Source organism: Prosopis cineraria, unplaced genomic scaffold, assembly GCF_029017545.1.
Source record: "Prosopis cineraria cultivar Desert tree isolate PC_DT_omini unplaced genomic scaffold, ASM2901754v1 PC5, whole genome shotgun sequence".
Lineage (NCBI taxonomy): Eukaryota > Viridiplantae > Streptophyta > Magnoliopsida > Fabales > Fabaceae > Prosopis > Prosopis cineraria.
In genome coordinates, this window is record NW_026555336.1 from 41,410,346 (window position 1) to 41,482,434 (window position 72,089).

The 72,089-nt window shown below is 33.8% G+C and overlaps 4 protein-coding genes across 7 annotated transcripts; 2 read left to right on the forward strand and 2 right to left on the reverse strand.

Moving 5' to 3' along the window:
- The first annotated feature begins 5,065 nt into the window (after positions 1 to 5,065).
- Positions 5,066 to 7,579, forward strand: LOC129310595 (pentatricopeptide repeat-containing protein At2g01860). 2 transcript variants are annotated; one of them, XM_054952485.1, is made up of 2 exons: positions 5,066 to 5,761; positions 5,884 to 7,579. In XM_054952485.1, exon 2 carries the CDS (start codon positions 5,893 to 5,895, stop codon positions 7,390 to 7,392), a length of 1,500 nt encoding a protein of 499 aa, XP_054808460.1. In that variant the 5' UTR covers positions 5,066 to 5,761; positions 5,884 to 5,892; the 3' UTR covers positions 7,393 to 7,579. The 2 variants fall into 2 exon arrangements, with proteins under 2 accessions (XP_054808460.1, XP_054808459.1); XM_054952484.1 differs by having other exon boundaries at positions 5,069 to 5,761; positions 5,862 to 7,579.
- A 9,770-nt stretch (positions 7,580 to 17,349) lies between these two features.
- LOC129310599 (uncharacterized) lies at positions 17,350 to 36,292 on the reverse strand. 2 transcript variants are annotated; one of them, XM_054952490.1, is made up of 9 exons: positions 35,999 to 36,292; positions 35,165 to 35,834; positions 34,020 to 34,119; positions 31,997 to 32,053; positions 31,311 to 31,428; positions 23,959 to 24,041; positions 19,291 to 19,352; positions 19,085 to 19,181; positions 17,350 to 17,570 (listed from the first exon to the last, which is right to left on the reverse strand). In XM_054952490.1, the coding sequence occupies exons 2-8, from the start codon at positions 35,488 to 35,490 to the stop codon at positions 19,085 to 19,087; spliced, it is 843 nt and encodes a 280-aa protein (XP_054808465.1). In that variant the 5' UTR covers positions 35,491 to 35,834; positions 35,999 to 36,292; the 3' UTR covers positions 17,350 to 17,570. The 2 variants fall into 2 exon arrangements, with proteins under 2 accessions (XP_054808465.1, XP_054808464.1); XM_054952489.1 differs by lacking the exon at positions 17,350 to 17,570 and adding an exon at positions 17,661 to 18,114 and having other exon boundaries at positions 35,999 to 36,289.
- A 4,571-nt stretch (positions 36,293 to 40,863) lies between these two features.
- LOC129311706 (inactive leucine-rich repeat receptor-like serine/threonine-protein kinase At1g60630) lies at positions 40,864 to 45,081 on the reverse strand. Of its 2 annotated transcripts, XM_054954124.1 has the most exons (3): positions 44,882 to 45,081; positions 42,839 to 44,758; positions 40,864 to 41,776 (listed from the first exon to the last, which is right to left on the reverse strand). In XM_054954124.1, the coding sequence occupies exons 2-3, from the start codon at positions 44,169 to 44,171 to the stop codon at positions 41,112 to 41,114; spliced, it is 1,998 nt and encodes a 665-aa protein (XP_054810099.1). In that variant the 5' UTR covers positions 44,172 to 44,758; positions 44,882 to 45,081; the 3' UTR covers positions 40,864 to 41,111. The 2 variants fall into 2 exon arrangements, with proteins under 2 accessions (XP_054810099.1, XP_054810100.1); XM_054954125.1 differs by having other exon boundaries at positions 42,839 to 45,081.
- A 20,050-nt stretch (positions 45,082 to 65,131) lies between these two features.
- Positions 65,132 to 71,021, forward strand: LOC129311961 (NADH dehydrogenase [ubiquinone] 1 beta subcomplex subunit 7-like). Its single transcript, XM_054954480.1, has 2 exons — positions 65,132 to 65,535; positions 70,745 to 71,021. The coding sequence occupies exon 1, from the start codon at positions 65,223 to 65,225 to the stop codon at positions 65,523 to 65,525; it is 303 nt and encodes a 100-aa protein (XP_054810455.1). The 5' UTR covers positions 65,132 to 65,222; the 3' UTR covers positions 65,526 to 65,535; positions 70,745 to 71,021.
- The last annotated feature ends 1,068 nt before the right edge of the window (positions 71,022 to 72,089 follow it).

Sequence of the window (72,089 nt, forward strand, 5' to 3'; positions counted from 1 at the left end):
ATCAAATTTATAAAATCCTCATCATTTAAAATCCTCATCATCTAGATTTTATTAAGGGTTAAATAGCAATTTGAATCCTAAACTATAGGTCTATAGGCAATTTGAATCTTAAACTCATTTTTGGTTTATTTTAAACCCTAAACAATTCAACTTAGAGCAATTTGGCCCCGACTATTAAAATGGTATAAATGTTCGTTACTTTAAGTGAAGGCCCCATATAAGTGCCATTGGATTTTTGTCTCTCTCTCCATCTTTGCCTCTTTACATTCCCAGGTGGCCTCTCCCTCTGTCTATGAGACCTTTTTAGAGAAAGTCCTTCCTTACCCTTCTATAGAAATTCCTCTCCCACAACAACCTTATGGCTAAATCCTTTGACAACAATCCCGTTTCATACTCCTCCAAATACTTCTAAATGTACAAGTTCAAGGTTCGCTAGAGTTGTCATCGTTGTAAAAGAAGCTCATACTCATCTAGTGCGAGCCAAACAACATTACTTCAATCATGATCAATTAGCTTGGTTCTCTAAACTCGTTACCCAGGTCAATGATGGTTGACCTATCCTTAGCATTCAAGAGGCCAGATGGGGATGATTTAATGCAAGTAATCATATTGATTAGCTCGAATTGAGCGTTTTATTTCGGTGGACCTATTCGTAGAAAGAGATGTCTTCAAGGGTGATGTTAGGGGATTTGTCGTATGGCTGGATTAGAGATTGCATTGGCATATGACATTTTGATTGCTTCGAATGGATCCAAGTTCATAGATACCTATGTGAGGTTCATTTATAATTGATTTTCTTTTAATTTAGTGAATTAAAGATTGATTTCTAATATAGGTGATTTGGATTCATATGAATTTATACTGATTTTAATTTAATTTGCTGTGAAGTCTTGTTAATAGTTAAAAATCATATATATACACTTGCAGCCAACCTCATGGATTTCATGATTTGCCCAAGCGGCATGGGTTAGAAACAAAAAGCAAGAAAAGAAGTACAACAAAAGTAGAAATGGTGTCATAAATAAAGAAGCATAGCCCCAATTGTGGTTAAAGAAAATGGACATTAATTCCAAATTAATAATAAAGGCAAAATTGCTTCAAATTTAATTTTTTAGGGTTCAAATTGAACCAAATATGAGTTCAAGGTTGAAATTACCCTTAGGTTTATAGTTAAGGGTTTAAATTGCCATTAAACCCTTTTATTAACAGAGATTAGGACCAAATTAATGACGAGAGCAAGGATATCTCAAATTTGATTATTAAGGGTTCAAAATATATCAATTACAAATATAGAGTTCAAATTGTTCTTATATTTATAGTTCAGAATCTAAATTACATATTAACCCAATAAAATTTGTTGACTTAAGTTGGGATGAAAATGTTATTTAATGTAACTTATGTTTGGATATTTTTTTATCCTTAAAAAATTAGTTTGACAAATTAAAATTTATTTGAAGGATATAATTCAAAAACATGTCTAACTATATAATGCCAGAAAAGAAAATGAATTCTATGATACGTGAGTGTTTTTGTGTAATATGATCTCATTAAGAAAAATAATTAAATTTTAAATTAAAATTCTAAAAAAATAAAAAATATGAAATATATATTTAAGAAGCATTATTTGTACATATTAAAAAAGTTGAAATAAAATGATAAATTATAACATCTAAATTTTTAATTTTAATTTTTTTAATAAATTGATAATATTACATAACTAATTATGTCTCATATAATTTAAAATTTGATTTCTAATCATGTCATGAACACGACGTAAATGCATTGAAAATGATCCAATTAAATTTGAAGTTAATGAGCAAATAGAATCCTGAACTATTATTAAAAAAATTACCCTGAATTTTAAACTCTTAAAATATAAAAATAAACACTAAATTTTTGAATTTATAATAAAATAAACCTTGATCGTTAGCTTTTTTAACATTTTTTTCAATCCACACATGTATTGTTCAGGGTTTATTTTCCTATTAATTTAACCCTGACTGTTACAATACCTGCGTGGACAGTAACAGTGTTAAAAAAGTTAACAATCAGGGTTTCTTTTGCTATGAATTTAAAAGTTTAAAATTTATTTTATATATTTTAAGAGTTCAGGGTTTAAGGCTATTTTCAAGTAAGAATTTAAGATCTTATTTGCTCATTAACTCTTAAATTTGACTAGCATGGCTCGCCAAGTTTATAATTATGCTCATGTTTATCAATACTTTTATTATCAGCAGTAGCTTCACTTTCTAGAATACAAAAATAAAATGTTTATTAATAGTACACTTTTTGTTTAAAAATGTAAGGTATTATTTTTAACAAAATCTCATTCTTAATAAATTAGTTAATTGTCTTCAAAATAATATCATCTTTCTATATTTAACCTTATTTAATAGAGCATTTTACTTAAAAATAAATATAAAATAATTTATTTATTAAAGATATTTTTAGGAAAAAAATGCATTAATTACACATTGAAATATTACAAATACATTATATTACTTAACATCTAACCCCTTAAAAATATTTATAATTTTCAACTGAGGGAGTATAAATTAGGATAGGTTTTGTATTTTATAAAATTTTATTTTTTTATTTAAGATATAAATATCCTTTTCATTTATAATTATTTTTATGTAATTTTCCAAAACAAAGTTGGATACGGTGCGGTCATTCATTCAAGCCAAAATGTTTGTACCAAAAAAAATAATTACAATTGAATATGCCTCAATTCTTTGACATTCTTCTTGATTTAAGAGTATTTACAAGTTCAGTTTGGTTTGATTTTTTTTTTTAAAAAAAATCAAACAACACCAAACCAATGGTTTATCATAATTTAGGACCTATTTAATTTCTTTCACCCAATTGGTTTAGTTTGGTTTTTGAACGGTTTCATTTAGTTTAATATAGGTTTAAATTAAATTTAAAATTTTTTAAGATATTTTTATAATTATTAATAAATATTTGTGTTTATTGATAATTTTTAACTACTAATTACTATAAGAAGTTGTTATGCCGGACTACCTAATTCTCCAATTTAGCCATCAAATTAAAACAGATTCATCCATAAATGTATTAGAGATTGATTGGCCGAGAATTTGAATGCAATAGTTTAATCGAATTGAAACTCATAATTTTGTGTGAGTTAAGAAGTATGTGGGTTTTGTAATGAAAGACAAACTATTAGTCCAGTATGTGCAGGTCATTGTCTTCAAAATGCAATAATAAAAAAAAATTATATTTATGTAACTCTTGCTTAAGGGAAAGATTGTAGGGGCACAATATAATTATTATATACCACCCATATTGTGATGAGTCTTTCCAGACCGAAAAAAATTCAGATGGAACTTTGAGAGACAAGATGAAAAATGAGTTCAGGATAGGACGGGATACGAGATTGCCTTTGAAATATCTCGAATATATATATATATATATATATATATATATATTAATTATAATTTTAATATGTGCAATTCTTATTTAAAACTATAAGTTTTTGGAGCTTTTACAAATATAACTTCTGTTATAGGACCAAACCAAGCAAACAATTCAACCTTTATTGCATTTTACATTATGGCCAGTTTATTATATTTTTTATTGATCTACTGTTGTACATCAATGATGAACCCTAATATTTTTTAAATTTTTTACTAATAAACCCTTTCTATATCAATGATAAACCCTTATATATCAATGATAAATATCTTATATATCAATGTTAAACTTCTTGTATATCAATGTGAACTCACTACACTCTCAAATTTTTAAAAATTTGGTCCATATTTTTTGGGAACAAGATTTTTTTAGCTAGTATGCCAATTTATCCAAAAATTTTTACATTGATAAGTTTAATGACATAGAGTAATTAGTACATGTGATCTCTCTTTTTTTTTACAATATATTAACTATATTAATATGATTTATTTTTATATCTATCTATTAGTAATTTTTGTTTATATTGCATTTCTTGTTTTTTTTTTTTTGCAAGAGTCACAATCTTAACATATCTCAACTAAAGAGGAAGAACAATAATTTTATATCATGCCCGGGTTGTTCATTGTTGGTGTTCTTATAGCCTAGAGATTACTTGTAATTACTATCATAATGTTTTATGTTTCATGTACACTTAGCTTTAAATAGTACATTTATAGTTGTAATTGATGTAATTTAATAATGGACTTTAAATTATTATAATGTACGTACTCGTGTTGTTTTAATTTTAAACTGAATAAATTATGTACTTTAAAATTTTAATGAAGGTTGTTATTTAAGCATTTCTCCCATATTATTTGCTTTATCGAGACAACAGGATGTGCCAATCTCATTCCAATCTCATCTCAATTCCTAACTGGATAGGATGACTTTTAGGACGGAATAAGACAAGGAATAAAAATTTAGTCCATATCATTTTTTGGGATAGGACACAAATCGAAGTATCCCCGTCCCGTCCCGTCTCGTAAGCACTTCTAGTTAGTATTTAGAACATAGGGGAGTTGGATTCTCTTGAGGTAGAAAATCTTCCACTATCCATCCATTGAGAGACACTGAAAATTTGAAATGTACAAATTGAATTTGAATGGTCCAAATTTAATGTATTAATTTTTTATTTATTAAAATAAAAATTATAAAAAATTATAATTTTTTTAATAAATTTGATCATCAGTTTGTATAGTCTATATTTAATATAGATGATTTAAATTTAATTTAATTTTCTTAAAAAATGAATATCATGATATTCTGAATATTGCAGATTTAATTAAATTTTTTTATAATTTTTATAAATTTTAAATATTAAATTTGAACTACTTATATTAAACATAGACACCCTAGACCAATGATCTGTTTAATATTAAATTTAAATAATTTATATTAAATTTAAACTGTTTAGATTGATAATTAAATTTTTAAAAAAATTCATAATTTTTATTTTAATTGATATAAAATAAAAAAAATTTATGTTGGATCTCTACCCTCCAAATTTAATTTGCACACTCAAAGTCTTTCTCCGTGATGTGGAGGTGCAGAGGAGGGATAGAGGAGGGGAGGGAAGCCGAGTCGGAGAACCAAGTTGAATATCTTGTCCCAAAAAAAAAAAAAAACAAAAACAAAAACAAAGAAAGAAAGAAAGAAAGAAAGAAAGAAAAAGTTGAGTATCAGATTTTGGGTCAGCGAGATTTTCATTTTGGCGCACGTGCTGGTTCTTGAGGAGCTTCTTCCTCAACAAGTTGCGGCGTTTGGTGGGTCGGCCCTAGTGCGTTCGAGTTCGGAAATTTCTGCTGTTAATTGGAGCTGGTTACTATATGCTTAGGTGAAAATTTTCCGTTCAAATCTTTGATTCCAGATAGAATTGGGAGGTTATTTTGGGTTGAATTGAAACGTTAAGAATCCTTATCGAAGAACCTACGGAAGCTAAAACGAGAAAATTGTCAAAGCTATAGAACTATGGTATAAGCTTTTGCTCAAGTGTGAATTGAACTGTGTGAGATGAAGCGATAGGCGAAAGTGGTTTTGCAGAAACGTCAGTCGAAGGTCTAAAAAATTTGTCATCACAGAAACCTATTCTAGGCTTCTCATCGGCCACCTTCTCTCTGGATCTGGAAGCCAAGAAGACCGTTTCAATTCCTTCTTCGCCGCCGACTCGGCTTGTGGCAGCCTCTCGTGGTCGGAGGAGATTTTTCTGAGGGTGAAGGCCTTGCTTAGAAGACCCAAACTCACCTTGCGGTCCTTGCGCGCGCCCATCACTGAAATAGCAGTCGCCGGGGTAAGTTTTAGGAACAGCCTAATTTTTTTTTTATAAATTTTTATTACACGGTTTTGATAGCGTTGTCCACTTTCTCCACTGATCCTCAACTGCATTGCAGCTCACACCTTTTTATTCTTCAGTTTCGGGTAATGGATTGCATAGTGCCGTTGCATTCTGGGCTTATTTATCCGAAGAATAGAACTTTGCGCGGATATCATGCATTTATTTCAATGGTCCATTCGAATGGCAAGAGAAGACTTCCTAAGAACATTCCTTGTCCCCGACGCCCCAAGCAACCACCAGAATTTGGTGTTAACTTATTCCTGAAGAAGAGTAGCACCATCTCAGAACCTGTTCAGGAGGATTTGAGCTTCAATAAAGGATTAAATATGGCTAATGAAGAAGAAGAAGAAGAAGAAGATACTTGCGTTGTTTGGGAAGCAGATGAGATTGAAGCCATTTCATCGCTTTTTGAGGGTAGAATACCTCAAAAAGCTGGAAAGCTGAATAGAGAAAGGCCTCTTCCTCTCCCACTTCCCCACAAAGTTCGACCTTTGGGACTGCCTACACCTAAAACAAAGGTCAGATTGACAGATCCAGCTGCAGTTTCTCATCGTGCATCCACAGCTAAGAAGTGGTACAAAGACCCTGGTTTCTTAGTTGAGCTAGCCCGAGAAATCAGCAAACTTGATCCAGACAAAGATGTATCCATAGTTCTTCGCAAGAGAGCGCAGTTCCTGAGGAAGGGTTCCCTGTCCTTAACAATAAGGGAATTAGGTCATATGGGGTGTCCTGGGAGAGCCTTGCAAACATTTTGCTGGGCTCAAAAACAACCTGAACTCTTCCCAGATGATCGAATTCTAGCTTCAACAATCGAGGTCTTGGCCAGGAGCCATGAACTTAAAGTTCCTTTCAACCTAGGAAAATTTACCCGGATGGCAAGCCGTGCCGTACTGGAGGCGATGGTTATGGGTTTTATTAAAGGAGGAAGCTTCAAGCTCGCCTGGAAGCTTCTAGTAGTTGCCAGAAAAGGTAAAAGAATGTTCGATTCTGGCATTTATGCAAAACTAGTACTAGAACTTGGAAAGAACCCCGATAAACACGCACAAGTGATGCCCTTATTAGATGAACTAGGTGAACGAGAAGAATTGAATTTGAGCCAGCAAGATTGTACAGCTATCATGAAAGTGTGCGCCAAGATGGGGAAATTTGATGTAGTGGAGAGTCTGTTCGGTTGGTTCGGACACTCAGGCCGTGATCCGAGCATAGTGATGTTTACTACTGTGATTCACAGTCGTTACAAAGAGAGAAAATACAGGGAGGCATTGGCATTGGTTTGGGAGATGGAGGCTTCAAATTGTCTCTTGGACCTTCCAGCTTATCGTGTGGCAATAAAGCTGTTTGTTGCTTTGAATGACATCTCCAGAGCTGTGAGATATTTTTCGAAACTTAAAGAAGCGGGATTTTCTCCTACTCGGGACATATACGAGGACTTGCTTCATATTTACTTGGTGGCCGGCAGGAAAGCGAAGTGCAGAGATATTTGCAGGGAGGCCGAGATTGCGGGATTCAAGTTGGATGAGCGTGTACTGTCACAGAATTTGCAATTTGATGGCGCAAACAAACTGGAAACTTTACGGATCTCATAAGCATTTCAGTCTGTTGTTCCGTATCAATTCTTGAATCTCTACTATACTGACAAATATAGCGAATTCTTCATGTATCTTCTCTAAAGAGCCCGATATCTGGATTGTGCACATTCCCCGCACAATGTCACAGGTGAAAGGGCAAAGCTTTTTCAATCGGCAAAAATGGCAGTTAGGTCCAAAACATCAATTTAATAAATGTTTTAAAAAAATTAGTTACAAATATTAGTTTAGACAATTATAAAAATATCATGTGCATAGCAAATTATTTCATTTAAAAGTTAATAGAAAACATTTTTCAACTATCTGTAATTTTTAATTTAGGATTAATCTGAGGTGTGGTTTGCATATGTCAACAGTATTAGAAAGTTTATTTTAAAAGTTATTTTCACTTAATAGCATTTTACATTCTAAATAATTATTAAGTAACATTATTTACTTAAATAGTTTTTAATTCTTTTCACATCTCATGTATTGCACTGGTTGCAGTGGTCAGAAAAAAAAAAAAAAACAGTTGTAATCAATTTTGTCCTATCTATATTATAATAACTCTCAATTTAGGCCCAAAAAAAAACACTATTCCATGTCCTCGTAAAACTTACAAAAAAATGAAATATTTCATTTAGTTTCATTCTGTTATACTTCATTTCATTAATGAATGTTTTGTTTCATTTCATCCTAAACTTGGATTCTGATGATGAACTTGAATTCTGAACTTGAATTCTAACAAATTTTACAGAGCATGCTGCCAGGCTTCAGGTCCTTTTTTCCTCCTTTTCCTTCCCAAGAGGTTATAAATGGAGTAAAAAGTTAAAAAAATTGCAATTGTGAAGATAAATTTTAATTCAGAGAAAATTAGACTTTAATTAAAAATTTAAATATGTTGCATGCATTATTAAAAGTTTTGAGGTGAAATTATTTTATTTTTAAAATTTACATTCTCATTCCAACAAGGGTTGGGTTTAGCTGAAAAAAGTTAATTCCTCGTAATATAAAAATCAAGATTTAAATTCTCATAATTATAAATTTTAACATCATACTTGAACTTAGATAAACTCCATTCCAACATGACCTAATAGAACAAACAGGACTAGTTATAGAGAATTTTATTTATATTTTGCATAGGTCAATATGGTTTTCAATTTTGATAACAGGTTTTAATTCGTTATTAAACAAAAACATGGAGCTAACAGGTTTCAATGGTCCGCTAGGGAAATTTTATTATTTGTTGGATTAGAAATTTTCTTATCTCAGTTTACTTTCTTTTTGGTTGTTTCAAATGTATTTCTTGAGAACAGTAGCATATTAGAGATAACCCTCGTCACAAATTTAGGACATTTTGCTTGGTTGCCTGTAGAAGAAATTTGTGAATTTCCTGCCTTGTGGTTGATATAGCAAATGAGGACAAAAAATAATATAAGCTTCATAGTTAGAGAGAGAGAGAGAGGGAGAGAGAGAGAGGGTGAACATGAGAGGTTCACAATAAAAAAATGGGAATGAATATTTTGAAATTGACGATTCATGAGTGAATATTGTATAATCTATAGTATGGTTTGGAAACCTGGACCGGACCAACCGGGTCAACCCGAAACCTGACGACCCGGTCCTTTCTCCAATCTGGGTTTATGACTAAACCGATGTGAGACTGACCCAATTTAACTCGATCAACCTGGGTTCAACCCGGTATAACTCGGCTAACCCGATAGGTTGACTGGGTTAACCGAGTTGATTTTTTTTCAGGCTAAAATTCCAAAACGATGTCATTTTGGGGGCTTTTTTTTTCAAGCCTTGCCTTGAAGAAATGAAATGACCATGATGAATATTAGTTTTAGACTTTTTAATGATTAAAGGGTTGTAATTGTAAGGAATTAAGGATTGATATTTGAAGTGTTGTATTTTATTACTGTTGGACTTTTGAGTGGTTGGATTTGATTTACTTTTTTATAATTAATATCTTTTTATTTAAATTGTATTATTTTAATCATGACCGATTTGTCACCGGTTCAACCTCCGGTTGAACCACTAACCCGTGATCTAGTGTCGTGACCGGTTCAATAACCGGTCCGATTTTATGTACCTTGATCTATAGTAAGGTACTACCTATCTCACTTACCCATATGACTTTTTCTGAAATTTTTATATAGTAATTTGTAAAAAATATAATGTAATTAAGTTTTCAAATATATGTTATAGCAAATGAGAATAAAAATAATAAAAGCCTCATGATAAACAAAGTAAATGTGAGATCTGCAATAAAAAAATGGGAATGGATATTTTGAAATTGATAATCCCTGAATTAGAGAGAGAGAGAGAGAGCCATGAGGTCTCGAATTTGAATGGGTAAATACAGAAAATATTTTTGAGAGAGTTATTTTTCATTCAACCTAATAATATTTGAATTTGACTTAGTCAAATAGTTATATAAAAAAAATGATATTTTTTGTTTTACAAAATAACTAAAACAATATTAAAAAAGAAAGCTTCATAGAAAGCAATATACATTTTGAGGATTTGTTTCCCAAAAAACAAAATGATGAATATGCAAATATATCTCAACCTATCATAAAAAAAATGTTAAAAACTTATCAATAAAATTCAAATTAAAATTACAGAAACTCTAAAATGGTAGGTACGCAACCCCACAAAAATTTTTTTATTTCTAAAATTTTAAATTATACATAATAATAAATTTTTACAAAAAAGAATTTGATGCTCATATTTCAACAAAAAGTTAGCTCAATGGCCTCAAAAAATAAAAGTCCCATAAATTATGTATGAAGTTTTTAAATATTTTGGAATATGGCCCATTCATAAAATCAATTAGATGTATTTTTCTTTTTCATCCTCAGAATATATTTATTATTAAAACAAAAAATATTTGATTTAACTAATCTTTAGCTAATTGGATCTTTTATTTTTATTATAAAAAATCGTATCGTACGTGCTCCTTCTCTGATTTATCATCTTTGAATAATTTCTTCATCAAATTTATGGATCTGATTTTCTTGGATCATCATATTTATCTCTTATACAGTGCTCTTCTTCATCAGAATTTTTGATCTAATTTTCCTGGTCACCATCTTCATTGCAAAACTTTTCCTCTCTCTCCCTCTCTATTTTTCCTAGATATTACGAAGAGAACATTAAACATTAAAAAAAAACTCCATTACGATCTGCGATATTATATCATTTAGGGTTGCACAAAGGATTGGACGGACTGGACTTCAGACTAACTCAGAGTCTGGTCCTTTTCATAAAAAGGACTGGTTAGGCAACTCATAGTCCGATCTGGTCCTGTGAAAACTCAGAGATTAACAAGACCAAACTTGGTCCATAGGATTGGGAGACTGATCCTGTTAGTCCAATACTCACTAGGCCTTTTTTTTTCTTTTTTTTCTCTATGATAAATAATAATTCATTTCAACTTAATAAGCTCAATTAAGATAATAAAAACACTTATAAGTTATAATCATAATAAATTCATAATTCATAATGATTTCTAACATCAAGAAAATAATATTTCAGTTACAGTCCAAACTCCAAATAATTTAAATATATAACTTCAACAAAAACACTCAACAAAGTTTAACACTACATTACATCTGTCATGCAATTATCTCCTTAGCTTCAACAGAAACAAACTCAATAAATCTTCAAATAATTATCTCCTTAGTGTCAATAACACTTGAAGCATCTGTAAAAAAAATCATATACACATATATAAAGTGATTAGTAAGTATAAAAATGCAATATATAAATTAAATTAAGAGACATAAAATTGAATATATTACCTATAACATTAACCACATCGTTAGTCTTTTGAAAATTATCAACCTCATGAAACATAGAGACAAACTCTGAGAGAGATTGCCCTGTAACTAGTCAATTCTGGGCACAAATGAGTTCTTCAGTCATCTTAGGAGATAAAGAACTCCTATAATCATCAACAACACGTCTTCCAATGCTAAAAGCTGATTCAGAAGCAACTGTAGATACTGGTATAGCCAATACATCTCGTGCTATCAAGGAAAGCACTCTGTATTTGGTAGAATTAACCTTCCACCATGTCAAGATATCAAAATCATCATCATCACCATCAATAGGGGTGTCCTCAGATGTACTAGCAGAAAGGTATCTATCCAACTCTGATTGGGTATCAACTGATGAGCTTTTTGCTTTTAGGATGCTAACCATCTATGACTATGGTCTTTTTTACCTTTACTTGCATTTGAAGTGTTGGTGTCAAGAGAACTTGAAGAGTTGACACTACCAGATCCAGAACTGCTTGTATCAGGACTAACTGTTGCAGAGTATTCCTCAAATAGGCGATACAAAGTGTCTCTTGCCTTGTTCTTCATGGACATACAAAGGTCAGGGGCAGGAAAAAGTTGATCAAATACATGATTAATATAGGCAAGCTTGTATCAAGGATCAAGAATCATAGCAATAATCAACAAAGGGTTTAAATTATCTGCTGCCCCCCAATACTTATCATACTTACTCTTCATGCTCAAAGACATCTCCCTAAGAAGAGGGTCATCACTTTCAATATTCTCATCTAACAACTCTTGAATTAAAGCAATTTGATGGAAGCATGTATGTGCAGTAACTTTCAGTGTGCTAGAAAATTGCAAAGTGACATCATAAAATACCTTTAAGAACTTAAGAAAGAATCGTGCTTTACTCCAAGCTTGTTTGTTTGGAGGGTCATTATACTTAGGAGGAGCTTGCCTAGAGTAAGCAAAAGCATCTATGTTATCATCGGGTCTAGCACCTTGCCTATAAACATAAGTATCTATGCTACCCTCTAAACAAGAAAAGTCACTCTGAGCATGACGCTTTGAACCTTAGTTGAAGTAGCTAACAAAATCTTCATCCTTATCCTCTAATCTTTCAAATGCCTTTTGAAACTTCAAAGCCACATCTAACATTAAATATGTAGAATTCCATCTAGTATTGACATCAAGGCAAACAATACTTTTTGTGTCCAACATTTCCAATTCACAAACATCTTTAAATCTTTGCAAGCGAGCAGGAGAGGAACAAACATATCTAATAGCATTTCGAATGGACTCAAAAGTATCTTTCAACTCCTTCAACCCATCATTAACAACTAGATTAAGAATATGTGCAGAACACCATAGTTGAAATAATCACCACCACAAACAAGACCCCTCCAATTATTTAGACGCCTTTTTAAGTAAGACAAGGCTGTGTCATTGGAAGTTACATTATCCATAGTTATGGTGAACACATTTTGTATGCCCCAATCTGATAAGCACCTTTCAATTATCTTGCCTATCGTATCACCCTTGTGATTCTCAACCATACAAAAACTTAGAATCCTCTTATGCAAGTTCCAATCATTATCAATGAAATGGCTGTCAAACATAAGTAATTGAAGTTTTGAACTGATATCTAGTAATCTATAGTGAGGCAAAGAATTAGTACACTTCTTCAACAAATTTTTCAAGATTCTAATTTCACCAAGATACAATTGCCAGGCATCTCTAGCCACTGTTGTTCTTGAAGGGATTTGAAATTGTGGTTCTAACTCCTTCACAAACTTTTTAAAGCCTTCTTTCTCAACAAGCCTAAATGGCATCTCATCACATATGATGAACTCAACTAGAGCCCTGCAATATCATTTCTGATTGAACATGTGAGGTACTAAGCTTCCCTCTTGCCCACTTGGTGTCATATAATTCAACATAGATTGTTTTGTCATTTGTGTAGCTTTATGTGGATTCTTGGGACACTTTGGTATATGCCTCTTCAAGGATGTTAAACCATGCTTGCCTGGGTCACAAGCATAATCTAAATTATAGTACTTGCATGCAGCTCTAACTTCTCTATTTGTCTCCTCTAATGGTAACTTAGTAAAGTGTTCCCATACTTTTGACACCTTTCTTGAAGAATTTTTTCTCTTTCTACTACCTTCTGTAGCTTCACTTTTAGTTACAGTTGTAAGAGGAGGAGGACATTCTATAGTAGTTGGGGGTTGAGGAGGAGGAGTAGGTGTCAAAGATGGTCCAAAAGAAGTTAAACTCACATTTTCACTAGTGAAAGGAGACAATTGAGGTTGGTCAATGCTGGATGTTTGCTCAATATCCATCACTTCACGATGATGAAAAGGAAGCAAAATGGACAAGTTATAACAGCACAAAATCATGGCAGGTAACACAAAAGCTAGAAAATGAGAGCACATAATTGATAAGGTGATTACTAATAAAAATCATCCCACAGGAATGTCTTTCGAACAGATCAACATAGACATAGGGAAAAACTTTAAACAACTTCTAAGGCAAGTCAATCCAAATCTGTCTAACAAATTTCAATCTTCCAAATCTGTGTAACAAATTTCAATCTATATTAAACAACTTTTAAGACAAGTCAATCCAAATTTGTGTAGCAAATTTCAACAAATTCTAGATCGTGCAGAGTGATGAGCCAGAGTTAGGGGAAAAAACACACCCACTTCAATGGTTTTTCATAGATTCGATGATAAGGCAGAGTCAGGTAAAAAAAAGGGAAAATGAACAAGAATATGCCAGACTTAGGTCAGCATAAGAAATCTCTACAGTTACTTTTCAAGTGAAAAAAACAAAAGGAAGAAGAACAAGGAATGGCTCGAACAGGGGTGGGGCAATGGGTAACAGGACTTACCTAGCAATTGCTTGCTTGAACATGCGAGAATGGCGGTGAATCAGAGGTTAAGGTTAATAGAGAGCACTAGCGGTGAATCAGATGCGAGAGGCGATGCCGACAGTGGTAGCGCACTAGTAGAGCAGCGGTGGCAGGAGAATGGCTCGAGCGAGAATGAAAAGGGAAGAGCAATGAATCAGAGATAAGGGCTCGAACAAGAATGAAGAGGGAAGAGCAATGGCGGGTGACGTGATTGACGGTGTTTGGTGGTGGCGCACTGGAGGAGGTAGGGCTTCAGCGCACTGGAGACTGGAGAGTGTGGAAAGAAATTGAGAATGAGTTTCGTGTTGAAGCTGAAGTGAGCTGGATTTCTGATGGCGTTTGCTCTTTGCTGTGTGACTAAAATGATTAACACGTGTGAGATCGTGATTGACGCTGCCGGTTGCTAGAGCCTGGAGTGCTGGGTGACTTTTTTTTATTCGATGTGTTAATACAAAATGTAATAATGTAAGATTAATTCACTAACTTATTAATTAATAATTTATAAATTATTTTAATTATATTAAAATAATTCTATAGGACCAGACTGGACCACTTAGTCCAGATGTTTGGTCTCTAGTCTGGTCTTATCCGAAAAATTAATCCTATCTTTTTAGTCCTTTTAGTCCTATAGGACTAACATTTTATAGGACTGGACAAGACCGGGTTTTCACTGGTTGGACTGGGTTAGACCAGATTATGAGACTTTTGCACAGCCCTAATATCATTGATATACGACTGTATATCAATGATAAATAAATTAATAAGTTTTCACTGATATGGTTTAATATTAGTGATATATAATAATATATCATTAATATACTATCATAAATCAAAATAACTAGACAATCAGACATAAACTTGTTTATAATTGATATACAGTCATATATCAATGATATAGTATCGCAGATTAGTAACATGAAAAACATACAATTATTTTTCCAAAACAGATCAAACAAAATATCAAGAAACCCTTACTTGAACTTTGGCTCTTGTAATAGAGTTTGACCGAACTTCCTCACCCTGAATTTGCAGCTTTAGTGTGGCTTTGTGTATAAGCTACAATTTCGAACTTCCTCACCTTACATTCATGATTTTTCAACCTGAATTTGTAGCTTCCAGTTTGCCTCGCCTCACGTTCTTGTGGTCTCCTAGCTGAATTTCTAACTCCGGTTATCCATCGGTGTGAGTTATTTCATTATCTACCGTTAGTTTCTTCGCTGTCATGACCGAGAGTGCAGTGTCGTCTTCATGTCTTCAGGTCGGTGAAAGCAAAACCATGTGTAAAAAAAAGAATCAGGGTATTGTGATGTTTAAGGGCAGTTTTGCCTTTTGTATCAAAGATAAATTAAAAAACGGCCATTATCTTAATTTAAGAAAAGGTGGGTTATTAATTTTATTTAGCTATATAATGTTGGCTAAATTTGCTAAAGCCCTTATTTCAATAGATAAGAGATAATAAATCATCCTATAAAATAAATTGTTTGCGCTTTTATGATGTGTAGTAGTATAATAAATGATGAAAAATAGGTTGATATTAAAATAAATTTTAATATAAAGAGTCGAGGAATAGTTTGCGTGGCCCTGAGTGCTCATATCCCTAAACTCTTTTTAGAAAAAATTACATACACATCCTATAGAATAAATTTATTTACAATGAGTGTTATAAAATTCGAAAACCATAGTTAATTTTCTTGAAACTTAAGTACAATTTAGAATTAGGATACAAAGATAATATACATATATTAAACATACATTGTATCAATCAAATAACTAAGTTACAATTACTTCATCAGCAATTTATAATTATAATTTTACATACTCAATAGTTAAACAATCATGTATTATTAACAAAGTTTAATATTAATTGTTTACAATTACTTTATCAGTAATTTTCAACTATAACTTTAACTTTTTACAATTGTAATTTCAAATATTCAATAATTAAACTGATCAATTTAACTATTGGATATATGAAGTTACAATTGTAAAAAGTTAAAGTTATAGTTGTAAATTACTAATGAAATAGTTATAAATTATCTCACTACTGTAATGCATATATGTTTAATAAGAGCATTATTATTTTTTATCCCAATTTCAAATTATACTCAAGTCCCAAGGAATCTAATTGTGACTTTAAAATTTTACAGGACTTATTTGTAAATAAGTCTACTCCACAGGATTTATATATAATTTTTTCATCATTTTATCTTAACAGTAACCATCTTTTTAAACATCCTTACTAATCCAACTTAGAAGTAAGCCTAGAGACCCTTTTTTTTTTTTAAATTAAGTTTCACATAATAACATTACACATTTATTATTTAAAATACAAATTATCGTGCTCTAAAATTCAAAATAATTAAAGATCATAATTTTAAAACAAAAAACAAATTCTAAGTTTAAATTTGATTCAAAATTTTAAATATCACAATTTTATAGGCTTTAAAAATAAATGTCATATTAAACCTATTTTTCAGTGTTTATACAATCAAAGCTCATAAGCCTTTTCATACAAAATTTCCTCAATATTTTAAAGCCTAAGTTTGAAAAGCAAACATAAACATATCGTTAGATAAACTTGATTCATGTTCTCAACTCTAATTATTTTTTCAAACCGATCCTTATTAATTGAGCTCAAAGGTGGATCTAGAAGCCCATCCTTTATTTTTCTTAATCTTAATTTTTTAATTTAAGTTTCACTTTATAATATTACATATTCATTATCTAAAATACAAATTACAGTGCTCTAAAATTCAAAAAAAATTAATATAAATAATGATTTTAAGGTAAGAACACTTATCCTGAAGTCTAAATTTAATCTAAAATTTTAAAATACCTAAATTTTACAGCTTAAAATAAATGAGTTTAAATAAGCCTAGTCACCGAGCTCGTGCTTGAATCCATTTTTCGGTTTAAACTGGTTATGCTCAAAAGTTTTTTTTTAATTAAAAATTCCTCAATTTTTTTAAATGTTAGGTTATTTTATTTTTAAAATATATATTTAATAATAAAGTTAAAAACTTGTTAAATTTTTAAGTAGAATTAATGATGTTTAAAGTTTTTTTTTTCAGTGAAATCAAAGAAAATATATTAAAAAATTCCAACCTCGTAACCCCCCCCCCCCCCAACAAGAAATTGAACTTTTTAAAATCTTAAAACCTTGTATTATAGCTAAGTCAATATCACATCGCCACAAGGGTATAAAATCTAATTATTCTCGATGAGGCAATCCTTGTGCTTCCCTCTCAATGCCACTGTTTAGGGGAAAAAGTCAAAACACCAATACGTTCAAGTGCAAGTAATTACTTAAAGCTCTAGAAGTAATTTTAATATATGTTCATTTACTTACAGGACCATATTGTAAACATATCTTTTGCTATGAATTGATTATTCAAAGAGAGTATTAAGACAAGGGAAGTTGAGTTTGGATCCAGAAGGAATCTCCGGCAAGTTCCACGATTGCAAGGTGTTGTATGCACCCTCCTTTGTTCCCACTGAAACGGTAGGTTCGACAGAGAGATAAGGCAGACTAGATCAAACATCCCCTCATGAACAAGTAACAAATGATGTGAATAACAAACTGCTTTCCACAAAACAACTATTTACCATTAAATTCAATCGTTGAGCAAGTTTAAAGAAATCCAGGGAAGAAAAATATGACAGATCCACAGTTCCTACGTCATCATTCAAATACCAATAATTTGAAACCAATGAAGGTGCATTCAGCTCAGAGCATTGTTATAATAATGGATTTCCTACTTTAATTGAAAGAAAATGACTTTTATACAAACGGAGTACAAGTTCCTCTAGACAATAAATAAAACCAGGAAGTAGTTAGATCAAAGATTAAAAACCCTGGCAAAACCATGGAGTTGCGCAGATATCAGTTATGCCCAAGGCTCCTCAACCCGCATGCAGCCAGCGCCCCAAAAATCTGCAGATTATACTTCCACATAGGAATGAACTTCTAAACCGATGGTGCGCTTCGGGGTTGCTATCTTGCAGGTTGCAATGTTGATGGAGTCGGCAACTTACCCTCTTAAATCGGTAACACAAGCAAGTCAATTTTTCGAGTATGATTTAAAGAACACGGCTTTCAGATAATCAAAATAACAAAAGCACAACGCTGGCAGCCAAAAACATATTTATCCCGGTTGTTATAAAAGTCACTTGAAGAACTAGTTATAAAATTTGACAGCCTGAATAGATGCTGTGTGTGACACTTTTTCCCCGTCCAAGCAGAAACAAAATAACTAAAATAACTACATTTACAACTTAAATAATCTCAGCTTATAAAGTGGCAACTAGAGGATGAACAGCCATTCCCGTATTGCTCAATCTCATTAATCCCATTGATCAACAAGTGAGCAACTGACAGCGCATCAATAAAATGCCAGAAAAATGATCTTTTTTTTTGGGGGGAAAAAAAGGGTCTAAGATGAGGCCCCAAATTAGGATTAACAAAACATCACGGGATAAAATAGTTTACAAATTAACGCGCCAATTTTTTGTTTAAAAATAAATTAGCTATACTACATGTCCAGGAGACAAAGGAAAGGGTGAAGCTAATAACAGTTATCAGCAGTCACTAGTATCTTTTACTACACTGTCTAGAGCATGCGCATTGACAATTTATCAAAAATGAGCATACACCCTGACAGAAGATCAGTGCCTTCTCTTATCAAGCTTTCTTCATCAGGAAAACCCAAGTTTAAACCAAAATTAACCTAGCTTCCAAATGTCAGTGCGAGTTAGCAGAGAATGAGAATCTCTGGTGAAGAATAAGAAATTGAACCATAATTGATCAGCAAGAAGGTGTCATAGGTGAACTTTATTTTCTTTTCTTTTTCATTGTCTTCTTTTTATATCTTGACATCATCCTATTTACCCATGGGCAATGAGTTTAATTAGGAGTATGTGCTTCCACACAACACACGTGGAAGCAGAGCACGATGTCCAACCACAGAAAAGGAGGGCCAAATATGTGATAAAATAAACAGGAACTCACCTAAGTTTTATTAGATAATATACGATTCACAAGATCCTCATTGATGGAAACAGGCAATGGGGGCATTTGGCTCATTATGCCAGGCATCTCTCTCATGCTGCACAAAAATTGTTAATGAACTTCACAAAGCAATAGACTTCAAATCCAAATCTGAATGAGACTGAACTCGCATGATATTAATGGTATATTGGATAAGAATCACATACTCATTAAGGATGGTACTAATGTTGTGCCTTGTTTGGCAAAAGAGGTCGATGTTATCCTGAAACTGTACCATATCACATCATATCATTAACTAGGATGGCTTGAAGGCCAAGACTGTTCTATATTAATAAAGACAACATGAGAATGCACAAAAAGAGTTCAGGAAAGGAGTAAATTTGTAACATAAATGTAACGAAATAAGGAAATAAGCATAAACCCATTCTTACAAGTTGATGCAAAATTTAGATTATCAAATATTTTGTACAGGTACTAAAAAACAGTTACGTATGAGTGCCTGATATGAACTGGAAACAAAATATCGGTGGGGTATGTCCATAAGCATAAGATGCTTAATTTAGGCAGAGGGTAGATGCATAATTTTCTTATTGTCACTTAGTCTTAAGCTTAATCTATAATACAACTAGGATGTGAGATGGATGAGATATGCATGTTGCACAAGCCAGGGGGATGAGAGATTGGAAAGTTCTTTTAAGCTAATGTTTTTGTCTTGCGAGGATTCCAGTCCTCTTTGTATTTGGTACTGAGTTTTCTAAATTACTCATTTTCATATGGAACGAATACAGATGTTCAAGCCCCTCTATATAGCATCAAGGACCACCCCTAACAGCTAGTGACAGACATAACAGGCTTCTCTAGGGAACAACCACAACTACCTTACTAATTAACATCAGAACAATACTCCCTCTATCAAAAGCATCCTTGTCAGTTGTTGATAGAGGTAGAAGAGAAAGAGGGAGAGAGAGAAGAGGAAGACTAATTCCATTCATACCCATCCATTACAACCTGGAGACCTATTTATAGAGAACATACTAAATACCCAAATTACCCTTATATCCCTAATTCCCCTAATGTTCCTAAATCCCATGTATCAATACTCCCGCCAACAAGAGATCCTTGTCCTCAAGGATTAGTACAAAAGCAGAAAGTAAAACTATATATAAAATAAGACTTCTCTGGTGTTTTTTTTTTTTAACCTCAAGTTGTTAAAACTTGTAATAGAAAAGTAATTTGAAAACAAAATTAATGAACATCAAAAACCCAAACTTGCTGCAATTGTCCAAAGGCCCAAAATTTTGCAATTGTCCTTCAATCCTAAGGCCCATTATAGCAATCCACATGGATCCATGTGACACCCATTGCTGAACAATAAGGAATTGTATTTCCAACAGCTTTCTAAAGTAATTAAGGCCTATAAATGCTTAAGAAGCCCAAATCACCTCCAAATAAGCATTGTTAATAAGCCCATGCCTATTACAGTTTTGATAATTGGCATGTGATTATGAATCACACTTAGGGCATGCGTGGTCTTGAAGTGTGCCTAGAAACGCAGAACACATTTGACCCTTGGAGCCAACACTCACTGTCATAGAAGCAAGTCTGTGCTGCCAGAGAAGATTCGAGAACCTCCAACAAAAACCTAAAACCTGCTATCTCTTTGCTAGCACTACTCAACCCAATGCCTTCAACAACCCTACCTAACCTAAGATTCTAGTGGTATGCTATCATTGTCCCTACATAGCTTGGCTTCATCATCAACCCTAAGAACGTCAACTGTGACGGCCTCACACTCACCCCAACCCCCTGCGGTTGCAACTCCATTGGCCCCCAATAAGTCGAGTTCATTAGACCTATGTTCATCATCATTCTGATGAATGTCTTTCTCGTTACCCTTGTCGATGAGCTCAAGAACAAAGTCATAAAAGATGGGTAGTTCAGATTCTTTAGCAATGGCTTCTTGTCCAGACAATTTGACAATGATTGGGTCATCATTTGAGTGAGCTTTTGCCCACAACTGATGGTGCATAAAAGGTTAATGTAATCTTTGTCAATTCTTTGCAAATCAGAATCTAACCTGGTGGGACCAACTGCATCGGTCCAAGCAACAAGAATATTCACTCCTAGGGCAATCAAATTCAGTTTCACAATCTTGGGGTTTAAACCATCTGGTCCTCTGGCTGAAAAAGAAGCCAAAACCAATGCTGGTTTGATTCCAAGCACCATGCCTTTGAAGTCAATGGTGGCCGTGGGATGTGTGGAGGAAGAGACATAATCATGAAGGATAGGAGTGGGCTCAACAAACTCAACGATGCACCAATGATAATAGGTGGGAATGTCTATGAAAATTCGTGAGCCACCATCATCACCATTGAAATTCAAGTCAAGCTTCAACATTTTGAGCATCTCATAGGCTTCCTCTCCATTCGTAGTCAATCCAGCAACTTCATCCTATGTCACTTTTGTAGTCCTCTGCTCTCGATTTGCTCCAATCTCCTTGTCATTCTCATGTTTTTCTTCTTCATCTCTGTCAAGGTCATTCAATTCTACCATCGTTTCGGCGTCGATGTTACTGTTCTGTTGCTAGTTGTCAAACTCATGCACGTTTCAAACATGGTTCAGCTATCAAACATCTATGAGGATAGTTGATTCAATGACCACAGGAGAGTGCAAGCGCTGGTTGGTAAGTAGTGAGAGCTTAGCCGAGATTTCATGCCTCTAGTGAGAAATGTGAGACATGGTTTGCTTGATCTTAATGAAGCCGACTGCATCTCCAAATGATATTCAAGAGCACCAATGCGTTCATGGGATTGGCTCTTCGGCAAAGCCATTGCCAGAGAGGAGGCTCTGATACCTTTCATAGAGGTAAAAGAGAAAGAGGGAAAGAGAGAAGAGAAAGATTAATTCCATTCATATCCATCCATTACAATCCAGAGAACTATTTATAAAGAATATACTAAATATCCAAACTACCCTTATATTCCTAAATCCCATGTACAAGTTGTGGTACATAAGAAGCGTCAAAATCAGGAAATTGATATTGAATAATAGAAAGCAATTGAATGGCTGAGCATTTGGTACTAATAGAAATTAGAGATCGGCCCATGCGTTGGATCCATTGGATTAATGACCTTGGGCCCCTCCCTTTATTAGTAATCAAAAGATACTTTGCCATTATTCTGTTCTTCCTTATTTTAAGGAGCTGATACCACTTCTGGAGAGTGTAAAACAAGCATGCCAGTTGTCTAGTTGACTTTTCCACCTGTGCATAAATTGAAACACCCAGCCAAGCAAGGAACTCCTGTGCATGATATGAAGACCATCCACTTTGCTTCTTGGTCTTGCACGCAAGTCCATTAATGCACGTAGAGTGGGAAAAGTATAGAAACTGGTATTTGATCTTACAAGACACCATTACAGCCTTTCAATACCCTGTTCATAGAGATATGAGATATTAACCTAAATACCCAAACTGCCCTTTTACCCATAATTCCCCTAATTACCTTAAGTCCTTAACCATTCGTAATTCCCATATATCATCCATCCTCTCCAACTTGCAATACCTAGTGTCTAAAGGAAGAAGAAAGTCCAAGTGACTCAATTATTGGACTCAGATTCACCTCAAACAACCCGCTAGCCTGAAGCTACCAAGTTTAAAAATGCTTTAGGTCCTTACACCAAAGCAGCAACGGAGGGAATTGAACACATGAGCCATGAAGAAGACTTGGGTTCCTTGTTTGTTGAAGCCAGCACATGCATAGAAGCCAGACCGCTAGAGTTGGTGCCTCTGCTTTTGTCAGGAGAATTCATCCAAGACACAGAATCTCTCTCCCAAAATTGACATAAGTGATCATGTTGGGGTGGGCTCTAAACCAAAGTTAAATCTTCAATCTCTCCTCTTGGCTTGTTTTTCATTATGTTGTTAAGCTTCTAGCACTGTAGTACTCTTCTTGGATTGATGATAATAAATTATTTCCTCCTCATTAAACTTTCATGAACACACAATCTTCAAGAATGGTATGCCTCTCACCTTCCAACAACTCCTTCACACTCTCCATCTCCAACTCATGGACCTTTGTGGCTACCTTCTCCAGGCCGTTTTGCAATTCTTTCACTAGTCCAAGCATTTCTCTCATTGCATCATGCATAATTTCACTCATGCCTGCAAATAATTCTTCCTTCAATATTGTGCACATTTCTTGCATAGTTACTTTCAACTTCTTAAGCTATGTCCCTTCGAATTGAGCCATCTATGCTTCCATTTCCCTCCCATTGGAATGAAACTGCTCCAAAACACTTGGTACATAGCTTTCCAAAATACATATGTCCAAGTCCCTTTACATAGCATCAGGGACCACTCTTAACAGTGCATAACAGACTCCTCTAGGAACTACCACAACTACCTCACAGGTGATAGTTGTTAAGACAACCAAGCAATGGAGCTAAGGCTAGAATGGGGGGAAATGGTTGAAAGTTGCAACATATCCAAAAGAAGATAATCACTTTTTTATTCTAATTATTTGGCATTAAAAGGAAACTTTTGGCTTAAGGCTCTAGCTATTCAACCACTCAACCCAGATTACAATTGATAATGGGAATTCAATGCAACAGTAACACCCTAAGACAATCTCAAAAAGGAGAAAAAGCATCAATAAGATTGTATTTGCTGCTTGTTAGGTAAACTATAAAAGAAAAGAAAACTTGAGAATTCCAGAAATGAACTTAAACTGGATTCAAACACAAGTTCAGGAACACAAATACAAAACCAACATTATGTGAACAAAATACTTCTTTCCATTTCTAACAAGTGGTTTATAATGCATCATTAGCACCAGTATTTATAAACGCCCCTATGAAAATTGAAGTTAAAATACCTTGTAAGTAGATAAATTGGCAGTGATTTGACAAAAAGCTTGAGCATTCTGCTCCAAGAGTTGCTTCATAGGACCACAAATTCCTGATAGCACATAAGAATACAAGTGACTGCCAAACGTAAAAACCAGTGCAAGGGGCACAAAAAGGGACAATAAAAGATACCAAGGACCAATAGTTCAGAGAGATTATGCAAAACATGGCAAGAATTAGGCAACTACCAAGAACACAGAAAATGAAAGATAACATGGGCCAATAATTTTAAGAGATTGAGTAAAATGCAACAACATTTAGGCAAGTAAGTGATAGTAAATATTGACTTGCATCAAAGACCATGACAACTCAAAGCTTAAACCATTAAGTGAAGGTCCATGAGTCGTTATTGTCAGAAATTGCTATTGATTTTACTTAACTTTTTTTAAATTTTAAACAAGGATCATTTGCTTTTTAATTATTCTTGGATAATATTTCTATGTTATGATATTTTGAGTTTTCCAATTCAATAGTGATAGATCCTGTTTTGATTAGGATAAGATCATTTAAAATATTTTGCTTAGATATGTTTTATCACGTGGTTATTTGAGTTTTTTCTCTTCTGTAAATTTAGAATTGCTTCCATATAACAAAATAATAAGTTCAGTGAGAATTACACCTTGAATTTCTACAGTTATAATATCTAAATCTCCTCATAAAATCCTTTGGCGCTTGAAGGGCAAACACAGCACAAGCCCACTATACCTTATGCTTAAATTTTAATGATGAGATTGAGCACCAAGGTCCAAACTCCTATCATAGGTCTCATTCCTTATCAAGAGGCACTCAACCAAAAGCGTTAAGCTATCAAATGAATTCCCATGAATGTTTTATTAACAATCTAACAATAAGAATAGCATCAACTATAATCTAAAGAACAAGATTTGACTCTTAATATGCACATGCATATCGATCGAAACTTGGTAATATGAAATACCAACTCCCACATTGAGTTGTATGGGATGTCAATGAGGTATTTAACTGAGTTGGTTCTCCCACCTCAATAGTTATCATTTGGAGTAAGATTCTCCATCCTATTAAGGCACCCATCACATTTGAATATGATGTATGGCTCTCATGGGAACCCACATGAGATGAGAAACTCTCCTCCAAAAGCAAGCCATTGAGGGGAGAGAACCAATCCATTAAGTGTCATATGAAGTATATCATACTACTTAATTTGGAACTAGACATCTTAATTTGGAACTAGACATCTCATATTACATTGGTCTTCATGTCTATTGGCTATCTTCGGAGAGGCAATATTCTAATGGCTACACTCAAAACATTTCACTCAACTGTCTCAATGATCTAATTGATGGGCATGTAAGTGGAATGGGAAACCCTACATAAAAAATTAACTATTAAGATGGAAAAATTAACTCACTTAAGTACTCCATAAAGCATCATATGCTACAAAACATCCCATACTACCTCAGGTTCTAACTTAGAGACACCAAAAGTTTTATTTTTGCAATGCCAAGCAGCTACCTACATACAAATGTTTCTTCAGTCTGAGTTGAGAAGTAGAGGACGTCAATACACCAGTGATAAAGTACTGGTCAGTGTGGGATAATGGGCATTTTGGGAAGTTAGAGAAATATTGGAAAAAATTATGAATTTTAGATATTTTCTATTTCATAACATTTAGATTATTTTTACGGATAATCTAGTTCTTAGTGCAAAGAAAAGAGAAGAAACTAATTGTAAATTTGAGTTATGAAGGAAAACATTAAAGTCAAAAGGTTTCCACTTGAGTAGGAGTAAAAAATAACATTTGCATTGTAATTTTGATAAGAGGTCAATAAGTAGTAATTTCGAAGTGAAATTAGGAGATCAAATAATACTTCAAGTGAAAAAGTTCAGATATTTGGGAGCCACTATTCAACATGATGGGAAAATTGATAGAGATGTTGCACATAGGATGCAAAATGGGTGATTTAATTGAAAAAAAGCTAAAGAAGTTATTTGTTATCAAAAGGTACCTAATAAACTTAAAGGGAAGTTTTATTGAACTGCTATAAGACCAACTATGTTATATAGTACTAAATATTAGGTTTTAACGGGACAACAAGAGCATAAAGTTAGAATAGTAAAGATGAAAATGTTGAGATGGATGTGTAGGTATATATGTAAAAATAAAATTCAAAATGAGCATATACATGAAAAAATGAGCATGGCATCTATAGTGGGAAAAAGGGTAGATAATAGTTTAAGATGGTTTGGAAATCACAAAAAAAGACGAGGCACCGATAAAGAGAGCACAACTGATAATTTTGAGCCTTGTTAAAAAGGGTAAATGAAGATGAAAGAAAACACTTATGGAAGTTGTTGACCGAAACCTCTTAGTTAACAACAATTATAAAAGTTTGGTAAATGATATAGCACAATGACATCGTGCAATTCATGTGGCTAATCCCACCTAGTGGGATAAGACTTCTTCTTGTTTGTTTCTCAAATGTTCTTCTATTATCTTCAATCAGAAAACAAAATAATTATGGCATCCCTAGTCCTAAAATAGTGAAGTCCCTCTTACTCTCTCGTTACTATTCTAGACTACTTCCTCACAACTATATCAACATTTTCAGTATGGTGTAATTAATAGTTTATAATAAATGAACAGTGGAGGATATCAGACAAGTAAAAACAACATAATTCAGCAGCCAATAAGTCAACTACTTTTATGTTCTCATCACTTAATGAGACTGTAGAGATATTGTATTTATTGTAAATATTATTATCTGATTATTAGGAGTTAATAGGATTTATTAGAATTATTAGCATTTATTAGCCATTTATTTGCTTGTCTCCTAACTTTGTGTATATATAGTCTTCTGTATCCTACTATTATGATCAATGGAAAATCATATTTTTCCTTTCAAAAATCCCACATGGTATCAGAGCTCATTAGATCAGAACTCTAACTGGTTTTTGTTCTGCCGTATAGCACAGTTTCAAACAAGCTGACGGACAAAACCCTAATGGAGGACGAGAGGCGCCGTTGGATCTCACCGCCGACCAAGGAAGGACTAGAGACATCTGATTAGCGCAACCCCAAAGTTTGGCGTCCGTCGATGGTGCGTGGCTATCACAAGCGCCACTAGTCCAATCGACATCAGAGGGAGAATCCGAGCACGTGGTGGAGCGTGGCAAGCTGTTTCCTGGCAACGACGACTTGTTCCAGCAACGATGGACCATTTCCGACCTAGTCTCAGCATTTTCCTGTTGTGGGTCTTCCAAGCCTTCACCTTGTTCGTTGAATGTGCGTACTGTAAGAACAAATTGGACCTAAAAAACACAAATACCCAAAAATTTCTAAGGAAAATGGGACTTCTAATCCTAGAAGTGGTATGTCTTGGTCTTCTTGATCTGATTTGTACCCGTTTGCTCATAAAGTTTTGACAATGGATGATGAAACTTGCAAAACTGTCATCAAAAGTTGTTGAATCAAATGCACTGTGTTAGTCAGATTCCACGGTCAGTCTTTATATTCTTGGCACAAAGAGGAAATTTTCTTCAAGCCTTAAAAATGTGGAGGGCTGAAACAGCGTGGATCGTAGACTCTGGCACATCGGATCACATGAACAATAACCACCAATTATTTTCTACATATACTCCATGTGCTGGAAATTTGAAAGTCAAAATTGCAGATGGGTCTCTTGCTCCTATTACAAGGAAAGAGAGTATTCATATCTCTAAATCTATCACTCCAGAATCTGTTCTTCGTGTACCAAAATTAGCATGCAATTTGTTGTCTGTTAGCCAACTAACAAAGCAATCTAAATGTTGTGCTAATTTTCTTCCAACCCACTGTGTCTTTCAAGATCTATCATTGGGTATGACAATTGGACGTGCTAAAGAGTGCGAGGGACTCTACTTCCTTGAGAATGCTAGAGTGAGTCACCATCAAGCCACTAATGTATGTAACTCTATATCAACCTCTAAAGATACAAATAATCTGTTATGGCACAAGAGGATGGGGCATCCTAATTTTCATTATTTATCTCGTTTGTTCCCAAACCTTTGCCCTGCCAACCATAATGTCAAATGTGAAGTGTGTGAACTGGCAAAGCACCAACGAACATCATTTCCTGGAAAACCATATACACCCACCAAACCATTTGTTACCATACATAGTGATCTATGGGGTCCACCTCTTATCTCAAATCGCACCAAATCAAAATGGTTCATTACCTTCATCGATGATTATACTCATGTTTGTTGGGTGTATCTCCCAAAAGACAAGTCTAAGACTGCATCCGTCTTTATCAATTTCTTTACCATGATAAAAACCCAATTCAACACAAATATCCAAGTTCTATATACCGACAATGGTACTAAATATTTTAACCAAGTCTTGAGCACCTTTCTTCACAAGCATGGCATTTTCCATCAAAGCACCTGTGCCCATACACCCCAACAAAACAGGATTGCAGAAAGGAAAAATAGACATATTCTTGAAGTGGCTAGGGCCCTTATGTTCGCCCATAATGTCCCAAAGTTTTAGTGGGGGGATGCCATCTTAACTGCAACCTATCTCATCAATTGAATGCCCAGTCGTATTTTGTCTTTTGATACTCCTCTTCAAAAATTGCAAAGTATTTACTTCACATCTCATATTGAAACCAACATCCCTCTTCGTGTCTTTGGGTGTACAGCCTTTGTTCACATCCATCAATCTAGTAAACTTGGACCTTGTGCTACAAAATGCATATTCCTTGGTTATTCCCCTACTCAAAAGGGATACAAATGTTTCGATCCTATTTCCAAACACATGTTTGTAAGCCTTGATGTTACTTTTCATAAAGATATGCCCTTTTACCCCAATTCTTCAATTCAGGGGGAAAGTATAGGTGAATCTCAGACTTGGGAACAAGAGATTAACAAAGAACAAGTGCTTCCTTATTCTTGGTCCATACCAGCAGACTTATTACCACCTCAATTACCAGAACCCTCATTCTCATCCGAACCCTTACCACCATCACCATCTCTTGTGCCAGTTACAAAAGATAATTCAACATCAGGGGGAGATATAGAGAGGCAAAAAGACAAAGACTTGTTGGTTTATTCTCGAAAGCATAAATACAAGGAAGGAGAGCAACTTGTATTTGAAGCACCAAAGGAGTCAGAACCAGTGATAGCTCCTGAATCACCTCAGCAAAGTCCTGACCAGGTGAGTGTTCAATCTGATCTTGATTTACCCATTGCTCTCAGAAAACAACCTCGCTCTTGTACTTTGCACCCAATACAAAAGCACATATCCTACAAGGCTCTTTCTCCAAGTTATAGTGCTTTTGTCACTAGTCTAGATAAAGTTGTTGTTCCTAACAATATTGAAGAGGCATTGGAAATACCAAAATGAAGAAATGCAGTCATAGAGGAAATGAGAGCCCTAAAGAAGAATGGAACATGGGAGATTGTTCAAGGTCAAGTGGCCAGAAGCTTGTAAGCTGCAAGTGGATTTTCACCCCAAAGTACAAGGCCAATGAAACTCTTGACAAGTTAAAAGCACGCTTGGTAGCAAGAGGGTTTACTCAGACATATGGTATCGACTACAAAGAGACTTTTGCACCAGTGGCAAAATTAAACACCATTAGGGTTCTCTTATCCGTAGCAGCTGATCTAGAATGGCCACTCCATCAGCTTGACATCAAGAATGCTTTCTTAAATGGAGAACTAAAAGAAGTTTACGTGACTCTACCACCAGGATTTGATAGAGGCAGAGGTGATCAAGTATGCAGATTGAAGAAATCTCTATATGGCCTAAAGCAATCTCCTAGGGCATGGTTTGACAGATTCTCAAAAGTCCTCAAGCGAGAAGGCTATAAGCAGGGATTGTCAAACCGTATAATGTTTGTTAAAGTTGAGGGAGGTAAAAGGTGTATCCTTATTGTATATGTTGATGACATTATTCTTACAGGAGATTATCTTGAGGAAATCACAAGAGTAAAGGTTGTTCTGGGCAAAGAATTCGAGGTAAAAGACCTTGCTGCCTTGAAATACTTCCTTGGGATGGAAGTTGCGAGGTCAAGGAAAGGTATTTATGTATCTCAGAGGATATATATTTGATCTTCTGAAGAAAACAGGTATGTTAGGTTGTAGGCTAGCTGAAACCCCTATTGTGGTTCCGAAGAAAAAGCAGCCTACGAAGAATAAGGAAGAGTCAAAAGAAGAAGATGATTCTTATGATGAGGTTGAAAAAGAAGACAATGAGAATGAAGAGGCCACTAATAAAGAGAGATATCAGAGGCTTGTCGGGAAGTTGATTTACCTCTCCCATACAAGACTAGATATTGCCTTTGCAGTAAGTATGGCTAGCCAATACATGTCTGAACCGAAGAAGAAGCATATGAAAGCAGTCTATAGGATCTTGAGATATTTAAAGGGCACTGCTGGTAGAAGATTATTCTTCCAGAAACAAGAACAAAGAACCATAGAGGTCTACACAGAGGCAGATTGGGGAGGAACTCATCCTGATAGAAGATCAACTTCTAGTTATTGTTCCTTTGTTTGGGGGAACTTAGTTACCTGGAAGAGTCAAAAGCAAAGGGTTGTCTCTAAGAGTAGTGCTAAGTCCGAGTTAAGAGCTTTGGCTCAAAGAATAATGGAAGAGTTATGGCTGAAACGAATCCTAGAAGAGATACATGTCGAAGTGGACTCACCATTAAAACTTTATTGTGACAATAAGGCAGCTATAAACATGGCCTTAAATCCTGTTCAACATGAGAAATCAAAACATGCGGAGGTGGATAGACATTTCATCAGAGAAAAAGTAGAAGAAGGAATCATATGTTTGATTTATTTACCTACAAACCTTCAAGCTGCAGATGTTTTGACGAAGGGATTACATAAGCCCACATTTAAAAGTTGCATAAGCAAGTTGGACATGATTAACATCTATGATCCAATTTGAGGGGGAGTGTGGAGATATTGTATTTATTGTAAATATTATTATCTGATTATTAAGAGTTAATAGGATTTATTAGAATTATTAGCCATTTATTTGCTTGTCTCTTAGCTTTGTGTATGCATAGTCTTCTGTATTCTACTATTATGATCAATGGAAAATCATATTTCTCCTCTCAAAAATCCCACAGAGACTCTTGCTGTTGTAAACTTCAGAGTATTAAACGGCTATAATTTTTTCAAGTTTCAAGCAGACTAAGTGGCAAAATGCAATGAGCGTTATCTTCCTTAGTAGAGGAGTAAGTTTAGAAATGCTGATAGTCAAAAGCTAAGAATTCCAGCACAAACAGAAGAAGAAAATGATTGGAGCGTATAGCATGACTTTAATGACTAATTGAACAAACAACAAACTAACCATCGCATGGTGTCCTTTTGCTTTGATCCACATGGTTTGACATATCAGAATAGGTGACCATGCTTTGGGGCAGAGCCAAATGCAAATTTGTCTCAGAGCTTGGCATTGCAGGCTTATCCTGAAGAAGCATGACTTTAGAATACTAGTTTTTCAAGCAATATAAGATCCTAAAGACATTAATTGATTCAATTCAAGATATCAAAAACAGGAACCCCATCTAAGGGTTTCAAGTTTCAACATGTTTGCCATGAATACATCTTTTGAGTTAGAATCAATATTAAAAAAAAAAATAGATATGCTAAGTAAGTTGAGAGGAGGCAAATAATTTGATTTCAAACTACAGTTTCTATTTGACCAAATATAATAATATCAGTGAAAAGGAGGAAAGCCACCAAACGCATTGCAAGACTATGTTAATGCCTAATACCTCTACGAAACAACCTAAAAGAATAAAGGCCTCTCAATCTGTCCTGCATCATTTAAAATGCAACTTCATTCACACATACATCATAGATCTTCAATTTCATAAGTATAACATGCTATTAAGTTCAAGACCTGCATATAAGACCAAGCAGAAAAATCAAGTAAAAATAACTCAAAAGTCAAAATTGACTTGGGAATCTTCCAGATTCAATAAATTCAAAGAAAAGGAATAAAAGCATGCTTGCTTCCTAAATTTCTCATACCTTTCTATTGTTGACCTTTTTTCCCACATTATGTTCTTCTGGCTTCCTTCGCTTCCTCTGCAAAAGGTGTTAAACGATATTTTAAGCTCCAATAAACATACGTTCTGCTTTTTCTTTGAGAACCAGTTCGTGATCATAGAAGAATTGGTTAACGCAGTTTGGCTTTTTATGCTTCTGGTTTATTCATTCTTCTGTTAATTATGTTTGTTGTTTATTGATTTGTCTAATTTCTTGATTGGCCCAAAAAAAGGCTCCAATAAGTTATGCGTAGGTACAATTTACAAAATTCTCCAGGTCCAACACTTAACGCACTATTCTCATACACGGGGAAAATTCAAGGAAAGTTAGTCCAGTAATCTGGTTCACATAATCAAGGAATTTTTTTTTTTTTTTTTTTGCCGGGAGGGGGGGGTTTGAGGTGGATGGTTTTGTGCTTGTGAAGCCTAAGTTCCACAGTGAGATTTTAAGATTAGGATCAGCATATATTTGAGGATATTAGTCAAAAAAGAAAGGATCTTTAAGAGAAATTAATTCTTTAGATAGGTTGACAAAGGAGAGGGTTCTTTCCTCAGTGCAACAGGATTAGAGACAAGGGTAAAGGAACAAATTCAAAAAGGCTCTGCTAAGCATAGATAACAGTTGTAGAAAAACTTTTTGGCTTTAATGGGCAAAGAAAGGAGATGCAAAACTCAAGGCTGTTCCACAGAGTCACTACCTGTAGAAGCAGACAGATAATGGTGATTTCTTCTGACATGTGTGTACGAAATTTGCCTAATTTATCTTCACAGTCTAGCAGTGAGTTGATTTGCAATAACTCTTTGGTATTCTTGGAGAAAGTTGGCTGTGTGCTACTTCTTTGGATCAGTTTCTCCAAATTCACTTTAATTTTGGAGGAATGTGCTGTTTAAGGGACATTATGGTTTGTTTGGGTCATGAGAAATCCCCATGAATTCAAGGGTTTACCTTTGTATTTAAACATGGAATAGAACTGTTTATATGGCTACTCTTTGGTGCTCAGGTCACGAATGTTTCATGGAAATCCATTTCTGATGCGCAAAGAGATTCAACAGCTCTTCAAAAGAAATCAGCTTCTTAGGACTCTGTTACATTTTCATTTATGCATGACCTTTAGTGTTTTTAAATTTTATTTGAAATATTTTTATCCTAAAAAAATCGTACTTTATCCTCTATCTAATACAATTTCTTTCTACATAAAAACTTGTTAAAAACCTGGAGCATGAGGATGGTAGGTTACGAAGAGCAGTTATATACCATTTTTTATATATTTGGAAGATCACCATGGGCTGCTTAATCATGGTTTGGATGGATGTCCTATTAGTCTGCTAAGGGTTGGGATGATTCAATGTACAATCCATTCATCCTTTACATAGATCCAAATAATTCAAGACAATAACTTCATGCAGAAAGATTTTTCATTGACCAAGTGATTGCCCATGCAACCGTCTAGAAGATGTTGCTGTTCATAAAGGAGTGTCTCCAAAAGCTAACAGAGAATTAAAGGGAATAAAGGAAAAAAGTTTAAGCTCGAACAGATAAAAGAAGACATTTTCAAGGTAAAACACGATGCAATGGGAAAAGTTAAAGCAGAAAAAAGAAACCTTAATATGAAATATCATGTGACATGGTGATAATGAAATAAAACAACAGCAGAATGGTAAGGGAAAGAAGGATGAGAAAAATCTATTTTGTTATGTAAAAGTAGGCAAATCAAATGTTAATCAACGTCTCCATCTCCCTTTTCAAAAGGAAAACACATGAGCCTCTAATGACTGATTTAACAAAATCTGAGCTTGCTATTGACTGAGTAAATAAGGCAACCAACATTATATACTCCATAATAGATTTAAAAACATAAGAAAATAATATAAACTGAAAGCAACCTAACAAGTGCAGAAGTTATTATTTAAATAAAAATAGAACAATAGCCACTCAAGTAATATATACGTACCATTAATAGACAATATCAAAATATGACAGCATTGTTAAAAGTAAAAGAGCTTACTGTCATCCACCTACACCTCAAAGCAACATCACGGACAGTTTTATCAGGTAATGTGGCAGCAATCTTGATATACCTCATGATGCTTGGCTCGTCAGCATATCTATATATAAAACAGAAAAATTAAGACAACAAGGATAACATAAAGAGAAATAGAATATCATTGCAAGAATGTATGAATACGCTGTAAAATCAAATGTTGCATGGCCACTCTATTCTTAATCATTTTTAAATAATGTTAACAAGGGAAATAACACCATAGAATTTTAAGGAGGAATTGGAACTTCAAAACATGAAACTTCACAAGTTCAAAGATATGAAATCCTCATATCAGAAATACAGGCAAAATATCAAAAACAGAAGTAACCAAAGTCCTATTAAACTGATCAATGTAGGAAGGCTGTTCAATCTCTTAGAATTTTAAGAAGGCCTTGATAAAAGTAAAAGAAAGCATTATGTCCTTAAAGACAATTGTTTTAATCTCTAAGACGCCTTTAAATTTTGACTACGTAAGATCTCAAATTTCAATGTCAAATTGCCCATCAAATGTCACCCTTATGTCACATGATGGATGAACAATGAATCCTAGAATCTATCAACAGTTATCATACTGAAACAATAAATAAATGAAGCATTAAAAATAGAAGAATAATACATTTTGCACTGCATTCCCAGGCTTATAAAATTATAACAATTGGAGAAGAACAATGAAACAATACTTGTGACAAAAAATCCTGCAGCTTTAAAATATACATGAATAGTACACTATTGATCTCATATTCTATTGCTCTTTAATTTTCTAAACAGTACAGCAAAGAAATATGTGATTTAAGATAAACAGTGCCATGAATCAGCATTTAAAAGTACAAGTGTGTAAGAGAGAGGGGAAACAATGAAGTGAGAAATTTAATGATCTTTTGTCTGTTTCTTTAATAATTATATGATCATTCATAAATAGACTTAGATTTGATAATTACTGAAACTGCAGGTAGGTAACAATGGAAAAATAAGAAAGGCATGACCGAGATTGTCACATATTAATTTCATCACGAAGTAGTAAGATGCAAACAAGTTACTATACAGGAGATACACAAACTAGCGCCAAAAAGAGTCAAAACAGAAACTTTTACTCAGAACAAACTGCTCACCTAGATAGGCCCTCCTCCAATCTGTACTGTTCTTCAACAGACCATTCAACAGCTAATACTGTATCATGCTTCAGGCCTGGGACCGAATCAAGAAGAAGCGAAGAACCTGATGAATTATTGGCTTGACTTATGACAGAGTTACTGCTAATCATGCCCGTGTTTCCAGAATATATCAACCCAGAAGTACTGTTCAAGCCAAAGTAAGTACCCATAGGAACCATCTCGGACAAATTGTTTATAGAACCAGACTGAAACGATATTGCATGCTGGTTCAAGGCAGAACCTATATCTTCACCTCGAAACCCTGAGTTTGACTCTGCTGCCATCTGTTTCTTTCTTGTATCTAACAAGTTACTCAAATCACATACGCTAAAAAGCAATTCCAAGAAATCAAAGACTATGATTTTACTTCGTCACTGAAGCAACAAGCATTTTTCAAAGGGACAAACAAGACCAACAGCAAAGTCTGCCCAAATTCACAACTTCTGGGTGCCCGTCCAAGATTAGGATCATTTGAATAGTTCCAAGAGGACCCCCCAAGAATAAGAGACGTAAAGCCGCCAGAGCGATTCAGGGAATGTTGCTCAGAGCAAAAATATGCCCCAGAATTACTAAATAAAGCCGCTGGATACTTCTATGAGCAAGGAAATGGAGGAGAATCTAAACAAGTCTGAAGTTAAAACCCACAAAAGCCAAATCAGTATCAAGTTAAAGAAGAAAAGACTTCCATCTTGAAAACAATTACGAAGGAGAGCTCCAATTAAAGCCCTAACAACCGCTAATCGGAGGGAATACTGAATAGAGAGAGAGAGAGAGAGAGAGAGAGAGAGTTACCTTTCAAATAGCAAATTTTAGAGTAGCCCAGCTTGATGTTGTGGTGGATGTACTGCTTTACCTTTCACTAGAGTGCTATCGCTACCACCGTGTGGCATTTGCTGCTTTCTGGGTTGCGGGGTTCTCTGTTTTGTTTGTCACACACACACACACACTCTCTCTCTCTCTCTCTCTCTCTCTAGAGAGACAAGACATGGCTTAGAGCTCTGCCAATAGCCAAGCAGAGAAAGGCGAAAAAGGTAACAGGCACCTTATTTTCTAAAATGATAATGGATGGTTGTGGATCTTGGAATTCAGCAACAGTGCGAATCCCAATAAGCATTTGATGCTAATCATTGTGGACTCCAGTCACTCCACCTCCGCCTTTTTTTCTTCGCTCTAATTTACTTTTTAGTCTTTTTCTTTTGATTAATTTGAGCGTGATAGAATTAATTTACGATTTAGTTGGATCTAGTTTATATTCAAGGAAAAGGCTTGCTGTGGGGCTGTAAGTTCGTAGAGCATACCAGGATCAACTTTTAAAAGTTAATAATAATAATAATAATAATAATAATAAGATAATGCTGATTCATCAACCATATCTTTATACTCTTTCTCTCTAAATTATAAGTAATTTAATATATAATTAAGTATATCAATAAAATTAAATAATAATATTTTATAAACTTACTTTTTCACAAAAAAAAAATATAAACTTTTAAAAATAACATTCATTCAATATAACTTTAAATCTACACACTTAATTACACTACAATCATTTTAAAAAATCTTATTTCTATCAAATTTTTTTATATTTTAAGATAATAAAATATTTTTAAAATTATCAACTAACTTTTATAATTAATTTTTCAATTATATCCTTTTTTCATTTATTGTTCTTTTTGAAAAAAAATTATGTATTAAAATTTTAATTACTATTATCAAGGATTTTATATAGTGTATTTAATATTATGTATTTTATATAGGTAACTGGGAGAATTTTTTGTTATGCTTTTGTGTGTTAGTTGATTTATTGATTTATATTTGATAATTTAAAAGTGTAAAAATTGAATGAGATGCAAGTGCGGACGACTTACTTGAAAATATACTATAATGATTTTATAAAGTTTAATGATGTGTTTTCCTTTTAGAGTTTAATGATGTGATATGTTAGTGGATTTCAATTATTTTTATGTTAAGAGGAGTTCAATGACTTGATAAATGAAAAGTTCAACGTAGTAGTGTTTTGTGGAGTTCTATGATGTGATTATAAAGTTCAATGAATGTGTAGATGAGGAGTTCAATGAAATAGAGTAAATTGAGTTCTATGATTTGATTATGTGTGTTAATGTGACGTTATGTATAAGATGGGTACAATGATGATGTGATGCATGCCTGAACATTAAGTAATTGCACGCCTTAAGTTGTTGCATTGTATTTCATTGTATGATCTTAAGAGATGTGTTTTCTCTTAAGAAGAGGAGGAGAGAAGTAAATTCACGTGGTAAGGCTTCCATCTAAACTCAATAGTTTGCCTATGTTTGTCATATGTATTGTCCCATTTGTTCAATGAGGGATTATCACATTGGTTCAACAAGAGACTCGAACCTAGTTAGTTTTTCCACTTGTTTAACAAGGAAATTAGTCTAGAAAAAATGACACCTTATGGTGTGAGAAATGAGGAAAACCGTGACTCACAAGTGAGTTGGAAAACCTTGGCTAAGTAACCTCTCACATGTGTTTGGCTAATGTATTATAGCCCACGGTTTCATGTTAGAGGAATAGAAAAAATATAAAGGAGGAGTGATCATGCATATAGTGTTAAAAAAGTACATAGTTGTCTGTATTGTGATCCTAGTGAAACAAATCATGTGATTAGTCCTATTTCTATATGAAACTGTACTACTAAATCATTATCTCATGAGCATGTGTTATTATGAATAAAATTTTGAATTATGCTCTTAAATATGTTAAATGATATGAAAATTGTTCATCATTACCACTTACATTTAAATTGATTGACATGCATTAGTATAAGTTAGATGGATCTTAATTACTGAGTGGTTATACTCACCTCATTATCTTTAATATTATAGGAACTAGCTTAAGATGACAAGATAGAGAGAAATAGCCTAAGGCATCGGATATTTATAAGCCTCCTTTCTTTTTGAGTATTAATGTGTATATTTTTCAATGATATTGCCAACTAGGGATGATTTATGTTGTGACTTACTTGCACTAAAGTGTTTTGTTAAACTATATAGTGTATTTTAGGCCCTAAGGTGTATATGTATTGATTATGAGACCTAAAGTAAGGTGAAAATACTAGTGCAAGTAAGAGTTATGTATAGCACTTGAATTATGATAATTAAATGATGAAATTTATGATTGGAGCTCTCCCTATTGTTTTTGAACTTAGGGGGTTGAGTAATTAAAAATGATTTCATGTGTATTAATAGTGGTGTGGTCCTGCATAAGTCCATTCTGGTTCATTGAGCGTGTTCTAAGGGGTGTTTGTAGCTTTTGGCTTATGGTAAGAGTTTTGAGCACCCAAGTCATGTGTAATTGTGAAAAATAGTGAATTTCAAAATGGTGTCCAACTTTTGACTGAGAAATAAATTGCATGTGGGACTAAAGTCATCAGTTAGAGTTAAGAGAAAACTCTCTATAAACACTAAATCACATCAATCGGACATTTAATGGAGAAATAAGGCATGTTAAAAGTTTGCCCTATTTGTTGTCAAAACTGTGTAATGCGCAGCTACGTATGGCATAAAGACTCACAAGCTACAGCACAGGTGTATAAGCCGCGATGCATGCCTTTATTTCTACACTATTTCATTGTTTTTCAAATTTTAAGCAAACGCCTTGATTCTTTTTGAGATCTCATGCTTTCACATGTCAATCGAACTATGATTTTTCACTTGTGAAGAACTTTTGGGATGTTTTAAACATTTGAAAATTTAAGATCTCATTTGTGGAATTTAAAAAATTTAGTAATTACCATGATGTTTGGAACTTAGGGAGAATTAGTATAAGTAATCTTACTGGTCTAACCTGGAGATTTTACATAAATGTTATATCATAAATTCCACATGAAGTTTGCCAATTTTTTTTTTGGGAGATACCAATGGTACCAACAAACTCCATTTAACTAATTGGCTTTAGATTTATCAATCTAAAGGATTATAGACCAGTAATGGAGGATTGTAGGTTAAGAACATTGAAGCTTTCAATTGGGCTTTTATTAGCAAGGAATGCTTGGAGAATTATTAGTAATGATATGACTATTTTTAATAAAGTGCTTAGGCATAAGCATCTTTCAATAGAAGACAATTATATTTTCATTTCTAAAGCCTTGCTTCACCTATTTGGAAAGATATTGCGAAATCTAGTAATATCATTACCAATAATCTTCATCAAAGTCTTAGAAATGGTGAGATGGTTTCTTTAAAAAATAGGCATTGGCGGCCTTTGTAGCAATCACAGGTGAAATACATTCATCTTGGAATGTATCTAATCTTATATTGTGCCCTTCTCTGATATGGAATATCCCTTTGCTCAATTCTTTATATTCTTCTACTACTGCTTCATTCATTATAAAGACTTCAATTCCTTGTAATAATCACCTTGATTGTATTAAATGGTCAAAAAAGTTTTTGGGTGATTATTCTATAAAAGATGGTAATAATACTTTTCATTAGTATGATGTGTCTAATTCGACCTGTTTTATAGAATGGCCCTTTATTTGGTCTTAAAAAATTCAACCAAAATTAAGGTGTTTCTTTGGAAAAGGCTATCAACAATATCATTCTTAAAAACTCATCATTTTCCAATTGATGAAGTTTGTGTTTTTTGTAATCAAAATGATAAGAGTTTGGAATATCTTTTTATGTGATGTTCTTTTTCTAAAGCTTGTTGATTTGTGAGCCTTCTAAATTTTAGAATTGATTCCCAACCTTCTTGAAATTTACTTAACTGGTTGGTAGTCTGGTTAAGCAATTTTCATGATCATAAAGGAAATCTATTTGTTTGACATTTTACCTTTGTATATCTTGGACACAATTTGGTTTTTTTAAAATTAGAAATATTTTGTAGGTAAATCTTTTCATCCTCCAAATGTCATCAGTGAGGCAACATTAAGAGGAGCTGAATTTTTAAGGATTAATAATTGTATACCATGCAAATCAAGATTGTAATACTGCCTACAACTTCCTATTCAAATAATGGAAACCTTCCTTTCTAGGAAGATTAATATGAAGTTGGCTTTTGGAATTCAAACATTTAAGAATTTCAGGTACTAAAAGATCTTTGCAAATAATTATTTCTAAGAATGGATCAGCCATAAAAAAATTGAAAAATTATAACTATAAATAGAGTGTTTTCAAAAAACTTAACTTTTTTTACAAGAACAATTTATTTCTCATTTCGATTTTAGCACTATTATAGGACTTCACTTATATAAATTATCTCATATTAACTTTATAATTAGACTTGGTAAGGCACTATGGCTTTTACAGTCTCTGCAAAAAGACATAGGCGCCTTAATGGAACAGTATGATGTAATTGTTTTTATTATTTAATTTGGAGTGATCTTTTTATGAAAAAAAAAAAGGAGTGGCAAGTGTTATTCATTTTTCCAGATATAGTTAGGTACCATAATAACACAAGACACTATTTTTAAAAATTACATATTGCTTAAAAAACAAATAATTCATGCATTCATTCGCCGCAAAAAGTTACAGGCTTATTAACTTAGCAGAAAGCATTTATACATTGCAACATCAAATTCAAAGGAGTTGGCCAAAAAAAAAAAACAATCAAAGGGGGAAAGAAACTGAAAATCAAAAGAAAGTGAAAAGTTAAAGAAACTTCGAAGTTAAAAGTGGTAATAACTGAGAGAATGGCTATTATTCCAACGTTAGCCCCCACTATGGGCTGCCCGTTAAAATCGCGAAAAGCTGGCGACCAATAATCCATAAATCTCTGACGCCGGGAAAAACATTGTTCCAGAGTCTTTTAATTCTAAATATTGGACTCTACAAATTAATCAATTCACGCTCGCTCAACAAGAAAAAAAGAATGTAAATCAGACAGAAACAATTAAATTAAGCAAACGCTGTCTCAACTCAATTCATATGCTCAAATGCTCTTCCCGAGGTAAGCTTTGCACAGTATCTGACCATCTGCCCGGAGAATGATCACTACTGTTTGAGGACACTTGAGCCTCCGCTCTTGCATCTCTTATCATCTTTAAAACTTCTCTCATTGTTGGTCTGTTTTCTGGTACCAGTGAAACACACGCCATTGCAATGTTCAAAAGCGCCTGAAGCTTTTCTTCTGAGGCGTCATTCCCCGAGGCAGGGTCATCCCCGGACCCGGACTCCGTCTCTTCTTCCCGCACGGACCGAACCCACCTAGGTATATCCGAACCATGTTCCAGAACAAGGTCTTGGAAGGGTGTTTTCCCGGTTAAAAGCTCCAGGAGAAGTACCCCAAAGCTGTATACATCAGCTTGCTGAGTGGGAGCCCTTCGGATGCTCCGGCACTCCGGTGCTCTGTAAAATAAAGTGGTGGCGCTGGGTTCTTCCAGTGAATCTGGATTCAGCAACACTTGGAGGCCATAATCTGTAAGACATGACTCGAAGTCCGAACCCAGCAACACATTAGAAGATTTCAGGTTCCCATGGGTTAAGCCAGGGTTCTGGTGGATATACACGAGTCCAGTTGCTAGGTCTTCGGCAATTTTGAGGCTTGATGTCCAGTGAAGAGGCTTTCCCCCACCACAAGTTTTTGATCCTGAATTATCATGCTCATTAATTCTTTACAACATGAACCTTGATTTGAATTACATGTTTGCAAAAGTTGTACTGCATATAGATTTGACCATTTCATCCTAACTCTGCCATTGCTTCCCTTGGAAGTTGGAATGCAATACTCAAACGTGAAGTAAATATCAAGGACAAGGTGCAATGATGCAAATGTCATTTGATAACAAAAAGGGAGACCACAACATGGGAATTCATGGAAGAGATATTAGTAAACTTAATTATCAACCTAATGCTCTTTAAGATAATATACCATTATAACCTAATAGTTATTCTTTTTTTTTTTTTGGCCACTTATAACCTAATAGTTATTCGAAACTCAACAAGTTGAAAGAATGACAATGGGTTCTGCCACTCTACTTTGAAGTAGTGATGTGGGAGGATCCATTGGCCTCCAGCCCCCCATGAGGCGCAGGTGCCATCTACAGTCTGACCCATGAAAGGGGGGAGAAAACCAATGAATTAGATGGAATATTAGCGTACTTGAAATTTTTTTTGGTATATTACTATATTGACGCATGAAGGTTCGATCGGCCCGGAAAAAATTGGAAGAATTTGAAAGGGTTTCGAGTTTACCATCCAATGGATGAATGGTCGATGACTAAATATGGAAATATCACTCCAGCATGGCCACTTCCTTTTTTTCAAAAAAAAAAAAAAAACCTGTACGGCAAAGTGCCAAAGTGGGGAGTGGGGCATCACTGACGTGGGTCTCACAGACTCTTAAATGAGTCGTCAAAGAGAGAGCGAGACCACACCTTTGAATAAAGTCTGAAAATCGATTAACACCACACAGTTTGACAGGGAAAGCACCACAATTTGTCATTATTATATAACTAAATCTGCACGAGAGGGATAGATTTGGGGCATGGCTATAATCTGAAAATTGGAGGTCTTTGTCAGCACATCTTTGCTTGCTCAAGACCAAGTGAAATAAATAATACTTCTATGATTCAAACACCAAACTTACTTAGCTCATGATGGAGGAACGAATAAATATTGAAAAAGAACTAAAGAGTAGAAAATTACTTACCATGGACAAGAGAGAAGAGGCTGCCGTTGGGAAAGTAATCATAAACAAGAAGGCGTTCCTCCTTAGCCTGAAAATAAGCCCGAAGCGGGACCAGATTAGGGTGCCTAAGCCTGCCTAGCAGCTCCATGTGTGCGGTGAAATCCTGCAAGCCAGGATACCTCGCATCCTTCAGCCTCTTCACCGTCACTATAAACCCTGACTCCATCACTGCCTTGTATGTACTTCCCACACTACCCCTCCCCAGCGTCTCCGCCGACGCCTTCAGTAAATCCTCCAACCTATAACTATCCCCCGCCCCGCAGAACACCAACTTCCCCAGTCCCTCATCTTCCCATGAAAAACCCCCTTCTTTACCCCCATTATTACCTCCCCTGCCACTTTCACCACCCGTTCCTGTTCCTGTCTCTGTTCCTCCCCCCTCCCCTCCTCCTCCTTTCTTCCTGCGTCTTGAACCCTTCTCTTCTTTGCGATTCCTACACATCATACATATTACAACCAAGCATATCACAAGCACCGCAAATCCTCCGATGGTCCCTCCTACTATCTTTATCACTTTCTTCCGGTTAGACAACGACGACGACCTTGGCTCCCTTCTCCCTGGCACCAACGGGTAACTCGGGCTTACCGACGGAGGCATTTCGCATGCCTTGTGGATTTGTTCCCCACACATGCCCGGGTTCCCCAAAAACGACGACTCATTAAAACGGATCAATGCTGGGCTCGCCGGGATCTGGCCGGTAAGTTGGTTGTTGGAGACGTTCAGGTATCGGAGACTGCTTTGGTTGAGGCCCGGGATGGGTCCTGTGAACGAGTTATCTTGCAAGTAAAGCATGTAGAGACGCCGGAGCTTGAGCAGCGACGACGGGATATTGCCGGAGAGTCGGTTGCCAGACAGAACTATGACTTTGATACGGTGGAGACCGGAGATGGAGGCTGGGAAGTCGCCGGAGAAGTTGTTATCGTTGAGAAATATGGATTTGAGATTGACCAGGGCAGAGAGGTCCGGGATTGGACCAGACAGTGAGTTGCTCTTGAAACTGAGTACTCGAATTTGATCCAATCGGTTCAAGATCTTTGGGTCCAAATCGCCTGTTAAGTTCAAGTTCTCCAGCACTAGCTTTCGGACTCTTCCCTTGAAGCAATCTCTGACTCCTTCCCAGTCGCAGAGATTTTTGCCTCCTGGTGGCCATGGAAGTGTATTGTGAACATCAATAGAGGATTTGAGCGCTAAAAGTGCTTGGGCATCGTTATCTCTTGATCTAACAGGTTGGAGAGAGAGTACAGAGATAACAACTACAAACAAAACACGAGACCTGTTCACCACAAATTCCATCGCTAAAAGGCCCAAGAAACCGGTGATGCAGAGAGGGCAATGGGTATTTGAAAGCAGAATCGTTAGCAAAACCTTTGACTTGACTTGGTTTCCATGAGTAGACAAAGGGGGAATCCTTCAACGCAGATGCATATTAAGAATGTAGTGAGATCCTAGTGGATTTTCTTCTTCTAACTCAATGGGTTTGCAAAACCCAGATCAGATCATCATCCAGATCTAGTACGTGCTCTTGCGGCCGACACGTCCATTGAGGAGCATATTTTTGAGAGACCGAGAGGAGCAAAGCAAGAGTTGGTAGGTAAAGAGAGAATATTGAGCTATTCAGGTGACCAAACAAAGGTACACAGGGAATGGGGTTGAAGAGAAGCATGAGGCCTATTGGTGAGGTCGGGGAGGGAGGGGGGAAAATCCACGGTCGACTTGGGTTTTGGGTTTGGTTTTCTCGAAACTCTTGCTGCTCCGGCTTGCAAGACTCACGGACATTATGCAGGCCTCCCACGTGAATCCATCCAGCAGTAACCCAAGAAGAGAAATAACAATTCTTTTCTTCTCTCTAGGATTTCTAGTATTTCTATATTCTTCTTAAACTGCACCATCATTGAAGGAAATTTTATTTCAAAAAAAATGAGCAAGCAAGGAAGCAAACAAAGGGCAGCAGATTTTAAAATTGAAAAAGAAAAATAGAAAAAGCAGGGGAAACAGTAGCACACATGGTGAGAGTGAGCGTGCAAATCCCAGGTCCAGAAAGCCTCTATGATAGAACACCCATCGGGAGGAGTCCTTGTAGCGATAGCGTGGTGTTGCCCGTAATAATTGTTAGAGGATGAGGATTGTGTCTCCGCAATCAGGAGGAAAGAGAGAACAGGGGACGGGAAAGGGACAATAGAAAATGACATACCCTTTTTGCCTGGGTGGGATACCGGTGAAAGAATTTAAGGCGGAAGAAAAGAGAAATGAATGAATGGGACGGGATTTCAACCACAACGCAACGCAAAGTGAAGAGGCGAGAAATCATAAAAATAAATAAATGGGCTCCGACGTGTCAATTGATGGATGGGTCTCGTGTTTAAGGCATTCACTGACCTCTGACCACTCACTTTTACTTGCCAGCTGTCACTTTTTTTATCAGGATCTCAAATACTCATAAAATTAAAAATCCTGGTCAATATATATTAACAAATTTTATAAGAGAATTTTAATTGATCAGCTTTTATTCAATTTTATTAATCAATTTATTTTGATTTTAATTTAATTCTCTTCTATAATTGATTCACTTAACTTATTCTTGTATTATTTTTTTTTTCCTTATTTTTTATCAATCCTTCTACTAAATTTCATGTCAAACGAGAACATTTATTTCAACCATATCTCTAGCTCTATTTACACAGAAATTCTCAACACGTGCAACACATAAAAAATTGTCTAATTCACTCTAATTATCTGTGTAAAATGATGCATTATTATCTACTGTTCATAAAACAATCAGATTCATCATGTACTGTACCACATAAATCATAATAATCTATTGTTCGTAATTGAAGGTCTGGATTTTGTGATCGTGTTCGGCTTTTTGATTTTGGACCTGATCGTGTTTAGTTGACTACAAACACTTGTGGAGTGTATAGCTTTTATCGTGCGACTTTAAGTCTGTTTAAGCAGCCCATCAAAATCAATCCCTCTAATTTTATTACTATCAGTAGCTATATTTGACTATTTGTTTATCATTGAATGTGAATGAAGTTATTTCTTTTGAATCCTATAATATTTCGTGTCAAATGTTGTCTAATGAAATCCCAATTCAAACATTGTAATATTTTTTGTTGTTGTTAACATTGTAATATTTAAATAAAAATAGTTCTTTTAACTCATAAAATTTAAATTATTTTTTTCGCCGACTATTATTTTTGTTTGAAGGAAGTCGAATCCCTTTAATTTAAAATAAAATCAACTATCTTTTATTTGACACAATTATTATTAGTTGAAGGAGTACATTTTTCTTCGCCTGAATTTGAGGGGCGGAAGATAATGTTTTTAATCTTTTAAGTTTGAATTTTATGTTTGTATAGTTTAAATGTTATCATAATTTGTATACATCTTAAATTAATTTTATTTTAAATTAATTTTCAATCTTATATTAAATTTTATTTTAATATAACAAAGTTTATATTGACAAATGATTTTATTTTTATGATGCATGTTGGAAGTATATTTTTCCAATTCACATATTAGAAATCTTTTTAAATGAAAATACTATAATCAACCTTCATATATTTTTAAATATATAATATACCCTCTGTATCTGTGAGAATTTAAAATGAGTTATATTATGTATCACTACCATTTTTCATCAAGTTTATACAATAATAGTTTTTTTTTTTTTTTGCCAATATACAACAATAGTAAGTCACCAACGCAAATTATGAAATGAACATAAGAGATGTGATAGACACGGGATGGTATTAAATACTCCTTGTGATGTCTTTTAAAAGTCATTCCCACCAACTTTATTCATATCAATGCAAAAAAATAAAATAAATAAAAGTGTATAAAATTTTAAATATATTTTTATATAAAAAAAATTAAAAAGTAATATCATGTTACTTTTTTTTCATAAAAAATAATTTTAAAAATACATTTCAAACATTATCAAAAAAGATGTACCATGACTTATAAATAAGATCAGAGGGAGTATTATATTAAATCAAGGATAAATGGGTAAATTACTTTCTAAATTTTAGGTCCAATGATATCATAGACCCTAAACTTGTTTATTGTACAGATTATTCTCTCAACTTTTAAAAATAATACAATATAGTCCTATTATTTATAAAAGTTAACTTTGACCTTCAGTTTACTAGAAAATAATAGAAAGTGACCTAAAAAATCATAGGAAAGGACCAAACAATTTTTTTTGGTTCTTTTATATAATTTTTTAGGTCCTTATATATAATTTTTGGGTCCTTTATTGTAGTTTTTTGTAATTTTTTATTGTTTTTTTCTATCACTTTTTGATTAACTAACAGTCAAAATTAATTTTTATTAACAGTAGGGGCTAAAATGCACAGTTTTAAAAGTTAAGAGAATAATTTATACAATAAACAAGTTCAGGGTTTATGATGCTATTACACTAAAAGTTCAAAAATCACCTTCAAACCTCTCAAAAACTCACCTTTGCCATTCTATTTTACGATAGAAAATTTAAATTTGAAAATGTATCAACAACCACAATCAACGATACAATTTCACACATTTTCAAAAATTGTGAATTAAGATTCTATAAAAAGCTCAAGGTATCTACTTTATATTGCAAAATGAATTGCTTAAAAATATTATCATTTTCTCTTTAAAAATATTTAATTACAAAGACAGCTCATTTTTTTATCTTTTTTTTGAGCCTTGACTGATTGTAAAATCATTTTTCAATATATTTAAATACCCTTAAACTCTTAAAATATTATTAACTTAATTAACTCAAAGGGTAAGAATTTGTGATGTATATCATGTGGATTTACACTACTCCTCTCCTAAAACAAACTCCCACAAATCATGATAATACAATAAACATGCTTAGCACTCACATAGCATGCCATTAACCATTATATCAAGCTTAAGGTATATACATCATCTCATAAATCTCAATCACACTTATCACATCGCATATTCTCATTCAATACGCTCATCTCATGAGCACATGCCATTTGCAAGATTAAGAAAGAACACAACTTTTTCATTTAACTACCACACTATCAAATCATCACTTTTAACATCATAGCTCTTATTATAGAACCTAATTCAATATATACCACTCAACATATGTTTCACCGTTACTTTCCAAACCACACTTACATTGTACATTTGGAAATAACATAGCACTTCCAATAGAAATTATAAATAAGGTGCTCCACAATTGACGGTTATTTAAAATAAGCAACAAATAAAAAAGCAGAGAATACTTGACAGTTGTTTCAAAAAAACCATCAAGTAAACTACCATATACTTGATGTTATTAGTAAATAACCGTCAATTATATTACATTTATATATTTGATGCTTTTTCAAAGGTAATTGTCAAACGTAGACTTAATATTCTTGACAATTTTACACAAACAAGTGTCAAATATATTATATTAAAAAGATTATTTTAACAATATATATATTTAACGCTTAATCTGAAATAACCATCAAGTATTAATTGCATATACTTGATGTTTATTTTAGAACGAGTGTCAAATATATAATACTTGACTTTGTTTTAAATAATCGTCAATTATTATGTTTTAAAATCAATTTTTAGAATTGAATTGTTCTTTCTTTGATCACCCATAAACCTCTCAAAACCTCTTCAGACACTTGCAAAAACATATTTTTCACCATTTAACCATGATTTTGCCCTGTTTTGAGGGTGGGTTTGTGATTTTTCTACTTATTTGCTAGTTGTAAAGCTTGTTCATGCCTTCGTGTTCCCTCCTATGCCCTCTTCTATTAATTTTTGGTGTTCTCTCATCCCTTAAAGGTTTGTTCTTTAGTTTTTCCATCATTAATCCTTCTTAGTTCATAGATTATACATTTTGGTTTATTTATGGCAAATGGTTATTTTAAATTCAATTTTTGTTGACCCATGGTTGTTCTTCGTTATTATAGGTGTTGTTGATTTTGTTGTTAAGTGATTTTGAGTGTTTTATGTTTTGATTTTATGAGTTAAACAATTACCCTATTAAATTTTTAGTTAATTTAAATATTTTTATTGTTAATTGTCGCATGTGTTTTCTTCTCTTAGTGTTTGCTGTTGCTATGTGGATTGAGTTTGTGCTGTTATTGCTATATACTGTTGAATGTAGTTGAAAATTTATTGTTTTGCTATTGTGTTGAATAGATTAAAATATCGAGGATTAAAATTTAAAATGAAGAGAGGGCATAGTACATTTTTAAGCCGTCATATTGCTGAAATTTTTTAGTATGTAAAACTTGTTTGAGTTCTTATATGATTGTTGTTGTCGCTATTGTATGTGTTGTTAGATTAATCAAGAGGGCATAAAGCCTGTAAAACTCTCATTTTTAAGCCGTTATGCTATGAATTTTTTTAAATAGCTAGTAGTAAAAATTATCTAGTTACTAGTTTTAAACAAGATTAAAGAGAAAATGTGCAAATATATTATTAGTAACTCATTGACTAATTGATCTTTTATATCTAATTCACCTAATGTCTAGGAGTAATCAAAGTCACTAATCATATTTTTCTCTTAATCTTTTTAAGAATTATGAAGAAGGAATGGATGTCTACCAATTGTCTACCTAGGGAATCCTGGGGTGGGATGCTGGTTTTCATTAAGTTTGTAATTAAACATGTGGAGGACCCTACTAAAATTGTTTTCCTGTGTTTAAAATGTCAGCTTGTGAAACAGGTTAGTCTGGATACTTGTGAAAAACACTTAGTGATTAATGGGATGTATCAGAGTTACAAGTGTTAAGCAATGCATGATAAGACAAGGGATAATATTAGTTGTAGCCAGGAGCGTAATGAAAGTTGTGCATCATCTCCTAATGATTTTGATACATGTATGCTTGAGGAAGATTGTCTCAAACAGATGGTCAAAGTGATTGAAGAGGAACTTGAGGATTATCTGGAAATGTTTGAGAAGTTGAAAAGTGACGTGGAGATGCTAGTGTACGTTGGTTGTAGTGCATTAAAGTTATTAATAGTGTTAAAATTATACAACATGAAAGCAAAACATGATTGGAGTGATGCGAGCTTCACTAACTTGCTTGGGTATTTGAAAATATAATTACTTCCTAAAAAAATGAGCTTCCTTGCCTAACATATGATGCAAAATAAGTACTATGATGAATTGGCATGAGTTATAGAAAGATACATGTATGCCCTAATGATTGTCTTTTATTTCAGAATAAATATGCATTGTTAACTAAGTATGCAAAGTGTAGTACCTCATTCTACAAGCATAATAGATTGAGTTCGGTGAAGGCACTATGGTATTTTTTTAATTGTGCTTAGATTTAGACACATGTATGATAATGTTGAAGTTGCGAAAAGCTTAACATGACTTGCAGATGAAAGGATTAAGGATGGCATGCTTTGTCATTTTGTTGATTCTCCATAATAGAAGAAGATTGATTATGAGTACCTTGAATTTGGAGAAGAAAGTAGGAACCTACGCCTTGCTTTATCTACTAATAAGATAAATCTATTGAACCTTGATTTTAATTATTACAAAAGAAGAGAAATTTATGTTTTACAGGTTTAAAAATTAAGAATTAATGGCTAGTAAGACAATTGATTATCTTTGCTTTGAAATTCTAACTCTTGAGTCTTATTATGATATAGATATCTTTATTTCCAAATATGTGTCTTATTCTCAAATAGCCAAGAAACACCTCATCAATTCTCATTTCTATTCTTATTATGTTTATCTCTAAAGATTAAGTATTTTAATTGATCTTAATTCCTTAATGACCTTTTGTATTGCTTGAAAAGTGTCTCAATTGATTTAAGAATCAAAAATCCAAAATATGAGAGCCTTCATAACTTTTATGTGCTAAGGTCCTTGTTCTAGATATATTTATTTCGAAATAGCTTATTTCTGAGTGAATTCCTTATTCCCAAGTATCAACTCTCTTGTCTATTCAGAAATAACTTATTTGGGAATAGCTATACTTGTTCTAGAATTATTGCTATCTTCTTCTATAGCTATTCCCATTATGTCTCCCGTAATATCTTATTTAGGAATAACTGTCTTTATTCATGAACAGTGTTCATCTCTTCAAATCTATTTCATGGTACATCATTTCGAAGTCTCTTATTTAGGAATAGCTTATTGGGGAATAGCTTTTTTATTCATGAATAGTGTTCATCTCTTCAAAGATATTTCATGGTGCATTATTTTGAAGTGTCTTATTTAGGAATAGATTATTCAACAATAGCTTATTTGATAATAGCTCTTCTTATTCCCAAATAAAGAATTTCATACCAATACTTATGTAATTCTCTTCCGATATAAAAGTCGTACTTCAAAATAAGCCTGGTCTACCTCTCGTATTATGTTCTTTGCTATTTTGAAATAGCTTATCTTGTTTTGAAATAAGTCTAATATGTGATGCTCTATTTCTCTCGTCCAAAACAGAGATTATTCAAAACTCTTTCAATTCCTTTTCATTTTATCTTCTGAAAGTAATGTGAATTACATAATCTTTCAAGAATCATTCTAAACACATTCTTAGTTAAATTGAGCTTACTTTGATCTTATTCATAAATTCTTTATTCCCAAATAGTATTGTTATTTTGAAAGAGCCTCTAACTTACCTTGTTAGAATATTTAATGTAAAGAGCCATTTCTTTCCTTGGTTGTCGTGAGAGAAAAAACTTTGCCATACCTCATTTTGAAGAATGTTTAGACAACTTAAAAGAAAGAAGATAATGACTCTAACGGCTATATTTATGAGTGTAACGGATTATTTATAGATCCTAACTATAAATACAAGCATTTATGAAGACAGTGAAAACAATAAACATACACGAACAAATTGAAACTATTCATATTTATTGTTTACCAACTTTTTGAGCTTATATTCATTACAAGTGAGCTTTATTGATTACATATCAACTTTAAGAGAGAGTATTTGATAGTAATAGTTCATTCTTGAATTTACTCTATTCGTCTCTATTTTTCCTTATTAAAATAAAGTATCTTAAACTCGGGGAGTTTAAGTAGGATACATTATTACCTTTATAAATGAAAGTTTTTAGACTTAAGTATAAGTCTGGGATTGTATTAAGGCTATTAAGAGCCTGAATTAATCTTAGTGGAGTTTAGTGAAGAAAATCTCAAGTGGCGTTTGAGGACTAGACAAAGGTTCATGTAGTTAGAGTTGAACCAAAATAAACATCTGTGCAAGCTTCTCTTCCTTTCTCTTTATTGTGTTTGGTGATATCATTATAAAATCATCCCCTTAATTTTAGTATTATTTGCTAAATTTTTATAAAGCCTAATTCATGCAACATCCTTAAATTTTAATCTGGTTATTTAAGCTTAATTAGATTAATTAAGTGTATCGGTAAGGTATATGGTTAGAGAGGTATAATGGACATGTTTGGTTATAATTTTAGCCCTAAACGTGGATCTAAAGGAGAGTCAGGTTACTCAAATATGAAAAGAGAAAGAAAATTAGAAGGGTAAGATTCTGTGCCACGAGCCATGACTGGTGGAGGAGCCATCGCAGTGTATGTGTGTTGACATGCCTAAAAAGATCTTATTTTTTGCCATATGCTGTAGTACATTGTGCGTCCACTGCAGCACATAGACGCTTTTGTGCAAAAATAAGTCTATTCTACAACTCACAAAAATGAGTGGAAAGGAAGAGAAACGAAGTAAAGCACGAGGAGTAGTATTAGGGCTATGAGAATTTAAAGAGTTTAGGTGCTTTAGAGCCCATAAACACGAAAGGTAAGCTTCTTAAGCTTCAATCTTCCTACATTCTTCCATTTTCTTGATGTTGGAAGTTAGGGTTTAGGTAAAAATGATGCTTTTTGATCTATATAGGCTATGGGTTCTAACCTATTAACTTAAATAGAATTAACAAAAGTAGATTAAGCTAATAGAAATTATAGGTCTTAACCTATTAACTTAAATAGAGTTAATGGAAGTAGATTAAGTTAATGGAACCTAGCATTTATAATTTTATGATGATTGGTGGTTAGGGGAATATAATATGCAAAATTCCACTATAAACATGATGGTTAGGACAATATGGCTCTATTTATTACTATATAAGAGTTCTATGAGTTTAATGAGGGCTAGAGGAGGCTAAGAAACCTTATGGGTACTTTTATATGAGAAGAGAATGAATCTTATGAATGAAGAAGTATTGAATTAGTAGTGGAAAGTATGAAAAAATTTGATATTGATGGATTATATTGTGAATTGTTGTAGAGTAACTATTTTTGACACCATTCAAGCTTCTTAAAAGCTTTGGAAGTTAGTATTTGAGGGGTGAAAATCTTTAATCTCTCAAAGGTTTGAGGTAACCAAGGGAATTTCACTTTGTGTTTTTGTATATTAATTAGTTTGTTGAATTTGTATTTGATAATTTAAACGTGTGAACTTGAATGCAATGCAAGTGTGGTATGTTTTACTAGAAAATCCAATTTGTATCCTCTAGTAAAGTTTAATGAGGTGTCTGCACTTGATTTTTAATTATAAGGGTTATAGATGGATTGTCACTTACATATTGTCATAAGGAGTTCAATAAGTTGAAAAGAAAAATGTTCAATGAAATTGTGTATTAGAAAGTTTAATGAATGTATGTGCTACGAGAAGTTAAATGAATGTGCACATTATTAAGGAGTTCAATGAAAAATATATTTGAAGAGTCCAACGATTAAGAGGAGTTCAATGATTAAATTATGTATCTCGATATAATTATCATGTATGAAATAGGTACAATGAGATTGTTACGTATCCTTATATAATGAATACTTATGTGCTATGAATTATTACATAAATATGCATCGCATGATCATGAGAGGTAGGAGTTCGCTTAGGTAAAAGAGTAGAAATTTAAATCCACATAGTAAGGCTCCCATCCAAGTTGATGATTTGCCTAGATGGTTATTTATTTATTGTCCTACTTGTTCAATGAGGGACTATCCCACTGGTTTAATGAGGAACTCAAACCTAACTAGCTATCCACCTATCCAATGAGGAGACTAGCCTAGGAAGGATGACACCCTATAGTGTAAGAAATGGAAAAAATCGTAACTCACATATGAGTTAGGAAAACCTTGGTCGGGTAATCCCTCACACGTGTTTAGGCTAGGAAAGTCTCAGATTATAGACTATCCTAACGTGTTATAGCCTACAGTTTCATGTTAGAGGAATAAGGAGGATATAAGGGAGATGCGATCATGCATAAGAGAAAAGGGCATATAGTTGATCTATTGTGACCCCAATGAGATAAAACATTTAAAAGCCTTGTTCCTTATGATAGTCATTTATTTGTTTTAAATTATGTGGGTACATGTCATTTTAAATAAAATGTGGATATGAGCTCTTGAAAATATGTCTTACGATTTGATATTGATCGTTATCTCATATGAATGTCTTATTTAGAATAAAAAGGTTGAACTATGCCTTTGGGTATGTTTATGTTTTGAATTTGCTTATTAAGTTGCCACTTGCATTTAAATTAATTGACATGTATTAGTATAAGTTAGTTTGACCTTAGTTATTGAGTGGTTGTATTCACCTCACTATCTTCAATATTATAGGAAATAGTTTAAGAGGATCGGATAGAGAAAAACAATCAGAGGCATAGGATTTGACATCCTTGTAGTAGACCTCTTTTATCTTTCGAGTATGTATACATATATGATAAATGATATTGCCCACTAAGATTAATTCATTTTAGATCTTACTTACATTATGTGTTTTGTGAGTTATAAATTGTATTTTAGACCCTAGTTCACGTCAATTGGATGTCAAACGGAGAAATAGGGCGTGTAAGAAGTTGTCCTAAAAGCTGTCATTTTGACAGCAGAATTGTGCTGTCATAGAACGTGGAATGTGCTGTGGTGTATTATACAACAAGCTGAGGCACATGACATAAAGGCTCACAAGCCATGACGCATGGTCAATAAGCCATAGCGCATGCCTCTAAAATTTATAGAATTCTATTATTTTTAAAATTCTAAGCAAATATACTAATCCTTTTAATGATCCCATACTTTCACACAGTAATTAAACTCTAATTTATCAATTGTAAACCTTTTGATATGGATTAAACTTTAAAAACTTGGGATCCTATCTTTACAACCTATATGTAAACTTGCTAAATATGTCTTTTACCTTAAGCCAATCTCTTAATTATGAAGATTTGGAGTTAATCATGATTTGTGATGGAGGATATTACAATTCACCCCCTCTTGAGCGAACTTTCAGAATCTACTTGGGCTTCAAAGTAGTAGCCACAGTACATGGCAAATCATTTTGGTGATTTATAACCTTCCCTCATGGCTTTGCATGAAGCACAAGCATATGATGTTGTCCATGCTAATTGTGGGACCCAAACAACCTGGGAATGATATAAACATATAGTTGGCTCCTCTAATTGATAACTTGAAAATCACGTGGGAGTTAGGAGTGGAGGTATATGATGTGTAACATCTACATTTAACACATTAGAGTAAGGCATAAAGATGCCTAAGTAGGGTGTTATGTGCCATAAAGTAAGCTTCAAGCGACTACAAGCCTTATGAGAAGCCTCTGGTGTACATAAAGATGAGTAAAGTTAGACTGCACGGTTTATAAGGCATGAAAATAATGAGAAATAAAAGATGAGAATTTATGCACATTTTACGATGCAAAGAGAAAAAGTATTTACGTGCAAAAGTAAGGAGAAATAATTATTAATCGATATAAAACAAGGACACATTTTTCAAGGCGGCCAAATGTTTTGATAGGAACTTACATGGGTATAGTGTTTTAGCACACAAAACGAGGCAAGATCCAGCTAGACCGAAATGTTCGAGAAAAGTTATAAGGATTAAATTTTATATAAATACATGCAAAAGCATGCATTTGATAGGCATGATTCCCAATGAATTTAGTAAAAGATGACAGTCGGCCTCACACTTAAAAAGTGTGCCAAGAAGTCAAAATGAGCCCCACACCTAACATAAGATCATGTCACTTGGCATCACATGATTATAGATGATTCAAAATTCATATTTTATGATTATATGTGCGCGCGCGCGCGTGTGATTATACATTAATGATAATTGAACCAGTTGTTTTATTGCCATTTCACATACTCATACATTGTTCTTACACACAAGTATTCTGATTAGATTATTTTATTACTAAGTCATCAACTCACCCTCATGGCTATATTTTACAAATGAAGGCTCCTATAGGGGGCAAATGAAAGAAAGACTCTATTGGGGTTTGAGGAGCTTAAGTTTGTATAGCTCTTGCTCTCTCTTTTGGTATTATGTAATGAATCATTTTTATAAATTATGCTAACTTGGGATTATGCATTGTTTTAGTACACTTATACAAGAATTTGGTGTTTTAAATGTATTTCAGCTTAAGATTATTCTAGTGTTGGGAATTAATGTAAGAAAAGTTGAAATACTAATACAAGTATTATATTGGTAACATTTGTATGTGTTAGAATGATCGTGGAATGTTTATGATAATTAACATTCACACCCCTTAATAAATGTGAAATCAGGGTTTGATGGTCAATTTATGTTTGGACTATATTTGATGATATATGGCTATTCACTTAGGTGTATTGTGGCCCATTTGAGTTAGTTCAAGTGATCCTTAAACTATTGACACTTGGGTTAGTGGGTTTGGATACCCTTAAGTTTATTTTGAAAGAAAAAAATGATAATTTTGTGCTTGGGTGTCCAACTTTTAAGTGGTAAAGTATTTGGTTAAAAATTTAGTGCTAATAACTAGGTGGCTTAGAAAGCTACGTGTGGATACTTGAATTGCTTGAATCACAAATTTTGATGGAGGCAGATTATACACTTATCAAAATAATACTAGTTCTAATCCTAATATAGCATAGGGTTAACTCTCAGTCATCTCCCTAATGAGTGGCTCAATTCAAAAGTGAGGTTACTTAATGAACAAGTTATCCAAATATTGAGAGAGGTTAACTAACACTAATGGACTAAAATGCTAAAAACTTAGGCTAAAGTATGAATACCCTTTTATTAAAGTGGAACGCTAGAGTTATGATAGTAGAAGAATCATTATCTTTATCAATGTTTATAGCTTTGGTGTGATTTCTCTTCTTGGCCTTTTAGTAGTTCCTTATGAAGATTATTTTAAGAAACATGATCTAGCTAGTTTAATTCCTAAGTCATCAACTAATGTTATTAAGTTTTTTTCCTAGTTTAATTTTATAGTGATCAAGTGTTTAGGTTAGACAAACCTTATTGAAAACTATGGCAACTTAATGTTAGATTGAACCCCAAGACTATGTTGATTCTCTCTAGTGTCTTAACCTTACCCAAAAGACTATGTAAAAACAAAGCAAGAGATTTATCAACAGAAAAACACAAGACTATGTATATTTCTATTGATGGCCGAATTAACCAAGGAAATTTAGAAGAATTCAATCAACCAAACAAGTATCTCTCATTACATCAAGATCATTTGCAACTAAAATTACAAACCAATAATAGAATAATCCTAGACTAAAGTGTTAAATATCCAATCAAATGAGAGAAACTAAAAGAATTAGAAGAGCTTAGCCATTAGAAGATCATTGATTCATCCTCCATCTATCTTCCCTCTATGATCCCGTAAGAAATCTAGCAATCCATTATCATCTTTAAAGCCTCCAAGGAAGAACCAACTTGGCCATACCTCTTTATCTCCTTCTAATGATAATATGAGCCTTGAATCCTTGATTTGATATGAGGTTTTGGATGAAAATAGGAAGAATAGAAGAATGGATGTTGTTTTGTGTGATTTGGATGAGAAATGAGAAAGACAGGATGATTGATTGGATGAAAAAATTAAAAAACAAGTGAGAAAGTAGAGAAAATATTTGAAGATGAAAAAATTAGTAAGAGCTCTAAATTGGGAGAGTGGAGCACGAAATTGGCTAATGGAAAATGAGAGAAAAGTGATGGAAACTTTTAAATTGGTTGTGGTCTTCAACTGCTTATACAAGTAGCAAAACTACTTAGTGAATTGGAGGGAAAATTGGTGATGATTACAATATAAGTTAATCCAATACAATGCATCATTTCAAACTTAATTTGGACCTCTCCAAGTCTGATTATTCATGCCACATTTCCCCTTTTAAAGCTCTCTTCAATTTCCTTAAGTTATGTTTTCATTTGTCACACTAATTCACCTAAGTGATAATTAAATAACCATAGTGTGATATGTATTTAATTACACTAAGGTAAAAAATATTTAATTCATCTAAAGTATTAAAATGACTAAGGAAAAATGAATATGAAAGCCTCATAAGATACAAGAGTAAATTGTAATCACCTTCCTTACTAAACACAATTACTCCAAACTAAGGTAATCAAGGGTCTAAATTCAATGAAGATTACCAAGTTTTCACAAATAGCACAAATGGTATAAACATATTTTAACAATTTACAAATGAGATCTTAAGATTTTAACATTTAAAATACTCTCATACACTTTCAGTATATTCAAATCAAAGTTTAAAACATTTGCAAAGGCATAGGAATTAATAAAAATCAAAGCATTTGACAAAAACTCAAACAATGAAATAGTACAAAAAACAGTATATGCACCACGGCTCAATGCTCCTGTGCCACGGCATGAGGTATAAGGTTGGCATTGATCATACATTTAGTCTTAGCCATATAGTTGTTATTATTGTGGTCCAGTGTGTTTTAGGGGCACATGGTTATTAGTTTTGAGACCTTAGGCTGTGCATAATTGATATACATGATTATATGTGTTTTATGCCTAATTACATAATTGTTATTGTTGTGGCTAAGGCTATATTTGTCATATGTGTGTTATATATGAATTTATTGTCATTTGCATATGTTTTTAATTAACATATAGCTATATAAATTAGATTTTCCCTATTACCTCAAACCTTTGAGAGTTCAAAGTTTTATTCCTCATAATACTAACTTCTAAAGCTTCTAAATTAGCTTGAATGGTGCCAATACTGATAATTTATAATGAAATCACAAGGATCTCATTATTATCTTATTTTTGGGAAATTTCCAACGTTACAACTCCATATTTTCCTTTTCATCAAAGTTATAAATTTACTACCCATCATACCTAATTGTGTTTAAGGTTCCATTGACCCACATTATCATAAATGAGTCATTAAACCACCATTAATGACCATTAACACTTCCAACAACCTAAATAAATGCCAATTTTTGGATATTAATGGCTCTAACAACTAACAACTCACACAATTATTAATATAGGGTTTAAATATTTTAAACAACTTCCATTATATTCATTTTAGCCAGTGAGTTGGAAGCCTAGCTCATATGGACCGAAAATCACTCTCCCAACTCAAACCTTAACTCTAATGAAAGGAAAATGATGTCAAAAGTACAATGCCATTACCTTGGGTATTAAGAAGCTCCAAAAATGTCTCCAATGGTCTCCAAGTACGTGCCCTAGTAGAGTAATCTCGTGCTTTTCATTTTCTCCTTTTTCTCTCCTCTGTTTTTTCATATATTTCTCGATCAGTATATCAAAAAAGTTGGCTGTGCATCGCAATGCACACAGTATGTGTTATGGCACATAGCACAAAGAGGTCATTCCTTCATTGCATGCCTCTGTGTACCGCAGCGGACATTCCTCGCGCTGTAGTGTGTGACATAAAGAACCCTCCTTCACTTTTTCCTCTACTTTTGATGCCTAAGTTGCCCTACTTTACTTCAAATCAGTATTTAGGGCTGAAATCACAATCAAACATATTTATTAAACCTCTCTAGCCATACACCACATTAATTCTCTAAAATGCTCTCATTAAGCTTAATTAATCAAGTTTAGATTTCTAGGATATTACATAGACAAGCACACACTTGAACTAAAATCAAAAGCTAATTGAAAACCTTTAGGGAGATAATCTTAAAATGTTATTGTTTCCTAATAATAACTCTCAACCTAAAATGAATCAATAAAAAATAATTAGACTAATCATCTTAGCCTATTAAAAGACATAAATCTCTAGTTTAACCCAAATTTGGTGAAAAGGTACATTTTATGACCAAATTACCCCTAATACATATATTCGAACACTTAGGCAAAATAACACTAAGAATGTGATATGAATGCATATGGAGACTCTTAATGTATATAAAATGGTCCTAATTAACTAATAAATGTGTGTAAATAATATGTCTTATCAGATATCGGATGGAGAAATGACTCATTCTAAAAGTTAGTCCGAAAGTGCTGTCATGATAGTAGCCATACACCATGGTGCATTACATAATGAGAAGGCTTCCCCCTCTGTGCCATCTACCATAATAGATGACACATGTACTACAGCGGATGAAACATGTGTCGTGACTAATGGTGCATTTTGGACAATGTCCAAATTGCCCTCTTTGATGCATATGTGTGATGATAATTGTGGCTATGCTTTTGTTATCTCCTTGTGAATGTTTTAAACTATTATTTGAGCTTAAACATCTTTTCAAAAAGGTTTCTTGGGATCATAACTTTTGAACTTATTTTATTAAACCTTGTGTTATGGTAATATAATATAAAGAATTATCTTAATCTTGGTAATTATAACGGTATTGTGTGTTGTGTTTTGATAATGTCAAGGTAGATACTACACTTTGCCCATAATAAAATTACAAAGAAAGCTCTTGAAGATCAAGCAAGGCAGTTTTTGGATCAATTTAAGGACAAGGGAGCAATAATGACACTTTATTTCTCAATCCTTATTGCCAGAAGTGAGCTACTTTCTAGCTACTTTTGATGCAAGTAAATTTTTTTTATATTTACTTATTCGATAACACTTGTTATTTCTCATTGAATGCTTATTATGGTTAACTTTGTTATTTCAAAAATTTGGTATCTTAATCCTCTTAATGGAGAACTAAGCAACATGCCAAATATGGTAGAACTTTTTAATATGTAAGTTGAATTTTTAACAATTATTATTTATATATATATATATATATATATATAACTTCTAACATTTATTCTTTACTTTCTTCTTAGAGCTATGGTATTGCATCGTACTGCGACCAACAAGATCTTGTCCCCTAGTTTGAGAGCATTGGACTCTTACAAGAAATGGGTCACCATTAAGGTATTCATCTAATTGGGTGAGTTTTTAATTAACAAATCATTGCCTTTTAACCATTATTTCATTGATGTGTGGTTTTTTTTTACAGTGTTCACTCCAGTCAGATTAGAGCAATAATTATGGTTATTGTCTGATGAGATCCCTAAAGGACATCATCATCCATGCTCTTATCACATTATATAACAAGGTATATATTAAATTTAATTATACTTTAATTATAAATTTTAACCAACTTTAGTTAGGTAGATATTAACTTAAATTTATTGTGGCTCTTTGCATATAGTACTTCAAGGACAACAACTACATTCAATATGCAACTGCATGTAATATCCTTAATTTTAATTTGTAAATTTCAAGTGTTAAAAAGCGTAAATTGGTAAAATTAAGTGATTAATAGATTAATGGTGTTTTTGGATTGCTAATAAGGTTATTGAGTTATTGGACAACGTTGGAACTAGGCTAGATTCAAGTAGACTAAGGCACTAAGTGAGGCCCAAAATTGTTTCTAGCCTCACTGTGCCATGCGCTGAAGTAGATGTGTAAAAATCTGATTCAATCAAATTGCACGCACATGAGAAATCAGAGGGAGAAGAAAGAGGAAACTCGAAGGGGCGACAGAGGTAGAGTTGAGGTATACTAATGCTTCACTTTATGGACATTTTAGAGGCAATTTGAGCTAACAACACACTTCGGTAAGCTTCCTATCCACTCTCCTTCCTCTTTATGTGAGCTTTTTATGGATTTGGGAATGATAGATTGTTGTTTTTGGCTCCTCTTAGGTTCTAACCAAACCCATTGTGTTCTTTGGGTTCTTGGGGGTTAAATCAAGTTTTTAAATCTAGATTTAAGGATTTTATAGTGATTTAGAGTTTTGAATTAGGGTTTGGATGAATCCTAAGTGAAAATTGGGTAATTAGAAGCAACGTGGGTGAAGAATTGATGTTAACTAACTGCTTGGGTGTTAAATGAAATTTATGGAGTGTATTAGAGGTGTTAATTTTGCTAAATTAAAAATTTAAGTATAGTGGGTACCTAAAATTAGGCTAAAAAGAGGTTTAATTAGATTTATAATTGATGATTAGTGTTTGATCTTATAGACTAAATATTAATAGAGCCTCGTAGAGTTAATGGACTCTTGTGGAGTAGCTATTTGCCATAGTAACCCCTTTTTATGACAAAAGGTTTGAGGTAATTGAATAATTTAATCATTTTTCATGTGTGTTTAAGTGGGTATAAGTTTTGCAAATATATATTTTATGGAAATTATGATTTATGTTTGAATGGTTGATGTTTTAGGAAAAAAAACTTGTGTGAAGTGGAATTGAAATAAAGTATTGTTTTATGCTTAAACCCCTTTTATGTTTAATTGTAAATGATTGCAAAATCGGATATAAGTTGAAATATTAGTGCTTGTTTTTATGAGTAATCGTGTATGATTGAAATGTCATGAGCATGATCATTGTGAGTGTGTTGGAGTTTATCTTAGTGTTGTAAGGGCACATTATATGAAATTCATATGATATATTGGCACAATGGAGGCCCTGATGCACTGTCCTTATTGTTTGGAAGTCCTAATAGGTAGATTAAGCATACAACACCCCAGATATTTGAAAAATGAGGAATCTATGGTCTTTAAAGAGGTGAAGGCATCTTCGGCTGAGGTTGCTTCCCATGATTAGTGAGCTTGAGTCGTTTTAATCATATGGACTTGATCCTATTGTGTTTTAAACTACAGATTCATTTGAAGAAAATAAGGAAGATATAAGGTGGAGAATGTTGATCATGCATTGTATGAAATGGAATACTATAATCATATGTTTGTATGTCTGATAACTTGTTTTATTTACCACTTAACATACTTATATGCTATTTTGATATACTTGTAAATAGATTAGATTGTTTGGTTACTAAGTCATCGACTCACTCCCGTAATTATATTTTATAAGTGAAGGCTCTAATAGGGGAAAAGGGAAGGGGGACTCTATCGAGTTTGATGAGCTTGGATTTGTATAGCCTTCTCTCTCTTTTGGGTATATCATGTAACAAATTATTTACACTTATGCCAACTTTAGGGCATATGTTGTTTTGGTGCACTTGCATGATGAATTATGTTGTTTTAATGTATTTCGTGCTAGGTTGTTATATATGAGATGGAATTTATTGTAAAAGGCCGAAATGCTAGTACAAGTATCGTTATTGTGATGATTAAATTTGTATGGAGGATTATGGTAATATTATGTGCAAATTCACTTACACCCTTTGATTGTTATGGAATCAAGTTTTATAGACCAAATTGTGTTTGAAATGTATGTAATGATATATGACTATTTAATTAGGTACATTGTAGTCCATTTGAGTTGGTTCAAGTGATCTTAGGGCTATTGGCACTTGGTTAGTAGTTTTGAGTACCTTGGGGTGAGTTTTTGAGTCATTTTGTGCCAAAGTGTCCAACTTTTTAGTGGCAAAGAGTGTTGTTATGAAACTAATGCTAATAGCTAATTGGCTTAAAAAACTACATGTGGATAATTGAATCGCTCGAATCAACTATTGAATGATAAAATGGCATATTTCAAAAGTAGGGGTGAGCATCGGTCGGTTCGGTTCGATCTCAAAATATGCAGAACCGATCGATCGAATAACACTAAAAATGAAAACCGAATCGAACCGAACAAGCCAATCGAACCAAACAAGGACCGAACCGAAAATTGATAATTCGGTTCGGTCGGTTAATTTGGTTTTTCGATTTGGGCCTATTTTTTAAATATTAAAACAAACAACACTACAAAATTGGGCCTTTTTTTCTATTCATTTTTTTCAATATGAGCCCATTCTAATTATACCCATATGACATAAAGTCCAAATATTATAAAGGCATGGATAATCAAATAAACAACCATAGATAAACACCGATGATCAAATAATAGCCTCATAATTCAGTCACAATACCTACTGATGAGAGTGACTGATTGAAATGGGGTTTCAAGTGATGTTATTATTTTTTATTCTTTATTAAAATAAAAAATAAAAATAAAAATAAAATAATTTATAAATTAAATATAATTTATAAATTAATAAATTATATGTAATTCGGTCGGTTCGGTCTGTTCGATTTTAAATTTTACTAACCGAATCGAACCGATCAACCGAAATATTTAAAATAAAAAACCGAATTGAACCGAAAAATCAAATAGACCGAATCAAATAGACAAAATTCAATTCGATTCGATTCAATTTTCGATTTCGGTTCGGTTTTGCTCACCCCTATTCAAAAGTGTTGTTATGACAGCAACCCTGTGTTGTGGCTCACTGCATAGCAAGGGGGCTTCCCTTTTTAGTGCTTGTATGTGATGATAATTGTGTCCATGCTTTTGTTTTCTTTTCCTATATGTTTTAAACTCTTGTTTGAGCTCAAATATTTTTTTTTTAAAAAGGGTTTCAATAGAGAAAAGGACAAGAATTTTAGGTCTCCTTTGATTACTAGAAAGGATTGAAATGAAATGGGTTTAGTTTATGAGGTTGAATTTTAGGTTTCCTATACTAGAAAGGATTGAATTTTAGGTTTCCTATACTACAAATGAAATGGGTTAAAAAATAAAAAAAAAAGATGATCAAAAGGGATAAGTATATCACACTCATAAGGGGAGAGGGGTAATTAGTTTATGAGGTTGAAAATTATAATTCATGAAATTTTTGAAGGGTGTGATGATTTTTACATTTGTAGTATATAATAATGAGTTTTATCATACTTATCATGAGGAGGAAGAGTGATTTAGTTTATTTTTATTTTAACTTTTTCAATCCATTCCATCCTAGTAACCAAATGGAACCTTAGTATATACTTAATATATTAAATTAAAATTTTAATATATTAAGTATATTTAATACATGCTTAATATATTTAGTCTTATATATTTAATATATTTTTATTTCATCAAATCATGACAAATGAATTTTAATACAATAATAATATTAATATTAATTACAAAATTTTATTATGAAATAAATAATTTATAAAATTTTCATGTGTCAAAATTTAATTAAAAATGAACACCATAAATATAAGTATATAAATATTTATCTTAAAAAACTTATTTTTCAAAAAAGAAAACAGAAGAAAAGGCAGAAAATCATCGCCTATGCGTTTGAGACAGGCACTGCCTAGAGCCAATTTGCGTGGCTGGAAAGCGAAACCTAGAACCACTTTGAAGAGGGAAATCGAGGAAGGTAAACTATGGAAGTGCCGGGGTCGTCCAAGAAGATGATTGCAACGCAGGAGGAGATGGTGGAAGCTAGGGTTCCGCTGCCCTATAGAGATCAATGTGCCCACTTACTCATCCCTCTCAACAAGTGCAGACAGGCGGGGTTCTATCTCCCATGGAAGTGCGAGACCGAGCGACACGCCTATGAGAAGTGCGAGTATGAGCTTGTCATGGAAAGAATGCTCCAGATGCAGAAGATCCGTGAGGAAGAGGCCAAGTTGAAACAAGCACAGAAGCAGGGCATTACCCTAATCCCCAAAACTGCTAATATCTGATTCTACGCAGGTTTAGCTTTTTCTCCCTTTGTTCCCCCCAACCCCCCCCCCCCCGGCGGGTATTTCATTGTCTTTATCATATGAACTTGGCACCATCTAGTTGTAACATTTTCTTTGCTTTGCTATTACTCAATGCTCTAACGCTGAATTGTTTGTTTTCATCCATGAATGATCACTATTAAGGGTGTTGTATTTTTCGAAGTAAAGAAACTGATATAGAGTTTTGCAACGAGTGGTTTGTGGGAGTGTAAATTGATGCACATTTTGTTATTTGCGTCTGAGGCTTTTGTGCCTGATGAAAAAGAACTAGTTCTTTTGTGCTCATCATAGTTTCTTCCTTAATTTCTCCATTATGTGTCCCTTTTATTTGGCTAGATATTATCTCTATGATGAACACTGCTATACCCGCTAGTAGTTGGTCAGTACTACAATGAGTTCTTTTTGTAGACTTTAGAAGGTATTTTGTACAGTACTCTTGGAATACTGTAATTGAACTCTTTCTAATCATACTGTACTTTCTATTTGACATGGTGATTCCTCTATGTGATCTTGCCACCTCTATTCTAAGGAAGTACCTCAAATTTCCAAAATCTTTTACTTCAAATGCTAATGCGCTTAGGGTCATCTATGATAATTACAATTACAATATCATCTACATACACTATCAACAATAAGCTCTTTTTGTAGACTCTACAAGGTATTTTGTACAGGACTCTTGGAATACTGTTATTGAACCCTTTCTAATCATACTGTACTTTCTATTTGACATGCTTATGCGCTTAGTGTCATCTATGATAATTACAATTACAATAACATCTACATACATCATCAACAAAGACGTCTTTTTACTTGTGTGACGGGCAATATGATTTGTTTAGCATTGAGTATAGGATGTATAGCAAAGCTACTTTGCCGCTTCAGTAAGCCATGCTCTTGGCAGTTTCAACCCATATAAGGACTTGAATAGCCTTCACACCCTTGTAGATATATTCCGATAATCTGATTTGAGAGTCTTGGCAGTATCTTCATGCCATTTGAGAAGGCATTCTTCACATCTAATTGATGTAGGGGTCACTCTAAGTTTGGTATAAATGAGAGAAAAATCTTTTTAGTATTCAATTTTGCTACTGGGGGAAATGTTCATTTTCATTAGTAGTCAATTTCATGAATTTGAATGAACCCTTTAGCAACCAATCTTGCATTGAGCCTGTTTATACTGCCATCTTGATTGTACTTAATGGTGAAACTCATTTGCATCCCATGGAGGTCGTTCTTTTGGGTAATTTTGTAATCTTCTGAGTCTGGTTTTTCTCTAAAGCCCGTAGCTTATCTAGCATGACCTGTCTCCATCTAAGATCTGAGTAAGCTTCCTGAAAGTTTCTTGGTATCTCATCTGTTCATTGGCAACACTAGCAACAAATGTTTGAAGTTTTGGGGATAACTTCTCATAAGAGACATGTATGTTGATAGGATGCTTCGTGCAAGATCCTGCCCTCTTAGCGCAGCAGGCTACTCTAACACTTCAGGATTCAGAGTTGGAGTAGAATCTTTGTTTTGCATAGGAATGTAAAGGACTTCCTCTGTGTTATGTTGTCTTGCACTTCTCTTATTCCTTCATAATATGTCTGAAACTCCTTGGCACCCCTCTCACTTTTCTCCAGGTCATTCAAGGACTGGTCTGATTTGATTTTATTGAATGTCTGATGCATTGATCCGTCATCAGATTTTTTTTTATTGTGTTTTTATTCTGTTTTCTATGTAGCACGGATACTTCAAAAAAGTAAACGTATCCGTATCTAATACGTATCTGATACGATACTTGTAAGATACTTCTGCATACGTATCCGATATTCTAACATTTGTGATATTGTTTTTTTTTTTCAATAATTTTTTACTATATCACTTAAAAACTTGAAAAAACACTTAATATTTTAGTTAATTACTATAAATATCCTTATGTTACTTTAGAAATTCTTGTTTAAAAATCAAAATACCTATACTTATATCATAAAATGTTGAAATATATATTATAAATATCCCTGTACCCGTATCCTAAAATTTTAAAATTTTGCCGTATCTCCGTATCATGCCATATCGTATCAGATACTCGTACCCGTATCTATGCAACCTTATGCATTATTTATTTTCACCTATTTTTTTGAAACCCTAATTTGTTCTGTTGTAGAGGTAGGCATGCTACCTCTAATTTTATAAATTGATAGCTGATCAATTAAAAAAGAAGAGAGGCTGAGAATAACTAAGTGTCATTGAGCTAAACTTTTCAGGTTTGTTGGGGTCAGTTGCGGGTATGATTTAGCCGTTTTCAACTGGTGCAGGGTCAGATATGAGTTGTTACTTCTTCACTGTTGTGTGGGCTAACATCATGCCTGGTTTCATCGTTTTCATTTTGCACAGGAGTATTTGTAGTGGTTCTAGGTGCTTGAATGACATGTACTACAATACTGGACTGCCTGGATTTGTTTCAGGCAAGTGGGTTCTGAAAAATGCCCATTCTCCCGTGGTCTGCCCCAAATGGTATTTTAGGGTAGATAGGTTGTTCGAAGATGTAATATTCATGTTGACAAAATATTTCTCAAGGAGGCTGAGTATCCCTTTTGGGTTGGTGACTGGTGAGTGTCCTAGGAAAATGCATTTATGACCCTGCGGCTCAAGTTGGTTCTCATTGTCATGACAAACAAAGGCTATGCACTCAAAGACTTTTTTGAGGCATGGTAGAGGCCAGAGGGGTGCTAGGTAAGGACTCAAGAAGTTTGTTTTTGAGTGTTTTAAAACTTGAGAATGTGGGATGGTATTCTTTTGGTAAAAAAATATGCTGAGTTAAGAACAACATCTCCATCGAATTGATAAGGTACATAACGTTATGAAATAGCATGATTGCTCTTGCTACTTTAAGAGGTCTATTCTTTCTTTTAACAATGCCATTTTGTTGTGGTGTGTTGACATTATGACATATAAAGTTTGATGAATGATGCCACATGATCAAGGCACTAATTAAAGGTAGAGCTCATATTCTCTTGCATCCACTCCTTAGGATCTGGATTGATTCTTGGTATTGATCAAAAATCAAGTTATGGAAGGTGGTGAATACACTGAATGCGTTTATTTTGCCTTATAAAAGAGCACCTGGAGCAACCTAGTTTGATCATCAATAAAGGTAACAAACCACCTAGTTTTTGAAAGGGCTTCACTTTTCTGTGGCCCCTGTATATCATTGTAAAGAAGAGCAAATGGTTGGGTAGGTTTTTAAGCATGTGAGACATAGGAATTTTTTTACATGTTTGGATAGTTGGCACACATCACATTGGAAAGAAGAGTCACTATTATTAAGCAATTGAAGACAATTTTTTCATATAGCTCAAATCAGGGTAGTCTAATCTATAATACCATAGCATTACATCTTTATTGTTGAGAATTGAATGAAAAACAACTTTGGCATAGCTCAAACATCCTCCTCGTCAAGATAATATAACTCTTCCCATTCCTTAGCATCACTAACCATCCTCCTCGGCAAAGCAGAACCATTTGAAGAGAAGTGAACACTAAAAATTTAAACAACACTACCCTTGCTATTGAGAGTGGTTATGGAGTTATATGATTGGCTAAATTCCCATTTAGAGTAGCTTAGATTGTGTGATGTATTGATCATGTTTCTTGAGCAATTTCCTTCTGTTTCTTGTTTCTACTTGCTTCCTACTCTCTTCCAACTTGACCAGGTTCAAGGCCTCCTTGAGAGAGGGAGAGGTAATTTCTAATTATTCATCCTCTAACCTCTTCATAGGTTGCGTGCTCGTTTGGGAAACACGTTGGAGGCCTAAAAACATGGCTTTGAATCCCAAACCTCATTTTCTTAAAAGTGGTTACCAAACAGCACCAAGTTCCAAAACCAAACAACCACCCCCCCGGCAAAAAAAAAAAAAAAACAAAAGAAAAATCACGTTACAGCCCAAAACCATGGTTAGGAAATAAGCAATACATAGCATGTTGTTGACCAACCTCAGTTTACCCAATTTCAATTTTGGTCAACCTCAATTTATCTAAAAGCAAGTTTGTAGAACCAATTCTACCCAAAGTCAAGGTTTTGCATACCTTGCGTTCAAGTCAAGCAAGAACTTATAAGTTCTCAACCCTTTGAGTTTCGAGTATCTTCTTGTCATGGTTAAATCTGTATGATATGATCTCGGATGAGCGTCAAAGAGGTCAATTTGCTGCCCAATATTCACCAAAGGGCTATAGTATTGCATGACACTCTTCTTGCCTTGCTTGAGTACATGCGATATCTGAGTTGGAAAAGAGTTGCTGTACTATTTACCATTGAATAAATTCTTGCATTATGCCATATTTCCTTGGATGTTGTATCAAGTAGATATCTCAGCTATATTGTCATGGAGTTGCAAAGCCATGGCATTACCATATTGTTTTCTGCAATCCAGGTCTTGCGTAAGAGTGATTTCTATTTTCTAGGGGAAGTGAAGTGGGACAGGACTAGGTTCATGTTATGTGGCTGGCTCATTTATTTGAATGGAAGATACTCTGGTTCGTTGTTGACCCTAGTCCGAAGTTTCATGGAAAACAAACCCCAGGCTCTAACTTATGATGTTCACCTTGAGGATAAGGTGAATGATGGGCTGAATGCTTTTATGCTAGTTGGCGAGGTATCCAAAGCGGCTCCAGGGCTGTTGTGTTACCATCACATGGTGGTGGTGATTTTTTTTTTTAGTTGGGGAAGGGGGAGGGGAGGGAATTGGTTAAAAGTGGGTCTATATAGGGTGTGTATTGATGGAGGAGTAAGGTGGGCATGCGAGTGAATGTGTGGGAAGGCCTAGCATTCTTGGATTGCTTGGAGACTTGGAGTCAGTGTGCATGTATGTTTCTTGGTCATTTTCTTTGTAGAATCTTGTTAGACCACTCTTTCAGGTTATTATTAATTTTAATATCATTTTGAATTTGAGGATGAGTTCCATCAAATTGTCTTTTTTTATATACCTTAATAGAAAGGAGTCGGTACTCATTTTCTGCAACTCTTTCAGTAGAAGGTGCACCCCAGGCTGGTTTCAATTTCCCCTTGATGGCCTTGTATGAGTTCAATTCAATGATTCAATTTTCTTGGTGCCAAATTATCTTTTTCTCCTAGTTTCAGGTTCTTGCAGTTCCTAATAGCTGTCGTTTATATAACACATTTGACACTTTACTTTTGACAGGAACCTTTGCTTGGGTCCGATGTTGCGCTCATGTTTTTCTCCGCCGTTGGTGCAACAAGTAATTGGGAGTGTTTGTGCAGAGACAGGCAGTCTACTTACGAGTTGTGATGTTGTCATTCTCTGTTGTGTAACTATGTCGCAACATTTTTCTTCTCGTCCTGACATATGTTCCAGCATAAATGCATATTGTTTATGATGTTTCTTGCCCTTTTCTTTATTGTGGAACTTTTCTACAGAAAGGAATAATAATAATTCTTGGTTAACAATGGCAGATAAATGCTACTTGCAAGAGTTGTTGGCTTCTGTTAACTGGCATATAAATATCCTTCAAGAAAGCAATTCAGCCATGTAAAAAAAAAAAAAAGGCAATTGAATGATTCCATGTCTAATTCCATTTCCTTTCTTACAATTCTAAGATTTGATGAAATCTGATTCCATTGTAGAGGTTATGGAATTGATTAACTCAACGTGGAGTTGGCTGTGTCAATTTTTTTTTCCTCAAATGCCCTTTCAACTTTGATCTCCACCGATGCCGCTCCGTTCTCTCGATCATCCACTCTGTCACTTCCTCCTCCCCTTTCCTCATGATGACGCATCAGTCGAAGCTTTTCTTCAACATCGTTGATTTGGTTTTGGGCTTCATCATGGGTTTGGATAGTGAGAGGTGAGTCACGTTGAAGGTGAAAGAAGATCTGTCAGTGATTGAATGACAAGTGGTGAGGGAAGCAAGACTCTCCGGCATTGAGGCACTGGTAGCAAGGTGGGAAACTGGGAATGACTTAATTGAGTAGGCACACTTGTGGCAGGCAGTAGCGGTGGACCTGGACATCAAGTTTTGTTCACTGTTTATCAGTGCCTGAATCATCGAGAAGCTTGTATTGAATCGGACCTCCTCGGTGGTTATTGTGAACGGCATTAGCTAAAGGACCACACCTATATTCTACCCCGTCATCATGACGTTCAAACCCATCCTCTCTTTCTTTCTTTCTTTCTTTCTTTCTTTGTCTTTTTTGGATACATCAAAAAGCACATCCTCTCTTTTTCTCTCTCAAGTATTTGGTGTGTAACGAGGAAAGTTTTAGCTGCTAAGTTTTTTTTAAAAAAATAAGGATATTCTGGTCTTTTTTTATTTTAAATACATATACTTGTCAAAATTATATTATGATTTCATTTCATATCAAACATACTTTTAAAATTTAATTCAATTTTATTTTCTATTCTGATTTTGATTTCAATTTCAATTTCAATTCTATCAAAAAATTTTCATTGCACCAAACAAGATTTTTTTTTTATAGTAGGGGGAACTCTGGTTGTGCGGCTTTCTCTTATAGTCTATTTTCTCTTA

Coding starts and splice junctions, on each gene's coding strand:
- LOC129311706 (XM_054954124.1), bottom strand. CDS start 44,171: ATGGAATTTGTGGTGAACAGGTCTCGTGTTTTGTTTGTAGTTGTTATC. Junction 41,777..42,838: donor CCTCTTCTCTCTTGTCCATG/GTAAGTAATTTT, acceptor ATGATAATTCAG/GATCAAAAACTTGTGGTGGG.
- LOC129311961 (XM_054954480.1), top strand. CDS start 65,223: ATGGAAGTGCCGGGGTCGTCCAAGAAGATGATTGCAACGCAGGAGGAG.
- LOC129310599 (XM_054952490.1), bottom strand. CDS start 35,490: ATGGCAGCAGAGTCAAACTCAGGGTTTCGAGGTGAAGATATAGGTTCT. Junction 32,054..34,019: donor TGAGGTGTAGGTGGATGACA/GTAAGCTCTTTT, acceptor CACCTTTTGCAG/AGGAAGCGAAGGAAGCCAGA. Junction 24,042..31,310: donor CAAAAGGACACCATGCGATG/GTTAGTTTGTTG, acceptor ATGTGCTATCAG/GAATTTGTGGTCCTATGAAG.
- LOC129310595 (XM_054952485.1), top strand. CDS start 5,893: ATGGATTGCATAGTGCCGTTGCATTCTGGGCTTATTTATCCGAAGAAT.